This window comes from Cydia amplana, chromosome 2 (assembly GCF_948474715.1).
Source record: "Cydia amplana chromosome 2, ilCydAmpl1.1, whole genome shotgun sequence".
NCBI classification, from domain to species: domain Eukaryota; kingdom Metazoa; phylum Arthropoda; class Insecta; order Lepidoptera; family Tortricidae; genus Cydia; species Cydia amplana.
In genome coordinates, this window is record NC_086070.1 from 21,298,839 (window position 1) to 21,370,927 (window position 72,089).

General features: G+C 39.4%; 3 protein-coding genes and 1 non-coding gene across 4 annotated transcripts; 1 reads left to right on the plus strand and 3 right to left on the minus strand.

Annotated features, from left to right (window-relative positions):
* Nucleotides 1–1,348: 1,348 nt before the first annotated feature.
* On the minus strand, nt 1,349–4,216 carry LOC134659946 (TIMELESS-interacting protein). Its single transcript, XM_063515646.1, has 5 exons — nt 4,046–4,216; nt 3,830–3,973; nt 3,245–3,381; nt 2,782–2,984; nt 1,349–2,353 (listed from the first exon to the last, which is right to left on the minus strand). Exons 1-5 carry the CDS (start codon nt 4,185–4,187, stop codon nt 1,591–1,593), a joined length of 1,389 nt encoding a protein of 462 aa, XP_063371716.1. The 5' UTR covers nt 4,188–4,216; the 3' UTR covers nt 1,349–1,590.
* A 744-nt stretch (nt 4,217–4,960) lies between these two features.
* On the plus strand, nt 4,961–42,694 carry LOC134661322 (protein lingerer-like). Its single transcript, XM_063517338.1, has 30 exons — nt 4,961–5,079; nt 9,028–9,188; nt 10,336–10,410; nt 11,236–11,358; nt 13,563–13,689; nt 16,392–16,517; nt 17,578–17,711; nt 18,602–18,694; nt 19,286–19,384; nt 20,364–20,448; nt 20,711–20,802; nt 21,455–21,676; nt 23,066–23,155; nt 23,630–23,696; nt 24,752–24,843; nt 25,266–25,352; nt 26,386–26,487; nt 26,520–26,624; nt 26,785–26,889; nt 27,436–27,534; nt 28,074–28,161; nt 29,092–29,252; nt 29,986–30,102; nt 30,745–30,825; nt 31,512–31,650; nt 32,347–32,450; nt 33,334–33,447; nt 40,473–40,508; nt 41,519–41,609; nt 42,269–42,694. Exons 2-29 carry the CDS (start codon nt 9,072–9,074, stop codon nt 41,600–41,602), a joined length of 2,964 nt encoding a protein of 987 aa, XP_063373408.1. The 5' UTR covers nt 4,961–5,079; nt 9,028–9,071; the 3' UTR covers nt 41,603–41,609; nt 42,269–42,694.
* Nucleotides 42,695–44,284: 1,590 nt separating this feature from the next.
* LOC134662205 (6-phosphogluconolactonase) lies at nt 44,285–46,209 on the minus strand. The gene is made up of 4 exons (XM_063518472.1): nt 46,038–46,209; nt 45,718–45,918; nt 45,187–45,467; nt 44,285–44,469 (listed from the first exon to the last, which is right to left on the minus strand). The coding sequence occupies exons 1-4, from the start codon at nt 46,153–46,155 to the stop codon at nt 44,371–44,373; spliced, it is 699 nt and encodes a 232-aa protein (XP_063374542.1). The 5' UTR covers nt 46,156–46,209; the 3' UTR covers nt 44,285–44,370.
* Nucleotides 46,210–48,109: 1,900 nt separating this feature from the next.
* Trnal-cag (transfer RNA leucine (anticodon CAG)) lies at nt 48,110–48,193 on the minus strand. Its single transcript has one exon. It is a non-coding gene; the product is annotated as a tRNA-Leu (tRNA).
* Between the last annotated feature and the right edge of the window lie 23,896 nt (nt 48,194–72,089).

A 72,089-nucleotide genomic window follows, 5' to 3' on the forward strand; every position in this document is an offset into this window, starting at 1 on the left:
TTTTCTAGTATTAGGTGGACTTGTTACTGTGGATTTATAATGTTGCTTTAATTTGAATTGTCACAGAACGCAGTTTTGTCGTTTTGAACTTTAATTGCACTGAAATAAAGTTGAAGAACGAAATCCTTACTTTTTAAAATAACTGTTCTAAAGACTTTGATAATTTCTTGCCATAAATATATTATCCTCTGACTGTTTTGCGGCTCATGACATTTGGAACAGTAATTGACGAAAAATTGTCATTCGAATAACATGACTTAACTATCTAATACGTATATGCAACATCATTTTTGTTTGATTAAAAAATATTTCTTATAAATCCACAGTAGGTAAAAGTAGTTCGACGTAGGTTAAAAATGTATTTAATGTGATGAAAAAAACATGAAATTGAAAAAAAAAATAGGGATTATATTTAAAAAAATCTCAATAACGATTTGAAAAGCGTTTTTAAAGCCTGGTATTTTCGACCAGGAACACTTTTTGTTTGGAAAATTGGTGCTTAAAATGTCTTGAATTACAGTAATGAATCTTCAGTTTTGGAATCTTTTCGCTGAATTCATGTTCTAAGTATTTCCATTGCGACTGGGTTAAAAGCTAACCATTAGGCCACGTATTCACTATAAACAATTTTGTTTATAAAGAGTATTGGTAAACAAAGTTTCTCGGAAAATGTTTGGTACCTAGTCATTACTAATTAAAAATATATATAGTGAATACGTAGCGTTAGCGTACTAATATGACCATACAGTGACAGTGACCAAGCAACATATTAGGAGCAAGTGAAGATATTTTTGGGCACCCTTTCCTGATGGCAAAATATGCAGATATTTATTCTTCCTCATGTTAAACATAGGCATAGAAACGTTTATCTAAATTTTGTTATCATTACCATTGCATAGTAACTTTTCTTGCCCGGTAAATTTTCAGTGTGTAAATAATGGATAGTTTTTTATAGCGGGTATATATAGGGTTGCCAGATGGTCGGGATTTGGCAGGATTCTCCAGATATTTAGCATGTGTCCCCGATCGGGAACACAATGCTAAAAATCGGGAGATTCCCGCCGAATCCCGACCATCTGGCAACCCTAGGTAAAAATACTGGGTATTGCCACAAGTTCTGCTACGAAGTTAATAGTCCATATCCCATATAAGAATTTGGGTAGAAAATTAGCGGGTTTGAAATGACGAGAATACGTAAGTTTCAACAATTGGTGAAAACATTCCTGATAATGAAGTATACACCCCAGTTACTTATAAAGCCAGTTATTTGTTAAAAATAGAAAAGGATAACATCAAAATTGAAAAATAAAATTGTATATTGTAGTATTTAATTAAAGCTTTTTAATAGCAATTTTTGGATTGCGAATTAATATTTTAGATTTTTAGATGCAAAATATGTTGGCATACTCAGCACTAAATTGTATAAAGTTTTATTAACATGGATACAAAGATGAGCATTTTGTAATTAAGATTTATGGATATTTATTTGATATTACAGCATGCATAGTGGATCGTTCGTACTGTGATATTCCATGGTTTGTTTAATTTTGAGCTAACAATAAATTTTTAAAACATTGCTTTGATTTTTATTTAGAAATCATCAGTGAAATCGACATCCATTAACTCTTCTGTCAATGGATCACCATCTTTTTTCCCATTTTCTGGTTCACTGATTATGTTTGGAGGTATATCCTTTTCTTTTACATTAATATTATCAGATACTACTTCTGTAATTTCAGAATTAGATTTATCTTTAGTGTTCATAGTATTGGATGAATTTATTTCAGCCACATCAGATTCTATCTCCTTTTCATTAGAGTCACAATTACCAGTCTGTACATCTGCAGAAATTCCAACTTCATCAGATTCTAAAGCTTCGTCAATTATATTCTGCTTATCAGAATTATTTTCATCAGTATTTGCAACATCTTTTACAACTGGTGTATGGACATCAACTGCGATGGATTCGTTTACTACTAAAACGTTTTCATCATCAGAACTGTCACTGTCAATAACATTAGTCCTATTGTGTTTCTTTACCACAGGTTCTATGTCAATTTCATCATCGTTTTGTGTAACATCATTTTCTGTATTCGCTTTCGTTTTTTCTCCATTGTTGACAGCAACATTTTCTGTATCTCCATTATTGGCTGCAACATTATCTGTATTCGTTTCCTCTGTTCTTTCTGGAACGGTTTCAGTAGAAAGGTTAGCATTCTGGTTGGAATTATTAGATTGATTGAGTCTTGCTAGTCGCCTTTCCTCGGCGAGTATCCTGTTCCTCATCATTCGTTCTTTTTGTTCCTCGCTAATGGACGGTGATGACGTTGCTTTAGGTAACATAAGGGGTGACCTGTAAATACAGAAGTTAGGTTAGTAGTTAGTTGGGTAGTCATTTCGTTCATTTTTAGCCTACATTCTTTTATATTATTCACAATGACGGGACTTAAACCCGTAAAATTAAGTTTTAAATTTATCTCCGACGTTTCGACGACGGCACGTCGTTGTGCCCGTGGTCTCGGAGAAGACTGGATAAAGTGGACTTCAACATCTTCTAGGCGCGCGACTTTTTAGAATTAACCACACTTGGTCTTGTTTGTCCGTCATTGTGAATAATAATGAGTAAAAATCGTGAAAGTTATAAACCTTTTACTTTTACATTTACTTTATTGACCGAGCGTTAGCAAAGGCCAGCTTAGGCAAAAATACGAAATGCGACCTGCAGGTCGCAATATTTTTAATGTTATTGCCAGGTCTACGGCTCTCAAAGCCACTAGTTACCTATGGTCAGACATTGGAGTATGCATCTCCTTCCTAGCCGACCCTAGTGCAGGCGTGGACCGTGCCAGCTCAATCTGTTGCTGCAGCAAGCGGTCAAACTCATCCTCCTCTTGAGGTGGAGCTGCCTCATCTCCACTTGAATCCTGCTGCTGTACTGTTTCCTCGGAGAGGAACTGGTCTGTACGGATTTTGTGGAGGTGGACCTAAAAATTAGAATGATGGTATTAGTGCATCTGGAATGCCTAGATTATATTTAATGTTATTAATTGTTATTGTTTAAGTCTACCTATGTCAAATTTACCTTAACAAATTTTTAGATTTGTTGTGCCTACTTAACCCTTTATATATAAAGGTGACAGAAATTATGCAAAATTGAACCATATTATTTCCTCTGCAAGGTTTTAAGAAATAAAAAATTCCACCAATGCTTTTTGCTATTAAATATTTGTAGATTAATACCTACCATGACGGGTCTCTTCTTCCCGAGAGTCTCAATCTTCTTGAGGCAGTCATCAAACTTGAACTTAGGATACAGTCTATAGGCCCAGTGCTCTAGTTTCTTGAGAATGAGGTCTAAATCTTCTCTCTCATGGCCTTTTCCTGTGAAATACAAGAACATTTACTGCCAGAATTGTTTTTCAGGTATAATTTACAACAAAACTTAAGCAAACAGACATCAAGTCTTTGTGTACCATCACCCACACTGTTAACTGACAGCACAGGGCGGACACACCATACATCAAAAATGATTTGCGTTTATATCTGTGCGCGGCACGTCTGTACACGCGTCATTGTATATCTGACGGACTTCTGGCATGCTCTCAGTAGAGCGACTTACACACACATTCATGTAGCGGCGCGGGGCGAGGTAATCCGAGTCGGGGCGGGGTGGTGCGTGTCAGTTCTGTATGATAATACTATTACTTATTCTGTGCTGACAGTGTAAACCTTAATACAAAAGGCATAATGGTTAAGAGTATTGCTGTTTGTACATGTTTAAAATTTAATTGTTAACTTATGGGACACTGTATTAAATTTAGGTACATACCTTTAAACATGAAATCTTTGAAATGTTCAGGTAATATTTGTATTCCCCTTGGGCCGGTAAGCCTTGCCGGGTTCAGAACAACACGGGGGTTCTTCACAACCTTTTTAGCTTTGGCTGTGTGATCTACTACTCTCTTGTCTTCCTCTGTAATAAAACAAATATTTAAAAAATAACACACACACATACACACGCCTTCAAATAAAATTGTTTACTAACCAGCCTCATCTTCCTTTTCGCTATTTTCATTACTGTCTGGAGACCGCGGTCTGTCATCCAGCTCGTCACCTTCGATCACTCGCTCAAGCTCTTGAGCTTCACCTGCCTCGTCCTCCAAGAACACATCCTCTAGCAGGGACATTATTCATACACTTTTTTACACATAACCTCTATGTCCTAAAATTAACGTAGTCTTGAAAAACTTTGTCACAATGTTTATAATTCCTTTGAAGCAAAATATCACCGCAATCGCACTTCCCTTTCGTTTTTTTTTATAAATTCAAATGTAAGAGTAAGACTGTAAGTTGTAATTGTAATAATTGTATTAACTTGACAGTGACACTCAGTGACAGTTTTAGATTTAGGCGGGAAAAGTTTCTTTTTGTATCTCACTTTACGCAGTAAAAAAATATTACTTAAAATTATTTTAACGCAATTAGACTGATAAATAATTAAGAATCCCATTCTTTTATAAAATAACTCAGAATCAGCCCTGGAGAAGGCTACAAATATAATGTCTCGCATAAAATGCTGCATAAATGGAACTTGTGTCATTAGCGCGTGTTACGTGTTACTAGACTGCAAGTGAAAAGGAACGTCTCACGTTCAAGGAAATTAGCATGGACAGATTTATAAATTAGGCATGTAAAACTTCCGCTTTATTTAAGTAATAAAAGAAGTTTAAAAGTATTCAGTTAATTTTAAAAACCTTGTGTAAAAAAACGGATTATTAATATAATTATTTATTTCAAAATTTCACAGCATACAACTATTGTTATATCAAACCGGTAATATACATATTTCGCTTTTATAGTGTATAGACCTATACCACCTATACGAATATTTAATTGATCACCTATGGTATGCTTTCATTTATAATATAAAACCGCTGATCGATTGTCTTCAATTGTTACATAATCACAAAAATTTTTGGCATTAAAAACTGGCCATTCTTCAAACCGTTACGTTAAACGTGAACATGGAACACCACTAGTAAGTCACGTGACCAGCTTGCGTTTGAGAGCGCATCACAGGTATGGAAATCAGGAAATTTTATTAAAAAATAAGTTGATTTTCGGATATTGCTTTAGAATTAAGGTAAACATAAAAGTTGAGATTTAATTGTGTGTTGATGTGCGTAAAACAATGTGTAAAAAAGGTGTTGTGTACGTAATTCCGTCATAAAAGAGACTGTCTGTCATTTTGATACCAAGAAAGCTGCTTCAAGAATGGCGTCCCCCACATGTGCCGCTGGTATTCGGTTTCGCGCTGAACGGGATAGGATTCGATGACGCGTGCTCCTTGAATCGTGGAAAAGTGCTGCTATCGCAATTCTACGTGGTTTCCGTAGGAAGCCGACGCGCATCCTCGTTTTTCGTGTATCGCCCTTGCGCTCCACTTGCAATGAATCATTGTCCCGATTTCTGCTTGAAGAAGCTGAATATTTCTGTATTTCGTCGCTAGTGTTGATCCGGAAGTGGAAGTTGTTGTTTGAATGAGTTTATTGCAGTGTTGTGATGGGTAAAAGTTGTAGTTTGTAGTAAATTTACACAAATGTTTTGTTTATCAATTTGCCGCTCCTACACCGCCACGGACGGTGAGTGATGTCTTTGTGCTGATATGGTGCCTACGTATTTTGTTGATGGTCAAAGTTTATGCTAGATTCTCGGTGGGTATGTGTATTTTGCCACTTCTGTGCAGTTAAAACTCGTTAACAAAGCTTTTTAGAAAAGGATTAGGTTATGTGGGAGGGCATTCACTTTTGGAGATGCATGTCCTTGAAATTTTATAGGGTTTTTCTGATCAGAAGTGATACATGATAGACTGCTTGCCTGCTTGGTATCATATTTTATTTAGTATAAGATATTAATTACCAGTGAAAGTAATGTTTTGTTTATTTATATCCTGATAAAAACTATTGCATATTGATAACATTCACAACATAACACTCCTTGGTTGATAATGTTAATTCATTCAGTTACAAATGAAATGTTGTTGAAACAGCGATTACATCATACAAAATGAAGTTAAAAAAATGTAAGTGGCACTTATTGTTTAGAATTGTTTCGGTTAGATAGTTGTGGGTTGAAATATGCCTAGTGTATACCAGCAAACTTAGATACTAAATGTTATGTTAGATGCTAAAAAAAAAGAATCTATATTATTTAATTTTACACTAATCAATTTTTTTACTGACTTCAAAAATGAGGAGGTTCTGAATTCATCTGGATCTGTATTATGTTTGTTCTCTGATTTCTTATAGATGGTTTAACCAATTTGGAGGATATTGAAATGTACACTTCAGTTGGTTCCACTGTCATCATGGGTGTCATGGGCGCAATACGGGTAAAGCCGATGTGGGTTTAGTGGGTAGGCCTTCTCCCCCTTTTCTCACTAAAAGAAGGGAATGGGAGATGGGAGTCCCACATAACCCCCAACGCCTCCCTTGGTCACAGGGGGTATGCGTAACAGCATAACCACATCGTAAAGATGTATCCTTAATTTAGTTTGACCATAAATTAATGAAAGTCAAAGCAAAGCAAAGTGCTTATTGTAGGTATATTTAGGTGCCTTCAGGTAGGTTGCCTAAAAAAGATTTTTTTAGTTACTTAAATTAAAATGTAGTACTCTCGAAACTGCTAGCAGTCCTGCAGGAGGCAGTTGGCTAGAGTGACAAAGTAAAATAGATAGCTTTTAATCATTCTTGCAAAAGTTGCAACACTCCTAGCATAATCATGAGTTGCAGGTTTATGGAAACTAATGCAACGCCAAATATTTTGGCAAATAGGTCCAAGTGAGTAAACCCTTAACTGCTTTTGACACTGACCTTTGATGGGGTGGGATTAGCATGTCGAAGTTGCTTACAAATTGTTGATCAAAATCATGTACACAAGTGGCAGAACAGGTCATTGCACTGTGCTATTGAAAATTAGTCAAATAATCGCAAGTGCGGACATGAAACTAATTTTACGATATTCTCAATGGCAATTCGTTGTTTACGAGTGTGGTATGTTTACACTCCGCAGTGGAGTTATACACGCTTTTTATAGTTGTTATCTATTTTTAACTGACAGCTGCAGGTGCCTTCTTATTACAACTTTTAAATACACTGTAAGTTTTAAATAGCAAAGTTATTTACTAATTACTCATAGGTAACTAGGAAAGACGCTAAGCACGAAAAACGTCGTACATTGACTCGCCTGTACGGCTACCATCAGTTTGGCACTGACATAAACGCCATCGAGAACGTAATTTACTTTCTATACATCTCGCTCGTACTCGCATATTATGGCTCCTCTACACGATGGCCCAGCGCCGGCCACTCCAAGGGACGCATTTATGCGTTAGAGGGAGCAAGTGATATTGCTATCTCATTCTACCGCATGGCTGCGTCCCGTGGAGTGGCCGGCGCTGGCCCATCGTGTAGAGAAGCCATTAGTGCAAACGAGATGTATAGAAAGTAAATTACGTTCTCGATAGCGTATATGTCAGTTTTGACACTGTCAGTGACTCATGTACGGGCTCTGAGGGGCTACCGCGAAATCCGTTTTTCGCAAATTGCGGGGATCTTTCTCTTTTACTCCAATGAAGGCCTAACTAGAGTGACAGAGAAAAATGCCTGCAATTTGCGAACTTCGATTTTCGCGGTTATAGCCCTGTTCTTATTTCTATCGCACGCGCGTAATTTTAGTGCTGTCCTGCCCATGATGATGAACTATGATGCCCGTGCGATGGAGATAGGAACAAGCGGGTCGATGTACGATATTCGTCATGCTTAGCGTCCTTACTTTAGAATAGTGAACCTGAATTCGAATATTTGACGTATTACGAATTAAGAGCCGTGAAAGCGTGGGTTTTAAATACCCTACCGGCGACGCCCAGGGCCTGTTCTCTATATCTATGTGCTCTGGACCCGCCCACGCCATTTTCATTTGAGGAGTTATTAGTCCACATTAAGATACATCTTCATATTTGCAAATCCCGGAGCTATTCTTACATCACTCGTACGAACTGTATATTCTCGCCCTTAGTCACCCTTGTCAATAAAAAAGTCGCGTCTAGTGTGCACGGAGCATAATACGTCAATAACCCTGTCCCGAGTAAAACGCGTTCTTGCGATTTCACGGCCAACGACCTTAGCATCCTGTCCAAGGCTTTAATTGTCTCAGGATCATTTAGGACTAAGTTATAATTATGTTCGCAACTTCGTTTGTGAGTTTATTTACATAATGTCCAATACAAACTTTACGGGGTAACAAAAATATCTGATCATGTAAATAATTTAGACTGAATGTTGAATTATTCAATTTGGTCTTGAAAAATAAGATAAACGGTTTTAAAGCAAATCTTGTTTGACTTGTAATTATTAAACACTAACTGTAAAAAAGTGGGGCTTATAAAAAATATGAAAATGTTTATTTTTATTTTATTTATTTAGTACAGTCAACATCAGCAGTAGCGGATGGCACACGCAACAAAAGTTAGTTATACTTTTGAACTCAATCTGTAGATATATGTATCTTTACATCTTACTTAGAGAAAGTGTTGGAAGAGGGTAGATATTTTTGGCGCTTGGTTCTATCCGCTACTGTGCAACTAGTGAACGACCGAAGTTTCGGATTCGGCATAAAAATCATGCGAAGGTTCGGTTATGGCTAAAAAACTGCCGAACCTTTCTGTAGTATCCGGCCGAAGTTTCGCTTTGGGTTTCAGCATTGGGGCCGAAACTGGAGCAAAAACCCTTCGATTTCGGCAAAAAATCCTGTTTCGGTCGGACAAAAAGGCTCTGTCAAATTATACATAAACCTTCCTCTTGAATCACTGTATCTATTTAAAAAAACCGCATCAAAATCCGATGCGTAGTTTTAAAGATCTAAGCATACATAGGGACAGACAGACAGCGGGAATCGACTTTGTTTTATACTATGTAGTGACAAAAAATAAGTCTAAACATACTAATAATTTTCTTTTTATTGTTACAGCTGCTTGTAAATAGAGGCTGTAAATATAATTATAGCAGATAAAGATGAGTTTGGGAGCACGCGCCACCAAGGGTGGTGCGAAGGGGAAGGACAAAGCCCAGGACAAGGCCAAGGGCGTCGACAAACCACCGGCCAAGGAGAAGGTCAAACAACAGCTACAGGTTAGTGGGGTCAAGGTCAAATTGCAAGTTAGCGGGGTCAAGGTCAAATTGTAAGTTAGTAAGGTCTAGGTCGATCGCATCTTATGAAGTTTCACACCAAGGAGAAGAGTAAACATAAAGAGCAAGATAAGTAAGGCTAAGGAGAATCGCAAGTTACTGGGGTCAAGGTCAAACTGTAAGTAACTAGGGTGTAGGTCAATAGCATAGCATCTTATAAAGTTTCACACTGAGAAGAAGAGTAAAGAGTTTTGTTAGTAATTCGGCGCAAAATTCAAATTGAGTGAACAAATCTACGCGCCTACTTTAAAAAAATTGCCAGACTGAAATGTTTTGTAGTGTGCCCAATGATGAGAACTCATAACGGAGGGGGGCCGTCGCGGAGTCAGCACGGTCGACTAGTCGTCAAACTGGTCCGCCGATCGGCGCGTGTCCGCGCTACTCCGTGGCGGGGTTGCCCTGTGACCATAGATTATGAGAGCTGAGGGCCATTTATTAGGCATAAGGGTGTCAGTACTTATGCAAAATTAGTGGGGTCAGGGTCAAATTGCTAGTTAGTGGAGTTAAGGTCAAACTGTAAGTAACTAGGGCCTAGGTCAATGGCATCTTATGAAGTAAACGCCAAGGAGATAAGTAAACACAAAGCTCAAGATAAATAAGGACTTCGAATAATAATAACATCACCGGACTGAGAAGTTTAAACAACACGGATTAGTAACTTAATAAAATGTACGAAAAACTCTGTAAACGGTATGTTGATATAGGTCAGGACCTGCGTAGATTAAGACTATTAAGAGCCTTATCACACCGGCGATTTGCGGTAAACTTGAAAGCAAGGTGAGCGCGTAGCGAGTTCAACTCTCCCGCAAATCGCCAGTTTGATAAGGTGATTAAGGCCTAGGTCAACTTACAAGTTATTGGGGTCAAAGTCGTTCTTTATCATGTTAGAAAACAATTAGATATTCACTTCATACCTCGTCGGCCTTAACGCCAATAGCTGATGGATGGACATGGAACTAAAAAGAAAACTGACCTCAGTGCCTCAGGTGCTTTATCAATGATTGCGTGAATTAGACTCTTTGCTTATCTCACTAAGGTCCCTTTTCCCTTGAAGCCCTTTTCATATATCAAACATTTTTTTACGTTCCAGGCAACCACAGAACAGATGCGTATGGCAAACATGATCGACCGCAAAAGCGACGACTCCACGGACGTCCGAAGAATGGTGGGATCACTTTCACACGCTATCTTCGCTTTTAGATCGAAACATTCGAAACGCAATTGTTATTGTGGGAAATGCCCAACAATAGAGGTCACATTCCTGTAATGCTTCGATGAAGTCTCCTATTTAGTTAGCCATTTTTGGTACTTCGAATAATGTAAACAAACCCACACGATTTAATTTAAGTTATTTTCCCAATAGTGAAATAACTCTATTGCTGCAGGATACGTCAAATTTCATGTTAATATCCTTGATATAATGACCTTTTCTTGCAACAGTCTACCAACATTGCAGCACTGATGTCAGGAAATGACAATTTTGATACTGTATCCTGGATAATTGATATTTCTTGCGACCAGTCTGCTGCAAAGCTGTTGCCATTGGAATGTTATCTTTAGCTACTACTATTTAACTAAGTTGTTGATTGCTATAGTAGTATAATTTGAACATACCCTAGGTCAAAATTCGGCAAATTTATGAAGAGAAGAGTCGACCACAGTAAGGGCTCATTTAGACGGTGCAAGAACTCGCATGCGAGTTTCATTACATTGCGTCGTTTGATCGGTCGGCTGAATAGTTGTAACCTCAATGGTCCGCAATGTAACTAAAATCGTATACGAGTTCGCGTGCCGTCTAAATGAGCTCTAAATAACGTTTTAGAAATTTCAAAGAGCCGCAAAAGTGATTTGACTGGTCTAGTGTGAGGTGTGAGGTCCCTTGAAAAACCGCAATGGCAGGTCTAAAGAGCGACTAGCGGCTTGCCGACCCCTGCCCTAGGTAATATTTAAAGCGTTTATTTGTATCATTAACTACTGTTAACGTCCACAGGTGCTAGAGCTGATGGAGATGACATGTCGCACTGAGGAGGAGGTGTGTTCAGCGCTGCACGACTCGGACAACGACATGGTCGCCGCTTGCAACCTACTGCTGGAGGAGAGTCAGCGAATACAGGTTACACTTTTTCTCTGTGGAACTTATGCTCACAATTAGTCAAAGATTTTATTGCCAGTGTTCGATGTGGACGTCTGCGTGGTAAAGCTGTGTTTGGATGACACGTTTTACGTATGCTCGCCGGCGCGCGTAATGTGTAGTGGACAGGTCACGCAACATACCTGAGCCAGGAAGATACAAACCTACGTATCTGTGTGCCTGGTTTCATTTGGTTACTTTTTTGTTTTTAGGGTTCCGTAGCCAAATGGCAAAAAACGGAACCCTTATAGATTCGTCATGTCTGTCTGTCTGTCTGTCTGTCTGTCTGTCTGTCTGTCCGTCTGTCCGTCTGTCCGTCTGTCCGTCTGTCTGTCCGTCCGTATGTCACAGCCACTTTTCTCCGAAACTATAAGAACTATACTGTTGAAACTTGGTAAGTATATGTATTCTGTGAACCGCATTAAGATTTTCACACAAAAATAGAAAAAAAACAATAAATTTTTGGGGTTCCCCATACTTCGAACTGAAACTCAAAATTTTTTTTTTCTTCAAACCCATACGTGTGGGGTATCTATGGATAGGTCTTCAAAAATGATATTGAGGTTTCTAATATCATTTTTTTCTAAACTGAATAGTTTGCGCGAGAGACACTTCCAAAGTGGTAAAATGTGTGTCCCCCCCCCTGTAACTTCTAAAATAAGAGAATGATAAAACTAAAAAAAATATATGATGTACATTACCATGTAAACTTCCACCGAAAATTGGTTTGAACGAGATCTAGTAAGTAGTTTTTTTTTATACGTCTTAAATCGCCTACATACGGAACCCTTCATGGGCGAGTCCGACTCGCACTTGGCCGCTTTTTTTTTAATTATTATTACTTACAAAATGTCTTGGATGTGCCCAATGATGAGAACTCATAACGGAGGGGGGCCGTCGCGGGGTCAGCGCGGTCGACTTGTCGTCAAACTAGTCCGCCGATCGGTGCGTGTCCGTGCTTCTCCGTGGCGGGGTTGCCCTGTGACCATAGATTATGAGAGCTGAGGGCTAACTGAACAACCTAGGCGTAACATGCTGATGTTACGCCTAGGTTTTGAAAATGTTCATGTTTTTACCCTCGTTTACTTTATGATTATGATTTCGATCTTTGCAGTATGTAATCTAGTTTAAATTTCACGTAGTTCTGTAATTTCAACGACAATGCAACAATATGCTAACATGGGGCTGATCTGATGATGTAGTCCTGTCCTAGATGATGGAAACCTAATCAAATCTTACTACTATGTATTTTCCGATACTTTTAGTTTTAGTTTTATTTCTATTATCAGTTCTGTTGTACATTTGTAGATTTAGTACCATAACCTGTATAATAATGTAGGTATACTTAATGTTATCTCCGGGGTGAGAGCCTGGTGAACTGTAATACAGGTTTATACCTAGTTCAGACTCCAGTCTCTCACAAAGGATCACAACGGCATCTCTTATTTCAATTTTTGTTATCTTACTGTGAAACTGTTACAAATCCTTTGTGAGCTGATAAATAAATATTTTTATTATTATTTTATTATAATCTTTGACAGACATATTGAGTTTAGCATCATTTGAAAGGTCTCGAGGAGTACTTAATAGACGGGAAGAAAGAACAACATTTTTTTTAATCTGGAAAGTTTTTTTTTCTACTCCCGTACTTTTATTTGTCATTTAAAGGGTCGTGCACACACCTTTAAAGCCCTACCTTATAGTTGTCAAGACAAGTCTTTAGTCTATTCCCCAAAAAAGAATTTGTGTATACACGCAGTATCTTTTTGGCGATTTTACGATACTTTGTGTAATGACCACTTTAAAAATTTTGAATGAAATACAGTGTTGCCAACCTTATTTTAAATGTCATCTCTGACAAATAAGTGAACCATAGACATGTTTTTTTTTTAATTTCATTTATTCATTCATTCTTTTCCCGCCCGTACCCTCCATCTTTGCTACTTCTTGAATTAAAAATATTTGTTAATTTACAATTTTATTTAAAAGTAAGTGCTTGGTCGTAGAAAAAATATTGTATGCAACGTTGTTTAACTGAGTCAAAAAATACTCGTGGCGTCTTTATTAACAATTTTCGGCTTCGCCTCAAATTGTTACTCACGCCACTCGCCTTTTTTGACCTCTCTTAAACAACGGTTGCATAAAATACTATTATGTAATAGTTTTGAACGTTTGGTATCTTCCAGGGCGAATGGCAGACAAATGAGAAGAAGAAGAAAAAGCCACCCGCCGTCGCTGGCAACGGCGAGCCCGAGCCGCTCCGCGAGCGGGAGGCGCGCGAGCCGAGAGAACGTTCTGGCCCGCCGCGTCCACGTGAGTGGATTTTTAGGGTTCCGTAGCCAAATGGCAAAAAACGGAACCCTTATAGATTCGTCATGTCTGTCTGTCTGTCCGTCCGTATGTCACAGTCACTTTTCTCCGAAACTATAAGAACTATACTGTTGAAACTTGGTAAGTAGATGTATTCTGTGAACCGCATTAAGATTTTCACACAAAAATAGAAAAAAAACAATAAATTTTTGGGGTTCCCCATACTTCGAACTGAAACTCAAAAATTTTTTTTTCATCAAACCCATACGTGTGGGGTATCTATGGATAGGTCTTCAAAAATGATATTGAGGTTCCTAATATCATTTTTTTCTAAACTGAATAGTTTGCGCGAGAGACACTTCCAAAGTGGTAAAATGTGTGTCCCCCCCCCTGTAACTTCTAAAATAAGAGAATGATAAAACTAAAAAAAATATATGATGTACATTACCATGTAAACTTCCACCGAAAATTGGTTTGAACGAGATCTAGTAAGTAGTTTTTTTTTATACGTCATAAATCGCCTAAATACGGAACCCTTCATGGGCGAGTCCGACTCGCACTTGGCCGCTTTTTTATTTGAATAATCTTATCTCCGTATCGAGATCTTCTTTCATATTTACCAACCACTTGACAAATAACTGAGTAAAGAACCATTCCCATGGAGGAATAGGGATGTTTCCTGCAGGCGCGGCCCGCCTTAAGGAGCGCTTGTGCGGTGCACTCCCATAAATAATCAAAATGAAATTATGGTACTTATTTAATTTATTACTATTTAAGATCTATCGTAAAAAACTCAATACCAATTAAATAATAACCTTTATTCATTATACTTAAGTTTATAGACAGCTCACCACTACCTACACGGCGTACTCCTATAATTTCATAGAAATCAAAGGTAACGCGCGAAGCGGAGCGCTTTGGATTGCGCTCCTATGGAAAAAGATTTAGTACATTCGATCAATAGGAAATTCAATAAGAGCGAAAGAGAAGTTTCGACAGAGCTCCGCGCGTGAGACGGAATATTTTCTATGAGGGAAGAGGCAAAATCGGTGCGGCGCTCCGAGTCCGTTTGATCTGCGCGCGCATCCCGCGCGCCATGTTGATATTGTTGTCACTTGTTTCTAAACAGACCTTAGTCAATTTTAAAGTATGTGCGGGAATGCAATTTTGGCTTTTTTTCATTCTAAATAATGAAAAAAGAGTTTAAACAGTTAAAGCACATAATTTGTTTGTTGAGAGGTGTTTAAAAATGAATGAATATAACGTGAGAATGTGAAAAAGTTTACAAAATCGACTCGAGTTAAATTATGGACGACCTTGAACTTTCGTAGCAATGTTAGTCAAAAGCAAAAACTTATATATTTTTTAAATCAGATCAATAAGCAAAAACACCGTGGTTGTGTTGTGTGAATGTGATAAAAGTAACTAGCTTATTTTGTTTTTCGTGTTACCTATATGTTTTGTGTTTGGCGCGGGCGCGGGCGCGGGCGACAGCTGTGCGGTGAGTTTGTTTAGACCGAAACAGGTGTGTTAACAATTTAGCACATCTTTCCATAAAATTTAAATAAAAACATTATATCCATTTGTAAAATGAACTGCAGTTGGCGTCTATCGGTCGTCAAGATATTCGTAATACCGAAAATCTATGAGAGAGTTCAATGACCGGGTGGACGGAAACCAACATCTAGGTACTTTGCGACGGTTAATTGAATGTGTAGGTTTAGTTTTTGTTTTTTATTGTGAGTGAACACCCATAACACATAGCTACCAGCCGCCTCTGGTTTCCTGTACACTTAAAATAAATTATTTCAAACCGTGCACGAAATAAAGCACCAGATAATTATTAGAAAAACAGATAGCAGCTATTTTTATTAAACACAATTTGTATTTAATAAATCGGATTGAAATATAAAAAGTAGGTGAGTTTACCGTGACGTCACTATATTTGTTTTCATATAAATTCCATACTAAAAAATCGTTTTGACAGTTCTAAAAAAGAAGCTGATTTGACTAGGAATGTAGCCTATTAAACATAAGACACAAGTCTAACTTGCGACGACTAACTGTATCTGTGAAATCAGACGCGAGTGCGCAGCTTTCGGGATACGAGGGCGCAGGTTGTGCCTCACTAGGGTTGTAGAATCGCATACGAGTATCATGTTCCCTCGCTAGAGAGCATGATAGACAGCCGTATAAACCGGCAGCCATTATAAAAACTGAGAATACGGATAGGTATGAGGAAAGGAAACGAAAGTTTCAATGTGCGACGGTCTGTCACTCTGGACAGTAAATCGGAATGAATATCTTCATGTTCATGTGTCTCTACCACAGAACATATTAAAGAGGTTAGAACGGCTATCGCGCGCAGTTAGTATTGGAACCGGTGTCGCCGCTCGTTCCTCTCCACATTTCCACATTTCTCGCGCAACGGTAGTAAAAACTTGTGTGCCTGGTGAATGGATACGCCTCCTTTACACAGATTTGATGTCTGGCTTCTTAATCTGAACGTTATTGTGGCGCAAAAGGCATGTTTACGTTTTTCGGTCAGCGCGAGCGAGTACTAGCATGCGAGCGTTTGCTCATAACCGGCGGCGACACGTACCCTGCTCGCATAGCCATTCTACTTGTTCTGTGGCCTCTACAGCCTACGGGCGACGCACGTTCTCTATATAAGTTAGTTTGCTTTACAAGGTATATGTTATCAGGTCGCGGGGAAGCAGAGGCGCGGGGTCGCGGTCGCGGCGCGGCGCGTGGTCGCGCGCGCGGCGCCCGGCGCGGCGCGCCCGGCCGGCCGCGGCCGCGCGGGGAGCTGGGCGAGCGCGGCGAGCACGGTCAGTACACTACACACTTCCTGACATCCTGTTTACGATAAATTTAAAAGTGGAAAAATTACTGTCTTGGGTGAATTAAAATTAGTATGGGTAGCACATCGTAACTGGTGAATTTCCAATATGACTTGGAACTCCGGTAGCCGTTTAAGAAGTGTAACACTCTTACGGTAGATGTCGCTACGGTCCCCTTGACCCATAATATGGTGGAAAGATTTGCTGGCTATGGATGAGGTCTTGGTGGCTCAGATGGCAGAGCGCTGGAGTATCGATCCAGAGGCCGTGAGTTCAAGTTTCACCCAAGACAGTAATTTTTCCACTTTTAAATTTATTCTAAGCTTAATAGCATCGTTCGCAGACGTTTCTGCTTGTTAAAAATTAAAATCCTGTTTACATCCTGTTTACACATAAATAAATAAATATCATAGGACATTCTTACACAGATTGACCGAGTCCCACAGTAAGCCGAGAAGGCTTGTGTTCTGGATACTCAAACAACTATATATATAATATACATAAATACATATAAAACACCTAAGACTCGGGAACAAATATCTGTGCTCATCACACAAATAAATGCTCTTACCGGGATTCAAACTCTGGACCGCGGTTTCACAAATCAAACACATAGATTAATATTTAGTGCGAGTTCATTATATTTGCGTTTAGTACCATATGCGAACTAAACACTAAATAATATGTAAACAAACCCTTGAGCTCCATCTTTCTTGAGAACCATCACCCCCCAATCACGAAAAAACCGTGGATTATGGGTTAGCGAATACTGGCTGCACCGTCAGTCAAAATTGAAAATTCACTATAATGTTGTTTATAGTTAGTGTTTTTCAAAATTATGTACGTTGATATGGTTCTGAATAATACTGCTCTCATTAGTTAGAAATAGAAAGCACGTATTAATCTATCTTTTTTGTATAAATTCCAAAAAACAAATCATCATTATATTCATCATTGTCACCAATATCAGTAAAATATGGCGACTTTTAACCTGCCATCACGCACATGCCCCCATCGCCACCCCCAATGACAGATTACTCACTTGCAGGCAACATGGCAGACTCGTTCCCCAACGCAGAAGACTGGGACAATGAGGAGTGGTCGGGATCTCTGTCGGACACCAAAGTGTTCACGCCCAGCACCGCGCCCGGCGGCGAGGACGCGCCCATCCCTGTCACCACGGTAACTTAAAAAAAAAACCGGCCAAGTGCGAGTCGGACTCGCGCACGGAGGGTTCCGCACCATCAACAAAAAACAAGCAAAAAAACGGTCACCCATCCAAGTACTGACCCCGCCCGACGTTGCTTAACTTCGGTCAAAAATCACGTTTGTTGCATGGGAGCCCCACTTAAATCTTTATTTTATTCTGTTTTTAGTATTTGTTGTTATAGCGGCAACAGATATACATCATCTGTGAAAATTTCAACTGTCTAGCTATCACGGTTCGTGAGTTACAGCCTGGTGACAGACGGACGGACGGAGTCTTAGTAATAGGGTCCCGTTTTTACCCTTTGGGTACGGAACCCTAAAAAACTAATTTGGAACGTTTCTTAATACGATGGCTATTTTCGTATTGACTATAGTGCGCGGCGCTTCATCGTGAACCTTGTCGGAATGCACGAAGGTTCATATTGGAATGTAGCACGTGTGTTCGAAGATACTTCCACAATTTTTTCAACAAACGTTACATTACAGCAGCGGTCGGCAACCTTTTAGCAGCCAAGGGCCACATAGTAATTAACGAAGTTGATGCAGGCCGCTTTTTGTTAATATTTATGACTTTATCAGACATTGCCGTTTGTCAATATTACATACAAAATAGCCAAGGAGGCTCGCGGGCCGCAAGTGACAGGTACGCCGGCCGCAGGTTGCCGATCGCTGCGTTACAGTATACTTGTGCAGGTCTGAAATTGCGTAAATAAATCGCTTCGTGTGTGGCCAACATTAAGATTATGTTGCAAAGTCAAAGTAATTTGTATGCTTTTAATTTTGACGTGCGTGTGACATTTTTGGGTATAATTGGCGAAGATGTAGTAACAAATATTGGTATATTAACGACGTATAACTTTCAGCAGGAGGAGTGTTGGGACACGCCCGCAGCGAACGGTGCCGAGCACATTCCCAGCTACAGCTACAGTCGCGTGCCTGAGCCTAGGGCGCCCGTGGTAAGTTTACTTATAAATGCTTCTATAGTTTTATGTTTGTGATACAAATGTGGAAAGTCAGCTATTCTAAACGAGTGTTGGTAATGTAAACACGAATAGCAGAGCTCTTAGTTTGACACATCCATCGAATATCTGTTCATATTAGCAGTTCCACGAAACACTACTGACATTGAGGAGATAGTTACACTATACTGTATGAGAGTCAATGATTTATAACTCAAGATAGGTTATAGGCGTTCCAAAATTGAAGCGCTTAACTTGTGACAAATTGGACAAGTTGCCTTTAGACGCGCCTGGACAAGCGCGAAATGTGCACGTGCTAACGAGCTCCCGCACACCAAAGGAGAAAAAGACGACTTTATGTTTAACAACGAGTGACAAAGATGGATGAAATGAGAAAATTAATCAAAAATAACAGATTTTAGGCACAGAAATAAATATGGAAGTATTTTTTGTGCTCCTCAAGTATGAGTATAACCTATCTATGGTTATATAATATCATTGATGAGAGTAAGAAATCTGCTGAGAGAATTTTGTTTAAAATACTGTCAATACAACATTCAACATAGAGTCCAATCCAGTGTGGATTAGTTGCAGCCCACGCTAAGCCCGGCGGCGCACTCGGCGGTGCCTAGCGCCTCGCCCGCGCCCGCCGCGCCGCCCGCCGAGCCGCAGCCGCCCCGCCACCAGGTACAGGCACACACACTCATTAGGGTTCCGTAGCCAAAGGGTAAAAAACGGGACCCTATTACTAAGACTTCGCTGTCCGTCCGTCCGTCCGTCCGTCCGTCTGTCACCAGGCTGTATCTCATGAACCGCGATAGCTAGACAGTTGAAATTTTCACAAATGATGTATCTCTGTTGCCGCTATAACAACAAATACTAAAAATAAAATAAAATAAATATTTAAGGGGGGCTCCCATACAACAGACACGATTTTTTTGCTCTATTTTTTGTTGATGGTGCGGAACCCTCCGTGCGCGAGTCTGACTCGCACTTGGCCGGTTTTAAATACACTCACACAAGGAATAGGGATGTTGACACATGTTGAATTTTATAACAAAATCTAGTAAAATAGATAGCAAACGAGCTATTTATCACAATAATGTGGATATTAAAATAAAATATTGAAAAATTACAAAAATACGGGATCTGAAAGTTTCAACATTTAAGTTTTTTTTTAACTTCCAAAAACGATAAAAGTAAGGGTACCATTCGATTCCTTACATTTCACCAAAAAAAATATTGTATGGCAACTATATACATAAACGCAATATTTCACCGACAAAAACGCAATTTTCTTGTTTTGTCCATACTACAACGTGGGCGATGACGTCACGGCCTCTGGCCGTTTTGTATAGGGCGTTTCGCGAGTGAAGTGCGACTGTCGGACTTTGACTACAATTTCTGACTTTTGTGTTACTTTAATGCAATGGGTCCCATATAGACATTTGATCCTAAAAACAAACCCGATCGATTGATACCATAAAAAAAAATTAGTCATGTGGCCTATATAGTTGGACATGGGGGCGTTCGAAGCTTTTCTTACATAGGATAATTCAGCGAATGAACGTCCGCTCAATGCAATCGCTCGATCCAAATTACAATAAATTAAAATACCACCTTATTTTATTGGACGTAAGACTCAAAATATTTTATTTGTCAACAGCCAATGGGTATGTCGGGGTCGCTGTCCGCGGCGCAGTCGCAGTACCTGTCTCAACTCACTCAGCAATCGCAACGGCATGACAACAGTACGTATTACAAATTAGCTTCTTAGCCTTTTGATATTCAATCATACCAGAAACGGCATAAGATCGTTTTTATAACATGTTATAAAGTTAGAGTTTACAAACTTAATTTTAATATATCTCGTAAATCGAATGGCGTCCGTTGCTGGAGATATATGCCTCCCTCAATGAACACATTATATCGTTGACGCTCTTATCAAGCTTATGCAAGCTTTACCAAATTGTAATTCCATCTTGTATTCATGAAATATGTCTTTGTTTTCAGGTGTATATTCGTCAAATTATGGTGTTTACGGTTCTTCAGACATCACGAGTCAAAGGAAACCACAGCGAGCGAGGGTTCCTCCTCCTTCCAAGGTATCACTCATTGCTATTTACTTAACCTATAGCTTTCTCCTATAGCCAACTCTATATCGAGGTAGTGGAAAATAAATAAAATATTCAAAATTTTCAAAATCGGTCCAGTAATGACGGAGATATGGAGTAACAAACATAAAAAAAAATAAAAAAAAACATACAACCGAATTGATAACCTTCTCCTTTTAGATTTGGAAGTCGGTTAAAAAAGCCTTTATTTCCAAATTTCGTGGAAAATAAAACGATTTTATTCGCCTCCGGCTCATAAAAGTCATTTAGGAACGTGTAAATAATGACAAACTGTGCACACTTGTATTGAAATGTCCTATTTGCATCCAAATCTCTCAATTAGCCAATTTAGACTCTCGCGCGAGCCACGAGACGAGCCGCGAGCCGCGCCACGAGACGCGAGTCCACCGCTTACACTCGCGTTCGGCTTGTCATTCGGTTATAAACCTTATGCCGTGCCGTTAGTGTTTAAATTATATTAGCTCGACGAGCTTGCGAACCACGAGACGAGCCGCGAGCCCACCGCTTACACTCGCGTCTCGTGGCGCGGCTCGCGGCTCGTCTCGTGGCTCGCGCGAGAGTCTAAATCAGCTAAATCAATGTTATTTGTGTCCAGTGGTAAGCGTGTTTATTGTCGGTGCAGATCCCGTCGTCGGCGGTGGAGATGCCGGGCGGCGAGGGCGGCGCCATGTTCCTGGACGTGCAGTTCGGCGCGCTGGAGCCCGACCTCACGGAGCCGGCGCCGCAGCCGCAGCTGCCCCCGCCCGCACAAGTCCAACACCCCCCCCAGCCCCACCCACACCCACACCCCCCGCCCGCCCAAGCCGCGCCGCAGCCCGCTCAGCCGCCCAAGCCGCTACCTACGGTGAGTGTCATGCTGCAAACATTGACAGTCGAGAGTTTGCCTTTGCGATGTCTTCCTATCTATAGTTTGTAGCTTTCTAGTAGAGCCCGAAGGCTTATCCTATTGTCTATTGTTCAGTAAAACCGCACGTGCTACTTACCTGCAAAAAAGGGTCCAAATTATTCTATTTGGCACCTGAGCGCGGGCTAGTCCAACGCTCAAAAAACCAGTGTAGGTGCGCTCTCCGATAACGCGCCTTTGTTACGCATCTCGATGACACATTTTATACTGGTTCTGTAGCGTTCGACTCGCCGGCACTCAGTAACCGAAGTACCGATTTTTTATGCAGGTGGTTGTGGCACATGGCACAAGCGGTTTTACTTAACAATAGACAATAGGATTAGCCTTCGGGCTCTATTAGAAAGCTACAAACTATACCAGGGATGTTACGGAGCTCCGTTTCCGTTAAGTCGGAACTTCCGTTTGGTATTACACATCCGTTTCTGTTCCGGTTCCGTTACTTTTGAAACGGAAGTCATATCGGATGTCAATGATTAGCGCGGCAGCGAGACATGAGCGATGTACATCAAAAACAAACTGGTTTATACCAGTCGCTCATAGCCCCGCTTGCCACGTGCTGCAGTAATTAGATGTTCGGGTATATCCGTGTTTTTGAATTTAAAGTACCTATTCGTATGTGTTGTGTTGTGTAATGTATACCTACTGATAGTACTGACTCAGGCTCCGGTTCTGGTTCCGGTTCCGTTTTCGGTTCCGATTCCGTTTCTGGTTCCGATAAACTAAATTTAAAACATCTGGTTCCGCTTTCGGTTCCGATAAAACCACGTCCGTTACATCCCTGCTATCTACCGCCTAACTTGGACGTGCAGTTCGCTGAAGCCGGTCCTCGCCGAGCCTCCGTCGCCAGTGTTGGCCGAATGTTAATTCCAATTGACCATTAACCAGTACAAATTGAACCGTAAACCGTAACTGACGGTTACAGTTTACGGTTCAATTTATAATGGTTAATGGTCAAAAATTGTCAATTGCATTAACGTTTCGGCCAACACCGCCCGTCGCATTAACGGTTGTATAGCAGATGTAGAGCAAGTGACTTTGTCTCACCCCGCGGCAGCGGATTGGCTACAAATTGAAAGACTTTCAATTCGATAAATACCGCAGTAACAAAAATAAGACTGCCCTAAGAAACTTACACTACGACAACTAGCACATTGTTATTACGGCTCCCGCCTGCCGTGTTTCCCTGCCGGCCAAAGACCTCTCCTCGTCATTTTGAGAGTCTTTGCCTTACCATTTTCAAAGGAACCTGGCTCGTTTTGCTATTATCAAAGCAGAATCTTCTGTCCATTTGGAATAGTCATAATTCTAAATGGAATAAATTGGTTCCAGGCTGTGACGGCGGCGCCCGAGCCGGCGCCGGCGCCCGCGCACGAGCCCGCGCCCGAGCCCAGCGTCACGTACGCCAACACCAACAGTATGGTGAGACGACCACCTATGCCTTAAATAAAAAAAAAACCGGCCAAGTGCGAGTCGGACTCGCGCACGGAGGGTTCCGCACCATCAATAAAAAATAGAGCAAAACAAGCAAAAAAACGGTCACCCATCCAAGTACTGACCCCGCCCGACGTTGCTTAACTTCGGTCAAAAATCACGTTTGTTGTATGGGAGCCCCACTTAAATCTTTATTTTATTCTGTTTTTAGTATTTGTTGTTATAGCGGCAACAGAAATACATCATCTGTGAAAATTTCAACTGTCTAGCTATCACGGTTCGTGAGATACAGCCTGGTGACAGACGGACGGACGGACGGACGGACAGCAGAGTCTTAGTAATAGGGACCCGTTTTTACCCTTTGGGTACGGAACCCTAAAAAATAGCGTACCTCAGTTTACCTCCTCTAAATATAAAGTAATGTAAAGTGATCTGACTTTAAATTTGTATGAATTTTCGCAGTTACCGGAGAGTTTAGCACCAGAACCAGTCCCCGTACCGGCAGAACCTGTCCCGCCACAGCCTAACAGTAAGTCGTTTATATTCTCCTTTCATTACGCTTACCACTCACCTGTGATGAAAATGTCCCTGTATGGCCATACATGATGTTAACTAGGTTGTATAGCGCTGACGCAATATAGCGCCATCTACGTCAACTGTATATTTTTGGGTTCAATATATACCGCCACTACTTTAAGCGTCTTATATTGCTTTGTATATTATAGCTGGTCAACCAGATCTTGTCAGTAGAAAAAGGCGGCAAATTTGAAAAATGTAGGCGCGAAGGGATATCGTCCCATAGAAAATTTGAATTTCGCGCCTTTTTTTACTGACAAGATTTGGTTGACCTAGTATATTTGCGTGGTTAACGCGGTTTTATGGCCTGTACAATGTAAAACGCATATCACTAGGTTTCCTTTCTGTACTCTTCACTGTGTACTGACAATTCGTAAACCTTATTGTTATTGCAAAGTCACAAGGGAATGAAGTATATAATCTCATCTGTCCAAGACACAGGTCGGCTAGTTTCCGTGGCAGCTTCCGGTACGCAGCCACGCGGTGCTGGAACAACCTCCCGCCACCAATAAGAAATGCCAGTTCACTATACGTGTTCAAATCTAAACTGAAACTGCACCTTCTCAAGGAACAAACGATCTCCACCTAGCCGACCTACCCTCACCTGTATTTATACCGACCTCTGTGTTATAGAGTTTATATAGATATATGTATCTATTTATGTATTGTCCAAATATTTATAAATAAACATGTCCCGGTTTTATAAATAAATTACAGTGTCAACTGCACATTCTGTTGTATTCTGCTTCGGTTTTGTTTTTATGTTCTGTGTTGTTTTGTGTTTGTTTTAAGTGTCAATGGGTACACTGAAAATCAGCGTCGTAACACAACTCATGTGCTACGACACATGCTGAGTGTTATCCTTTTCTGGAACCCCTCGCAGCACTGTTACTTACCTACTAATTTACCTAGATTTAAGCCTATTTTAGTGTTGTTGTGTATGTGTGTTTCGAATAAATTATCATTCATTCATTCATTCATTCATAATTAGTTGTTTGTTTGTGTCAGGTCTAGAGAAGCAGTTAACGGCAGCGATGAAGCAGCTGGCCGTGTCCGCGGGCGACGCGCCGCAGGCCGCGCCGCAGCTGCACCGACACAAGGTATACACACACATCACTTTCCCTCCTACAGTTAGTTTTCAGGTCACTGGTAGCTAATTTCAAATTATATGTGACCTTCCATCAGAGAAGGGTCTCCGTAATCAAATAGTATATTTTATTCTCAACAAATGAACATGTTGGCTTTCCATACAGAAGGGCCCTTCATGTGCAATAAGGTCCTTTCTATCAGAATTTCTGTTGGAATTTCAAATAAAAAGGACCTTATTGCATTTCGGAATACGTCAAATAACTCTTAATTCGATGGAATTACGGTGGAATTTCGGAATGACCCGAATACAATTATAGAAAGAATAAACGTCAGCCGTATTTATTACATTACAATACGTAATAAAAGTGAAATATCAACACGACCAATATGTGTTAGTAAACTAGTGCGTTGACTAATGACCGTGCGTATTTAGGCTATGGGCCAGCAGAACGTGTACGCACACCACGCCGCGGCGGCGCACCACCCACCAGTATACGGAGCCAACGTCTACGCGCCACAGGTAACATTTACATTAATTTTATATTTTATGAAAAAATGTTGTCTGTTACATTCTGTGTTGGTTATCAATGCCGTATTAACAGCCGAGAATGTGAACAGTGATACCTTTTACTAGAAAATGTTACAAGTATGTTTCTTATTCCGTTGGCATAGTTTCGTGAGCGGTTAAATAGATGTTTTAGGGGTTATCCCTAAATTACGTCAGAATGTGCTTAACCTACCTAAAACCTCAATTTTTAGGGTTCCGTACGCAAAGGGTAAAAAACGGGACCCTATTACTAAGACTTCGCTGTCACCAGGCTGTATCTCATGAACCGCGATAGCTATCAGACAGTTGAAATTTTCAAAAAATGATGTATCTCTGTAGCCGCTATAACAACAAACACTAAAAATAAAATAAAATAAATATTTAAGGGGGGGCTCCCATACAACAAACACGATTATTTTGCTCTATTTTTTGTTGATGGCGCGGAACCCTCCGTGCGCGAGTCCGACTCGCACTTGGCCGGTTTTTTTGTTTCTTTATTCCTATTCGATTTTTAATTTAGAATGTCCTGTCACTTATACCTCGTATTCCATAAGCAGAGATCGGACAGATTGGCGTCATTGCTCGCAATAATGTGGACATGACTCCAAAATTGATTTTAAATAATTAATCATTTAATTATTTTAATTAATGTTTTACCTAAGATTTAATTTTGATCCCTAGTCAGTAAATAGCACTTAAATATATATAGGTACTAATTTTTTTTATATCCAAAATTTGGAAAACATACTGCATGTTATATAAATTTACATTATAAGAAATCTTTGTGTTATTTATTGATTAGGAATCAAAATTAAACCTCAGGTAAGAAATTAATTAAATGATTAATTATTTAATGAATTTTGGAGTCATGTCCACATTATTGCGAGCAATGACGCAAATTTGTCCGAACTTAAGTTCCATAGCAAGACAAGCTAATTTGACATTCAAGTGAAGACATTGACAGAGGACGAAGTAATCAATACGAACGTTCTATTATCTCCAGCAGGCAAGCTCAACAAACGCGTCGCTAACGAGCGGCATGTCGGCGCCGGCGTACGGCTCCGCGGCCGCGCTCACGCAGTACCAGCCGATGATCAACTCATACCAGGTGAATATACAGGCTTTGACTATATAACACAGCAGGCGAGCTCAACAAACGCGTCGCTAAAGACCGGCATGTCGGCGCCGGCGTACGGCTCCGCGGCCGCGCTCACGCAGTACCAGCCGATGATCAACTCCTACCAGGTGAATATACAGGCTTTGACTATATAACACAGCAGTCAAGCTCAACAAACGCGTCGCTAACGAGCGGCATGTCGGCTCCGGCGTACGGCCGCGCTCACGCAGTACCAGCGATGATCAACTCATACCAGGTGAATATACAGGCTTTGACTATATAACACAGCAGGCGAGCTCAACAAACGCGTCGCTAACGAGCGGCATGTCGGCGCCGGCGTACGGCTCCGCGGCCGCGCTCACGCAGTACCAGCCGATGATCAACTCCTACCAGGTGAAAATACAGGCTTTGACTATATAAGGGCTCATTTAGACGGCGCACGCACACGAGTGCGAATCGTATACGAATACGATTTAAGTTACATTGCGGACCATTGAGGTAACATCAATTCACCGATCGATTTTTGATCGGTCAGTTGAATTGGACGTGACCAACAGTACGCAATGTAACTAAAATCGCATGCGAGTTCGCGCGCCGTCTAAGGGCTCATTTAATGAGCAGGCCTAATACAACAGGCAAGCGCACGAGTGATCCTATAAGGGTTCCGTTTTTTTTCCTTTTGAGGTACGGAACCCTAAAAAGAAAATAAAATGCGCTGACACGCTAGCAGGTTCAGTTGCACCACGGTTTGTCATCGTAAAAATTGTTCGCTGAATTTTTATATATGAGAAGTTTAAGTTCACTGCTGAGTGACATTGATCAATCCGGTAATTGTGGTTTTTGCAACTTGCCTTAATCGTAAATTTTTGGTGTTATTTCTATTTCACTGATTACTGTCCCATCAAACTTTTTAATTGACTGACTAATATTTCGTGTCAGCAGACGTCATCGTCAGCGGGAGTGTACGCGGGCAGTGCGCTTTACACGTACCAGCCCAGTCAACAGGCCAAACTACCCACTAAGGACAACACGCCACAGGTACGCTATTACTATTCGAACCTCGTGCTTAGGGTTTGCAATCCGGATCCGGAATGTATGAAATTATCTGGATCCGGATCCGCGGATCTTGCCATACATTTCGGGTCCGTCGTGCAAACCCTACTCATGCTCCTTGCATGGTCATGTTACGTGATAATTGATAAACAACGTGATCAAGTCAAGTCTGCTGTGTTTTACTTACTTAATACAAATTAGCTTCATGCAGCCAAGCCTTAATCCAGTACGGAGGTGACCAGAATAACTTCTGACCAACCGCCTCAGTTAAACAGTAGACCTATAATGTTGTCATAAACATACAAGTGAATAGTCCAGGGGGAAAGCAATGACGGTGAATTTTACGACATTATTTGACTTAACAGAGATCATTGACTTTTTACATCCAAGTCATATCGTTTTGTCCTTGGATACCGCAGAAAATGGATTTAAAGCTATAGTAGATATATATCTAAAGCCATTTCCATCATATTATTTTGATTAAGAATGAACGTGCATACCTAATTTAATTGTATTATTTTCAGTATGACAACTCGGTAGCATCTAATAGTAATAGTTTAACAAACACGTCAACGACACAGAGCTCAACCTCCAAAGTACCCACAACCACAGGTAACTAAATAATCAATTAATCTACTTACTGTAATCTTACAAGAAAACCGTATTCAAATAATCTCCCACACTTGGCATAAGGGTGTTTGGAACAGATCGCTTTCTTTAGCAACAAGACTGCCTATTGTTATTTAGTTTTAACACATTCATTGCCACCCAGCCAAACAAGACATCCGCGCCAGGCCACTAAAATTTCGTCATAAAAAGCTGTAGTACCACGATCCCGACTATCGGATTGTCCGGCCTGGGAACGAAATAATAAAATACCCGATAGTTGGGTTTTCGGCATTGAATGTGTTAAAATTGTATTACATTTCTTAGGGCCACTTGCACCATTCCACTAACTCGGGGTTAACCGGTTAAACCTGGAGTTACCATGGTTACCAGTACAATTTGACACTGGGCTAATGGTTTAACCGCTTCACCCCGGGTTAGTGGGATGGTGCAAGTGGCCCTTAGTATTGTATTACAATTTAGTCTAAAGGATCACATCGATTGGTATAAGAAAATGTTAGTTAACACGAGACAAATTACAACTTAGTTGTCTTGCGTGTTTAACCCTTTAACCGCCAGAGTCTGATATATAAGACATCACATATCCAGTTCATTTCGCCACAGTCTGATAAATAAGACAAAGATCTGATTTGGTTTTTACAGCACATTTGTAACTCCCGTAACTATGCCAACCTTACTCTGCGTGGTGGTACAATTACTGTCGGTGGCGACACGAGCACGCTCGATCAAAAATTGCTGGCGGTTAAAAGGTTAAATGTTATGCATAAATCACCTTATCTGTTAAAGTGGTCAAATATCGATATATTTAAAGGCGTGTTACGATTAACACGCCTTTGTTATCATAGAAATACGTAAATCTAAATCTACTGACTGTAGACTTGTTAGACAGACTGTATCATTTGGTACGTATTGCAGTAAGTGCAGGCGCGAACGCGGGTGTGAACGCGGCGAACGCGGGCGTGACGGGCGCCGGCGCCAACGCGGGCTACGGCGCCGCGCTGTACGGCGGCGTGCAGCCCACCGGCTACCACTACGACGAGGCGCAGCTCATCACCAGGACGCTGCCGCACCACATGGTATGTATAGGTTGTTTTATACAGGGTGCTTCCTGTAACAGGAGCAATAAATTGAACTATAGGCTGTACTCCTCAAACTGACCGACATTTGTTCAGCAACTTTTAAAAATTATGAATCCTTTAGACTTCCTCTTTTTCATACAAAATAAATATTGCCTTCAATGTACGTTGACATCAGTGTGTTTGACGTTGCTTGTCACGCTTTAAACATAACAAAATTTGCAATACATTGCGTCTTAGAATAAACTTTAAAGTGTAATAAAAATCAAAACATGAGTTATTATCAAAAGTTGCTGAACAAATGTCGGTCAGTTTGAGGAGTACAGCCTACAGTTCAATTTATTGCTCCTGTTACAGGAAGCACCCTGTATAAGCTGGCGCGACTGAACTGTCAAATATCTCATATAAAATCTGCGCCAGGTTTTTTAGGTTTGGGTGAAACGACCTGTAGCCGAGGGCTACGGAGGTTCCGATGAGGCGTAGTGCATCACCAGAACGCTGCCGCCTCACATTGCGTGTAGCCGCCGTTTCGTACCCCGACACTAAAATGCGCAAGCATAATCCTTATTAGCGCTCGCACGAGCGAGGTACAGTCAGCTACAGAGGTGACCCCCCTTGCATACAATCAGTCTATGCAGGGGGCACACATCTCTCTGCAGCTCACTGTACACTAGTAAAAAATATCACGATTCTATTTCGAGCTCTTGTTAGCATTCTAAACCTATGTTTGCAGGGCGGATACTACGAGGTGGGATACGGCGTAGGAGGCGCGCGGGAAGGCACGTTCGGACTGGGACCTACAGACAGGTTCACGCGGACCGACGCTGCCTCACCGCAACAAGTCAGCCAGGTACACGCAGGCAAAAAAAACCGGCCAAGTGCGAGTCGGACTCGCGCACGGAGGGTTCCGCACCATCAACAAAAAATAGAGCAAAACAAGCAAAAAAACGGTCACCCATCCAAGTCACGTTTGTTGTATGGGAGCCCCACTTAAATCTTTATTTTATTCTGTTTTTACTATTTGTTGTTATAGCGGCAACAGAAATACATCATCTGTGAAAATTTCAACTGTCGTAGCTATCACGGTTCGTGAGATACAGCCTGGTGACAGACGGACGGACGGACGGACGGACAGCGGAGTCTTAGTAATAGGGTCCCGTTTTTACCCTTTGGGTACGGAACCCTAAAAAGTAGTCCAAAATCGACTCCAGAAGTCCGATTCTTTGTGCATGACATCTTTTTTGAAGTTTCCCCCGAATTTACTACGGTGCGTGCTACTTACGAATGTTATCCGAGCGAAGGATGCACCAATTAGTTAACTTTTAAATTATGCCAAAATGAATTGAGGATCATTCACTAGAATTATGTGCCAGATTTATGAAAAGATGCGAAGTTTAAACATTGCCCACAAGTAATCATTACCATAAACGAAATGTGGCCGGATGAGGATGACACCACGAATACCACGATCTAACATTATTTTCGTCCCCAGGTCCCCGCAGCGTTACCGCCCGGCTATGCGTACTTCTACCAACCTCCCCCTACGACGTACCAATATGGAGTCTACCCCACGGTAAGTCTATATTAGAAATAGTTTGTACTAAACAGATACGTCTGCTAACGAGATTCAGACTTTTTTAATTTAAGGAAATATTTAAAAAAATATACTGTATGGACTATACAGGTTAGACTTCTAACTAATAGTTTGAAAGCACTGCGTAACTGTCTTCTTTGTCGCTTTAGGGAGGCGTGTGGGGATGGGGATCTATGGGAAGATAGTACTCTTAACCTCCTGAGACTAAATGTACATTATAATGTACATATTCGTGCAATCTAATTTGAACCTTTCATGAACCAAATAAAGTAGCATTTGTTTTGTTTCATTGCTTTCAAGCAACAAAATTCGTTCTAATTTACTTATAGAATAAGGTTCAAATTAAAAAATAAAATAAACTTTATATGGTGGGTCTTACGAGGTTAAGTGCACTAAAGTGGTATTGATGGTAGGAATTTTTTATGGATAATAGCATACTAACTTCATATTTTCATTTCTTTTGAATACTCTGGTCGTATATCATTGACCTGTGTAGTGTGTGAAATGTCTTCTGATAAATCAAGATGACCCATATCTCAAATGGTGGTACTAATATTATTAGACCACGAACTATCAAATCCTATGGGTTTCCATGACAACAGTCTATTAGTATCAGCCCTCTTTAAGTAAAATAGACCGCTCATATTATCAATGTGGTGTTGCAGTACGGCGGCGGGTCTAACGTTGGTGGTGTCGGCGGCGTCGGTGGCGTAGGATCCGTGTCCGGTGCCGTGTCCGGCGGCGGCAAGGTGTCCAACTACTCGCAGCAGCAGCCACAGTACGACCAGGACTCTTACAAACCTGGTACGTATATGTAAACTATTAAATTTTGTCAAACGATATTGTCTATTCTTTTTAAGTGACATTAACAATAGTCATGTTCGCCGTCCGCCGCGAGCGATCCTTGCATCTTTCATTAGGATGAGGGCCTAAAAATTCCCATTTCCATATCAACACTACACACAATAATGCTGCGGATTGTTGGAAAGAAGAGAAACGTACTGAGGAGTGAGGACCATAGATAACAGACAGGGCAAAATGATAGGTCACTTGTTAGGACACGACACTTAAAACTATATTCGAAGGTAAGATCAAAGCTAAAAGAGGAAGAGGAAAACCATGAACAAGCTATACACAGCTAGGTGCTAGAGGAAAAGCAAATGACGTCTCTTACAGGGACCAAAGTACGTAGTACGTAAGTAACTCAGCTGCAGAGAAAGGTGACCCCCCCTGCATAGACTGATTGTATGCAGGAGGGGTCACTTATCTCTGCAGCTGACCGTACTTGGCCGAGGACCGCGAAAACAGGCGTCTACTCCACACAGGAAATTATAATATTCGATCTCAAACGTTTTGATTTAATTTCATACACTTTGACGTGATATCGTAACGGTGAAGCGGAGACAAGATGAGAGTTGAGGGGTTGAGGTTAAGCTCTCATCAACGTCGATTTGATGACCTTAATGGCGGTCAAAAGGTTAATTCATGTGATATTTGCAGGAGGCGGCTACAACGCGAGCGGAAACAAGGCCGCAGCGGGCGCGCCGCCCGAGCTGGCGTCCGCCATGTACGCCAAACCCCACGTCGCGCTCAACAAAGTCAATGTGAGTACTACAACATCCCGGACAATATTAAGACGCGGGGTTTTTTTTTACAGAATACTGTCTGTAATTTTAAATCATGTTCTGACAATTTTTATTGGCTCGTTTGCGCACCAGGTATATGTTAAACTTTGGATTCCTCCGAAAGCGGTGCCGTCATATAGCGGCCGCAAAAGACGGCCGTCTTTACGGTGACGACATGTGGAAAGTACCACGGCGTCATAACACACCGTCAGCCACCAAGGTCAAAGCGGCAAATTTGAAAAATGTAGGCGCGAAGGGATATCGTCCCATAGAAAATATGAATTTCGCGCCTTTTTCTACTGATAGGATTTGCTTGACCATCTATAATTTACTTGGAGGATGAAATATCATCAGAAGAGGAAAATAATCGTAGTACGTACGATCGTTTATTCAAATCTCGTGTCATTTATTCAAAATGGCTTCACCGCTATCTAGTAAAACGTTCACGAAACTATCGACGTTTTTTTACGTTACGTTGACAATCACCGGCGTCTAGGAAACCGCGCCATCTTGTTTACATAGACAACGTTCTAGTGACGTCATTCACCGCTATATAGCGGCCGCTATATGACGGAATCGCTTTCGGAGGAATCCAAAGCTTTATCCCTAGGTTTTGTTGTCAAACACGTGAATTGTTAGATGCTGATTAGACAAACTGGTGGATTTATTTCTTGTTCACTTCCGTATCATAAGAAAATTGAGTATATCATTGGGTATGTGCGAAGTTGGTGGTGGGGAAAATACAAGCGACGCCAACGCTCGACGTGGTACGTGTCTGCTGCACATCCACTGGGGCGGCGCCACAGTCGCGCACGGAGCGACCCGTTGACCCGTTGTAACAACATTGCATCATGTGTTGCAGAGCTACGACAAGGCGGCGTTCCACAGCGGCACGCCGCCGCCCTTCGGCGCCGGCTCGCACCTCTACATCCCCGCGCCGCACTCCGCGCACCATCCCCACCACCACCAGCACCAGGTACGCGTGCTGCTGTGCCAACCCTACAACACACACAACACACACACACACACACACTGTAGTGTCAAGACCGATAAACTTATCACAACTGTTCATTCAAGATAACCACACCACGTTTTCAATATTGCAGTTCATTGAAATTTAGGGTTGGCAAAACGATCTAACATAATTATCCCTATCTTCACCATTGGTGCCCAATATCGCCTAAGTAAGGTCGCCCAAAAGTAAGAATTATATATGCTCACCGAGTTCACAATAGTTGCGTAACAGGTTTAAAGAAAAAAAAAACCCTCTTTTCCTCCTTTCCCCGACTTCGCCTAATGATTGTTTCAAACCCTATATAGATGTTGAATTACCCGCCAATGATATAATTTAAAGTGGTATTATGATTTAATACTAGTTAAGCTTTGGATTCCTCCGAAAACGGTGCCGTCATATGACGGCCGTCATATAGCGGCAGCAAAAGACGGCCGTCTTTACGGTGGCGACATGTGGAAAGTGCCACGGCGTCATAACACACCGTCATCCACCAAGGTCAAAGCGGCAAATTTGAAAAATGTAGGCGCGATGGGATAACGTCCCATAGAAAATTTGAATTTCGCGCCTTTTCCTACTGACAAGATTTGCTTGATCATCTATAATTTACTTGGAGGATGAAATATCATCAGAAGAGGAAAATAATCGTAGTACGGAATCATTTATTCAAATCTCGTGTCATTTATTCAAAATGGCGTCACCGCTATCTAATAAAACGTTCACGAAACTATCGACAAGGTCATGACGGCCGTCATCTTACGTTACGTTGACAGTCAACGTAACGTAACGCCGTCTAGGAAACCGCGCCATCTTGTTTACATAGACAACGTTCTAGTGACGTCAGTCAACGCTATATAGCGGCCGTAATATGACGGCACCGTTTTCGGAGGAATCCAAAGCTTAAAGGCGAATTTAAGGTACGTAGTTTTACAAACCCTTATTTTCAATGAACTATTGATATCAAACGGGGTACGATGATAACTTACTGCCTTGACGACTGTACCAGTGTACCCGTGCGCATCATTATTTCATTTGTGCCCCATCAGTACTGACACGCTTAATACAGCGCTCAACGCATCTCTTGCGGTCTAGCACAACTTGCGTTCTCGCGCGCGAGTCCATACTTGAAGTCGCGCCAGATGTATGGAGTCGCGCGCGAGAACGCAACTCATGCTAGACCGCCTTATCTATACCGAGACGGATGTATGTACCTACATAACACCTGAGTTCTTAAATAACATGGACACGCCTGATTTGATATAGTTTTACAAATGCGACATGATTCATATATCTTGACTAGCATAAGTTTGATTGATTGGAAAGTTGAATAGCGTAGGAAGTTATGTTTTCGTAGAAGCTGTTTGCACCAAAAACAATTTTTCTTGTATTTTTCAAATAAAAACAAATATTTTTATAACTTTTACATCAAATTATATTGGTACAAACAGCTTGTAGTTATAGCATGGTTTCCGATATTATGATACGAAATATATATATTTTTATAGAAGAACCACGAAAATAATTCCAATACAACTCTTGATAGTTATCATATGGCTCAGAACTTAATTGTGTGACAACATGACATAAAAGTGCCATGCATGTTATCAGTCAAGTGCATTAGTAAATTATATTTAGCTTAATTGCATTATACCTAAAATTATAACTACACAAATCGTATACAAACAATTTTACAGCTATGTGATTGCTTAAGGCCGTGCATCGAAAAATAACAGGATCTTAGAAAGGTGGCAGTGGCTAGCCCCGGAAACAAACAGTAGTGATTTTCGGATATATGTTTCTTGACTATATGATAAGACATTTCGTAGTAGTCGAAACACGAATGCTTAGAATTTTCTCGATAGAAAATAAATCCAAACTTACGTGTTCATTTTTCGGTTTTAGCTTCGTGCAACTAGAAAACACATCCATATCCAGCACAATCCACCTTACAGCAAAGGTTTTCATCTCGTCTTAACTTTCAAAGAACTAAATATTAACTTATTATCCTTTACCGATGGATTTATTATCGATTTTTGATTTTATGAATTCAACAGCAAACGCCCATTTTACGCAGTTCGGTTTCTCTTTCTGTCATGCGTCAAAGTCATAAATGCATCCTTTATGCCAGTAATGTTAGATGGCCGTCGTGCCTCAAAGAGGTAAGACCTATGTCACTTCGCGCAGCGCTCCGAATTACGTAAAATTTTAATATCCAATAAACGTTGAGTCGTAACTCCATTGAGTAGTAACGGAATCGGAGGTAAACCTATGATGGTGCCTTCTTACAGGCCTATACGTTACGCATGTGTGCGTGTTTGCTTAGCTACGTCATGCTACGTCGAAATCTATACTCTTTGTCAGTTACAACGGGTTAGGAAATTTCGACAGATATTGAAATGTATCGGTAGCTGTTTGGTATTTAGCCATCAGAATCTAACCGTAACTTTTTGCTTTATTTTTGTTTGAAAATAAAATATCTATAAGAATATATTTTTTTCTTTTTTTCTATTGTAATGATAAAAATAAATGTAGTATGTTTCATGCTCAAATAATTTAAAATAATTGAATAAATATTAAAAACTAATTGATATTATTCGTTTTAATTATTATATTATTAAGTTTGTTTGAATAAAATATTTTATTTCAATAATACGAAAAGTTATTATATTTAAGTACCACTAAAAAAAGGTCCCTACTTACAAAAACTCACTTGCACGGGCCGGGGTTCGAACCCGTGACCTCCGGTTTGAAAGTCGCACGCCACTACAATTTCACATAAGTAATTTACAATGACATGATACCGTGGAAAAAGTGAATATTACAATGTACTGTGTTACTATCATTATATAGTTTATTTTGGCTTGACAAGGAGGAATGAGAAAAACGTGCAGAGCGAGAGGATTAAATCTCTCTGTCCCTTTCTTAAAGTAGCCAATCCTAATTATGACATCTGTTTTGATATTAATTCTTTGAACATAATTTGTCGATGTTCTTTTTTATATCATCGAGAAAGATTTTTATTAAAAAAATGTGTTGAATTTATATGTTTTATTTTTGTTTTTTTGGCATAAATTTCATTACTTTTGACAAATTTTAATTGTGATGACAAACGATTTGATGTGATGTGTGAAACGAACCAGGTGATCAACGATTTATCTAATAAAACTTCATTAAGTCGAAAAAAATAGTTGTCTACTACCGGGTGGAAAAAAATTATGGGCCCTGGAGGGAAAGTGCCTTAAAACCTTAAGTTTGCTCATTTTACTTAAATGAAACATTATTGTTTTTTAAAGAAACAACTGCATTCAAAGATTTTTGAAGTGAAAACTTCTTTAGCGGCGCTAGGCACTTTTTGAGGTGGGGAAAAAATGATAAACTCGAGACAGCGTAAGGCGATCATGTGACCGTAAGGTTTAGATGGCCAATCATTTAGATGGCATTTAAATCAATAAAGAAAAACTCAATGACATTACATGAAAAAGGTTATAATCTTGTACGGGCTGAAATACGAGGATCTCACAGTATTATAACTTTATATCACTCAAATATAATTCATTAAAGCTACATCTTGATGAAATCGCTAATAAAAGTGAACTCTAGTACTGGTGAATAAAACTCAAAATATCATGACCAAATATATTTAGATGCGAGGTCTGCAAGGTAACTTTACAATTTCTATTCGAATTTTAAACAATTAACGCTATAAATTTGAATTTCGAATTTTAAACAAGCTCACTGACCAGCAATTTCGGAACCAAAAGTTTTCAATAGAAAGGAGGATGGGTCAATTATACATAGTGCTGCAGACATTTTGGACTAGTCATTGAGTTTTCACTTCTGTCGGAACTCCCGGAATGCAACACGTTGTTTTTTTTAAATTCGCTTAGTCGCGCCCGGGAATCGAACCTACTTTTTCCACACTGTATAAAAGAACACAAATGCTTTTCTTCTGGTAACTTAAATGTTCTATCTATCTTGGTGATATGTCAATGCAATCAAATATGTAATCTGAAAAAATAATAATAACCCAATTTATGAATTCCGTTCCTTCAGAAAAATGCGAAATGTACGTACAATTTTTAGGGATATCGTACTTTTCCCAGAGACAAATTTAGTTGGCTAAGAGACATTTTCACTGATTTGGGGTCTGTACTAAAAATCTAACATAATATGATAAGGACTTAATCGTTTTAAGCTCAAGAGTGAGTTTTCCTAAAGCTTTTTCTAAAAATTATGTCTTTATTAACGTTAGGAGTGCACTGCAGCATGTCAAATGTATGCCAAAATGTCAAGGGAGAGAACAATAAATTAAGTTTCAATTCCACTTCCACTCATCAGCAAAGTGATATAAGTATATCAGCAGTTTAAAGTTATTTTAGATTACAAAATTAGCGCATCAAAAAAATCAAAGTGCATAGAAAAAAGTCTCCTGAGTCATAATAAAATTGATGTCTCTTGGGTCACCAGAAAAGTCACCAGGGAGAACGATGACCCAAATCACATTTAAAAGAAAATGTAAATTTTGTGTACTACCTACGAACATTTTTCAAAAAACTATGTTTTTATAACATATTAGACCCAGGATAGATCTAATACCTCTTTTCGTACCCCGGATAAAATGGTCGGCGACTAAAAAAGCAACTGAAACGTTACGTTATTAGGTTCACGATGCCGCGTTGTACCCTTGCCTTCGTTGCGATATGTTTGGTATGTCAGGAGACTTAAAAAATGAGCCATGATTTTGGGACATATTAACAAATATTTTTTGAATTATTTTTATTAATTTTAGCGGACTTTAATAATTTACCAGTTAAATTAGATGTAAATACCTTTTTAGTTAATCGTTAATATTATATATTAGTAGCAGTAAAACACTTTATTGTACAAAAAGACACATAAAACATGAAAAAACACACATCCTTCCTATATGGTAGAATATATTTTTCACACTTAGAAGTAAAAACCAAAACCGATACCAAAACCGATTGGGATACGCTCTTTTTGTATGGGATACAAAAAAAAAATCTACTGGGTCACCAAGAAAAATCGACATATTAAAATAATTCAGTTCGTTTTTAAGTTCTAGTCAGATTGACTTTTTGGTTATTTGTGATAAATTACAATAACGCCTAGATTTGAAAAACATGATTTTCTATTTTGTTGCGATCGACCCGGGTAATAAAAATACGGCGGATTTGAACTTTTGTTTGTTGTCGTTGTAAAATTTATTAAAAAATAATGTAGGCACCCCTGACAATTGAATTTCAAAATTATCCAGAAAAAGCGGCCAAGTGCGAGTCGGACTCGCCCATGAAGGGTTCCGTATTTAGGGGATTTATGACGTATTAAAAAAAACTACTTACTAGATCTTGTTCAAACCAATTTTCGGTGGAAGTTTGCATGGTAATGTACATCATATATTTTTTTTTAGTTTTATCATTCTCTTATTTTAAAAGTTACAGGGGGGGGGGGACACACATTTTACCACTTTGGAAGTGTCTCTCGCGTAAAATATTCAGTTTAGAAAAAAATGATGTTAGAAACCTCAATATCATTTTTGAAGACCTATCCATAGATACCCCACACGTATGGGTTTGATGAAAAAAAATTTTTTGAGTTTCAGTTCTAAGTATGGGGAACCCCCAAAAAAATTTTTTTTTTTCTATTTTTGTGTGAAAATCTTAATGCGGTTCACAGAATACATCTACTTACCAAGTTTCAACAGTATAGTTCTTATAGTTTCGGAAAAAGTGGCTGTGACATACGGACGGACAGACGGACAGACAGACAGACAGACATGACGAATCTATAAGGGTTCCGTTTTTTGCCATTTGGCTAAGGAACCCTAAAAATGAGTGTTTCAAAAAGGCACCCTGTATTCCTTACATACCTAAATAATCTCTTATTCAATAAAACATATAATTACTAAACACTGTGATTTATTTCAAATAAATGAAAATCGATCGGATAAAAGATATTAATACCTACCTATACAACAATGAATACGAGTACAGTCAGCTGCAATAATATGTTACACACCGAAGGCCGTTTTGCGGTAGATCATGTTAGATCTTATTTGTAGAGCCATAAGAGCGTGTCACATATTTTTGCGGCCGTCGAAGAGTAACATATTATTGCAGGTGACTGTACCTATGAAAAATTCGAGGGTTAAAAAGCATTTCAACCAAAGCATTTATAATAATAACGACTATGGACGCCTGCAACCCCAGGGGTATTGTAACCCCATAACAATAAGGTTGAAATTTGCATTTAGTGACCGCAAAGTCAGGTGAGCGTAATCAAGTAAATCTGTTTTCATCATATTTTCATCAAAAATAATCTCTTTTCTGTTCTTGTGCTATTTTCTTATTATCAATACTCTTAACTTATATGCTATATACGCTGCTGCTTCTATGCTGTTAACATCTTCCAAAACAACAATAAATATTCAGGTTTATTAATTAATTATTTTATTGTTTGCTATTATGAACAAGTAACAACGCCATCTGTTTCAATTTTTTCCGAATTTAAGTTTCTGGCCGACCGCAGCGACCGCGTATAATGGTAGTTAACTTCTGTAACGTTAGATGGTGCTAAAAGGTCACACAAACTTCACGTGCGGCGCGAAGCGTTTCCATGTGTGCGTGTTAGCGGGGAGGGAAGAACTAGCGGGCGTGGTTTACGAAGCGCCAGACGCGGCTGCAGTAGGCCCTTAATTGTGTAGTATAAAATAAACTACATCATTATCGTTATTACTTTACCACGCTGCCTGTTTAAATTCTCGAATTTAGCCAATTCCATAATTAATAAGTTCTATGTATGATTTATTTGATTTAGCATGGCATGATTATAAAGCTTTACGAATGTTACAGTAGATGAAAATGTATATTTTACGTAGTTAAAAATTATTTTTGTGGTTCGCCCAAATGCATGTGTTAGAATATACTTTAAAATGTTGAAATATATTTTAGTTTTTATTTCGTTTGTAGATGGATGTACGGGTGAACAGTAGTCATAATAGGCGGGTAAGTTACACATATATATGTTTATGTACACCGCTATGTATACGCACCGTGCCGCCACTAGCCCGCCTTCTGCATGCAATTTAATATATATGTATACATATACTAATATTTTATGTAAATTATTTTATTTGTTTTGCTTTTTAAACACTTATGATACTCTTAGATTAAGATTGTGTATGTAATAGTATATTAATACTCAATTATAACATTTATTAGCCTGCTCTTAAATAGTTTCACACAATGCTAAAATAGAGATAGGTCACAAGATGATTACATAACTGAAAATCAATTAACATCAATTTGAGGCGATCACATAATGGCTCCTCTACACGATGGGTCAACGCCGGCCACTCCAAGGGACGCATTTATGCGTTAGAGGGAGCAAGTGATATTGGTATCTCATTCTACCGCATGGCTGCGTCCCTTGGAGTGGCCGGCGTTGGCCCATCGTGTAGAGGAACTATTAGATATTATTTCTCTAGTTTGACTTCTTATTAAACAGTCCAGAGTTAAACAGATAATGTGAGTGCTAATGTTTGACTTTGGTTACGCCTCGGATATTTCATACTCGTTTAGTGTCATTGACAAATGTCAAGCTACTAAATGGACGAGGCCTAAGTCCGTAATTATTATATTCGGTTTCATAAGCATTGCATAAATGTTTGTAGCAATTGTCTAATAGTCGATTTAGACTCTCGCGCGAGCCACGAGACGAGACGCGAGTGTAAGCGGTGGGCTCGCGGCTCGTCTCGTGGCTCGCAAGCTCGTCGAGCTAATATAATTTAAACACTAACGGCACGGCATAAGGTTTATAACCGAATGACAAGCCGAACGCGAGTGTAAGCGGTGGACTCGCGTCTCGTGGCGCGGCTCGCGGCTCGTCTCATGGCTCGCGCGAGAGTCTAATCCGCGTATAAAAAACAAAGTTTTAGTAAATGGGGCCATACTCGCTTAGAAATGTTTGGGGTATAGTTTGTGCGTCGTCAGTACAAATGTGTTTGGTGTTGCAGGAGAGCGGAGCGGCGCGCGCGGCGGCGGCCAAGCCGGCAGCCAGCAAGCCCAGCTACTCGCAGTCCTACTGGGCGCCCAACTAGCTGCACGGTACGTACACCACACACCTACTTCTCACAAGCTTTACTTAGCACGAAGGGGCAAGCGTAGGTAACCTGCAGCATAGAGAAAAAAATACATAGAGTGCTCACTCCATACATCAGTTCAGACTATTAATTTCAGTGTCTACATCTAGCATCGAGTAGCGGAACTATCAGTACTGCTACTTGACAATAGATGTAGCACCGACCGGAAAGTCTTATCTCAACAGCATAAGACTTTCCGGTCGGTGGCGACATCTATTGCCAAGTAGCAGTACTGATAGTTCCGCTACTCGATGCTAGATGCTAATAGTCTTTTTGGTACTAACTGATGTATGGAGTGAGCACTCTATGTATTTCTTTCTCTATGCCTGCAGAGAGGTGCGCCGCTTCTAATGTGCCACATGGAGGTGGCAAGCTACTATTGTGGGTTGTGGGGCCAAAATCGACGTGTTTGCAGGGTCGTAAATCATTAAGCTGAGAGCACTGACTTATATTATATTACTACGCAAAGACGGGTACTAAAAATGTTGCCAGCACAGTGGTGTCAGTCCTTTTCGTAATGCAACAAGCTCGCTTTTTAATATATCGTTTGTGTTACATATATTCATACTCTTGAGGGGTACTCTTGTACGATTGTTTTAGTAAATATGTGTGTTATTGTTTCAGCCCTAGCGACCGTGTCCCCGGGCACCTGTAAATAGTCGCCACGTCGTGGGCGCTCCTCCAAACAAAACTGATTAATGTAAAATACGCAAGGAATTTGAATGACCTATGTTAATATTTCGTTCACATTGGCGCCGGCCGCAGGTCGTCGCCAGATAGGATATTGTTTAAATTTAACTGTAGAACTATGTATATCTTATCTTTGTAATATGTATATGTATGTAAGCATTTGGTACGCTATGCGCGCCGAATCGTTTTGTATTTAGTTGACAGAGTTTTTGTAATTACATATTATAGTTGAATAAACGTTCAGCGATCTATAAAGTAAAGTAACTACCGTAGTCGAGGTCTTTTTTATGTGAAAGAATGCAATGTGTTGATCTCGCGGGCATTTGAAAGTATGAGGGAATTACACGTATTGGAACTTGAGCTGTGGTTTTACTCAACTAAAGAGGCAACTGCGACGTGCTGGATTCTTTTTCAAGATTAGAAGGAAATTGCCGAATTAAGGTAAAATTAATTCTAATTCTAATAAAAACAAGTATTAGGGGCCTAAATTCTAGGGGAGTCTAAACTACACTTCGCGCATGAAGCGAGAAGAAGCGAACGAACTATGAGGTACTCCCGTTTCCTCAGTCCCCCAATCCATAACTTCAGTGAGCGAAGTGTCCACGGAAGGAACGAATCCAGGTTTGAATTTATTACCCCGGCCACACACTCGACGAGTGGCATGGGAAGTGGGCAGAGACGTAGTGTGGCCATGTTACTCATCTTCAACGCTAAAGACCGATTAATCGGTCACAGACCACAGAGCAACATCGACCTACGTGCATATACATAAAGTTCAACTTCAGTTTTGACACTTCAATCATGTGGCGTCTGAGTGACAGCTTTTGTGTTGGCGTGGAAAAGGTTAATGAGTTACTTCTTTGACGTGGCGGCGAATTTTAATTAAGCAAACAAAAACTGTTACCATTTTTATTTGAAAAACAATATTTAACAGGAATGTATAAAAAGCCCTAGAAATATGAAAACGGTATAAAAAGTCCACAAACACCCTTCCACCACAAGTAGTTTGACTACAATATTAAAAGATCAAAGGCAGAACATACTGAAACATCTCATCATGGACAAATTTAGAGGAACGCCACAAAAAGGTTTAATTACTGGATTACTGCACCACTTTCAAAATTAGTAATTAAACTTTTTTTTGCGTTCCTCTAAATTTGTCCATGAAGTGTAGTTGCTATCATAAGATGGATAAGTAAGAATAAGCAGCCTTACAGCCTAAGATATGTTTCAATTGAAACTTGTACGTTCGTGATGCGGACTACAAGAATTGAGCACCACACGATACTTAACGATAAAAGTTTGCAGTATAGCTTTTTTTTATTGAGAATGAAGTTTATAAAGTCAGTCTATAAATTGTTTAACACTTTTGTGCATAAAAGATTCTTCTGCTTTTGATCCCTTCACTTGATTTTTCATAGAGTTTCAGGCTATGAAATATTTTCGAATTATCACATTATCTCATCACAAACTCATCATTGTACTTATCAAGATAAAACTTTGAGGTATTGCAATAAAAGCATATTAGAACAAAAGTATGGTCAAGAAATTTGATTTCCGTGCCACTTCATACTTTGCCACAGTGACAATACTGTGAGAGCCCTGTTGGCTTTCATATTGATCACTACACTTAACACAAAACAAAGTCCCCCGCCGCGCCTTATGTCCGCGATAAACTCAAAAACTACTAAACGGATTTTCATGCAGTTTTCACCTATCAATAGATTCTTGAGGAAGGCTTGGGCGTATAAATTGTTAAGGTTTTGTGTTACCCCTGCGCAGCCGGGGCGGGTCGCTAATTGTCACTATGGCAAGGTACAGGCGCAATCAGAGAAATAGGACGGGCAAGGTGCTCACAAATATCTGCACAAGTGCACACATGGTCAAGGAGTTAGAGTGCGTGTTCAGATCGGCCACTTCGATATATCTGAGAGCGACTGTACAAAAGTGGAACCGAAAATAAATTTCTTGACAGTGTACCCTAATGTCAATCTTATTGCAATGTCATCAAGTCTAATATTGGTCAGCAACATTATTCATATATGCGCGGCGGCGGCGTTGTCGACGATCCAGTACAGCGCGCCTTGCGGCTTCACGCGAGCTGAAGGCAGGTCTTCCTTATCCTTTAGGATACGCTGAAACAACAAGTCAATAAACAAAAGTAACTACTACAAGGAAGATACTCGTAATCATTGGTAACCTGGCGGCGTGCAACTTAGTGGGTTCGAACACTGACTGGTGTCAGAGTTTCTAGGGACCTCCTACTTAGGAATTCAAAGACATTGTCATTTACACCACTCACTTTTTGGTAAAGGACAAAAATTGTGAGGAAACCCTAACAATCCTATTAAGGTCCAGTTTCTCGTCAGGGTGGAGAGATCCGGTCATGTGTTAGTCACTTTGCGTTCTCTCATAATGTAACTAGAAATATGCCTAGGAGGAAAAGTAATAGAAGAATTTAAAAAATTCCCATATTTTGATTTCAACCTAAATTTAACCCTTTTCCAGGCTGCAACAATGTAAAAGCTGGATCATACATTTGAATTGTTTGGGGAAACATACTACCCCCAAACAATTCTAATGTATATTCCAGCTTTTACATTTCCCGAAAGTGCAATCTAATTTGAACCTTAAATCGGAATGCTAAAGTTGAAATTCTATTGGCGCGTATGTGGTCTTTAATGTTACTATGCCTGGAAAATGCTTCAAAAAATATGGAGGAAATTGTTTTCAAAATACAAAACATTTACAACTGAAATTGTATCCACCTGCAGATTCTATACATTAGCACAACCAGTGTTCAATATCAAAATAGACATGTTGACTGATAAAAACATCAAAAGAATTTTTACCTTCACCATGTCTGCCTTTCCTGCTCCACTAATAGCAAAAATACAGTTCCTTGCCAAGTTTATCACAGGGAACGTCAATGTGATCCTTGCTGGAGGTGGTTTTGGAGAGTCGGTGATGGCTGCCACCTTCAAGCTGGTTTCCTCCAGCAGTGGATGTCCCGGGAACAGGGAGCAAGTGTGGCCATCGGGCCCCATGCCCAGGAGGAGAAAGTCAAATTTGAATTCTTCACTGTTAAAGGCTGATTTTAGTTTTTCTGTGTAGTCTTTTGCTGCCTCTTCAGCTGAAATATTAATCATTTACAATTATCTCTTGGTACACCCAGCTGCAACTGCTGCAAGTGCCAATTAAAGAATGTATTCCATTCGTAATGCAATTCACTTGCAGTACAATTTTTTTTGTTTTCCATTTCAATCCTGCGAGCTGCCTATCTTTGACATTTAGTATTTATACAATTAAATGAGTCATTCATATGAAAAAGCGTTTGGAAAATGAGAGCTTTACTTTTGCCACACTTATGTCAAAAAACCTACCAGAGACACCCTGTTTCAACACAACGAATTGCTCCTCTTTCAATTCAGTCTTAGGTATGAGTTCCCTCTTGTAAACTCCGAAAGTGGAGTCCTCGTTGTCCTCTGGTACTACTCGCTCGTCGCAGAATGCCAGGATCCATTTCGACCACACTGTGTTCACCTTCGGCAGCCCTTCACAAAGGAACTTGAGCACCGAACCACCTGCATAAAAAGGAAGTACATTTAACTTGAATTTTAAACCACTTTTAACTCTTTCTATCCCACTTTCCAATTACAAATCCTTCTTTGGTATAACTATAAAAAGTTCAGTAATCACTTACCCGATAACGCAATGTAAAACTTTCCCCGATTGTAAATAGCGTCGTTCGATATTTTCTCCACATACATACTTAGCTTACTGATCACCTCACTCTCATTTGCTACTTTTATGATCGTCATGATTTGTTATTTTGTGGAAAACTAAAAACTCGTGTGAACCGGGCAAATAATCTATTAAAACTATCTATAAACCACTATAAACTCAACTTGTTGAAAGTGACATTTCGTAGGTTAAGGTCATTGACATTGATAAGAGTGTGGCCAGACAAGAGGTCAGCCAAAAAAAGCCGTTTCGCTCACATACAATCGAAGCTACGCTCTCAGTATGTAACATATATTATATTCATTATTTATATCTTACTTGTTTTCGTTGCTTGTTATAAAGTCAGCATCAAAAGTAGCGGAAGAAAAAACGCGTCAAAGGTACCTTCCAGCATTTTCTGATATCCTAAAGAGAGATATGTGGGTGGAGATATACATATGACATATATATATATATATATATATATTATATATATTGTCGTAGTCAGATTGTATAATCCGCCGTATTACATTACGGCTAGCCGTTTTACAAAACAGGGGCGTTTTGAAATGCGGCGGTTCGACGATTAGCCGGATTGTCATTGCGATACGTTCCTCAATAAGGCGGCCTACGTTTAGCCGCATCGTATCTACTATTTAGATTGTAGAGTGACCAGGCGGCGTATCATGGTCGCATTTTTATCACTTGTCATGCTATGCGTCACTTTCGCACTTACTTATTTGTTAGAACGTGACAGCCATGGTGACAAATGATAAAGAGCCGGCCATAATAGCCCTACAGTTCTTTCGGTCGCCTAAGTAACCGGAGTTTGACAATGTTTGCAATTTAATTTATTTTTACCATGGTCCCACCGCACTACATGTGTTTCTTTTCCAAAACATTTCCTTCACAACTTAAATAGACGGAGCCCCGCGGAACCTAACCTACTTACCTACCTACGCTCTTTTCCCCAAAGTGTAATGTTTTCACGGGCGTCTCACTAAATCAATAGGTAGGTAGGTTAGGTTCGTTAGGTAGCTTGAGATGCCCGACGGACAAACCGTTCAGAAATAGGAGCCCCGCGAAGCGGGGCTCCGTCTAGTTAAGTTGCGAAGGAAATGTTTTTTGAAAAGAAACAGTCCGACGAACTCCAGATTTGATGGACACCCCAGCGTTTTTCATAGTTTGTTTTGTTGTTGTTGTGTCAGGCAGCGCCACGAGTGTTAAAAATGGGAACTAAAAACTGTCAAAGCGGCGGCTAATGACTCGCTGTATTACATTTGATTACGGCTAGCCGTGTTGAATCAGAATCAGAATGGCGCCGAATACATTCCGGCGGATTTTCATTCAGCCGTATTCAATCCGGCTAATCGTCGAACCGCCGCATTTCAAAACGCCCCTGTTTTGTAAAACGGCTAGCCGTAATGTAATACGGCGGATTATACGATCCGACTGCGACATATATATATATCTCAATGTAGAAAAAATTTGATAGTAGCTGACGGTAGCAAATAAACTTTTGAGCTCGAACTGTAGAGATAATAAAAGAATAGAAGAATTCCCGAACGGCAGATACTTTTTAAAGCGTTGTTTCATCCGCTAATATTGATGCCGACTGTACAAAGAAATTAATAAAATAAAAATACATAAAAAAAACCGGCCAAGTGCGAGTCGGACTCGCGCACGGAGGGTTCCGCACCATCAACAAAAAATAGAGCAAAACAAGCAAAAAAACGGTCACCCATCCAAGTACTGACCTCTCCCGACGTTGCTTAACTTCGGTCAAAAATGACGTTTGTTGTATGGGAGCCCCACTTAAATCTTTATTTTATTCTGTTTTTAGTATTTGTTGTTATAGCGGCAACAGAAATACATCATCTGTGAAAATTTCAACTGTCTAGCTATCACGGTTCGTGAGATACAGCCTGGTGACAGACGGACGGACGGACGGACGGACGGACAGCGGAGTCTTAGTAATAGGGTCCCGTTTTTACCCTTTGGGTACGGAACCCTAAAAACTTATATACAAAAAACGCTACGATGCAAAAAGTTTGTCAGAAGTGGGATTCGAACCCACGCCCACAGAAGTGGACTGCGACCTGAACGCAGCGCCTTAGACCGCTCGGCCATCCTGACGTCGAAAAATTAGTTGAAATTATCAATCCAGTAATTTCGATTTAATATTTATAACAGAACATTATGGCAGGGATCGGATACCGGTATTTTTTGTATGGGAACGGAAACGGTATTTTTTCGTTCTTTGCTAATTACTTCATTTCTAATTGAGCAATCTAATAATACGAAGTCGTAACCTAAAAACACAACCGAGTCCTACATTTCGAGTATAAAATAATTCGAAAAATATGATTATTTCTAAGTTTTTTGCAAAAAACCGGTTCCGATCCCTGCATTATGGTACCATCGAGCTGATCTGATGATGGAGACAGGAGGTGGCCATAGGAACTCTGTGATGAAACAACGCAACCTAATTGTGTTAGGGGTTTTTAGAATTGTCTCGATGAGTATTAGTTGTCTGTCGTAAGAAAAGTACAGTCAGCGATAAAAGCTTGTACCAAAAATTAAATTTTTGCCAAAAACTTATTTAAGATGAAATCTAATTAGGTACGAATATAATTATCACAGTGAAGATCAGTTCGCTATTACTTATGGTATATTTTTTCAATATACTTGAACTGAACGGTAATTTATTGTAAAGCTCTAACAATATATAAAATCGTGCTGTATTGTTGCGGAATGATAATTTTCAATTAAAACTAAAAACTAAAAAAACTAAAAGACAATTATGTACATTTAAAGCAATTACAATCATGGTTGTACCGGTTCCTACACTAGGCTTAGCCTGTCATGTCATGTAGGTAACCAATTCAGCTACGAATTATCAATGAATTCTTATTTTTGCGCCATCTATTGTTTAATAAAAGCATCTCAAAGTTGGAACAACAACACTAACTGGTATGGCTACTCGACAATAGATGGCGGACAACGTCAGAACTCACACGAGTTTTACAACGTCATGACTAGATGTCGCTACGTATCGTTTGTCTGCAAACAGGCGGCGAAAAGTGAAAGTGGCAGCGACCGCTGTTGCGGTTGTTGACCGTCAAAATATTCGCGGTCCGTGATGTAACAATAGTAACGGAGTAACAGCTTCCACCGTCAGAGCACAACTGTAGCGGTAAGAAAGTCGCGTGCTAGAAAAGTAGGTATTAAGCGATTAGAATAAGGCGTTTATTTGAATTGTGCAAGCTCGAAGTCGGTATTATTATCGAAGTAGTCTACCTAAGTTTATTGATCTAAATCCTAAGGTTTGTATTTTGTTTAGGTACCAATAAAAAGTATCATTTTTTGAATTTCGGTCGCTCGATTTCGTCACTCGAAAATCGGTGGAAAACGGCGAAATGCTGATTTTTGAAATACGAGCAATATAAATTGGGAATCTAGTGGTATTGATCACCCGTTTTCAATTCTATTAGTAGAATTTACATGCCTAGTAGTGGAGATATTACTGAACGAAATACACGAAATCGAGCGGTCGAATTTCAAAAATCGGCCCCCAGGGCGCCGATTTTTGAATTTCGATCGCTCGCTTTCGTCACTCGAAAATCTACAGAAAACGGCGAAATGCTGATTTTTGAAATACGGGCGATATAAATCAGGAATCTAGTGCTATTGACCACTCGTTTTCAATTCTATTAGTAGAATTTATATGCCTACTGTATACCTAGTTCGTTTTTTTAGCGTTAGAAAGAACTTGAAAGAAGGTAAGCGATTTTGACATGTCTTTTAATTGAAAAACACTTTTTAAAAATCAATAAAAATCAATAACTATTACTTATGAAAGCAGAAGACTATAAAAGATCGTATTAGATTCATAATTGTTACATATTTACCGTAACTTATTTTTAAAATCTGTTTTTCAATTAAAAGATACATCAAGATTGTTTACCTTATTTCTAATGCTAAAAAAAACGAACTAGTAGTGGAGATATTACTAAACGAAATACACGAAATCGAGCGGTCGTGTAAATTCTACTAATAGAATTGAAAACGAGTAGTCAATACCACTAGATTCCCAATTTCTATCGCTCGTATTTCAAAAATCAGCATTTCGCCGTTTTCCACCGATTTTCGAGTGACGAAATCGAGTGATCGAAATTCAAAAATCGGCCCCCTGAAATGTATTTTACAGTGCTGTTAATTAAACCCAAATCCACTGATCATACCTATTTTCAAACACAAAAATTATTTATTCAAGTAGGCTTAAAAATAAGCACTTTTGACAAGTCAAATTTTGTTCCAGCTGTCTTTGGTTTTGGAACCAAACAAAAGTTTGTGATGCTATAGGTACCAACCTATATCTGTTTCCACTCTTCCCAAGTGCCAATCAATTTATGGTACTCCATAAACGAGAAATCATCTAATTTTATTTTAAACTCCAAATCTGAAACGATTTCAGCGCAATCTGCGCTTTTATTCACATTTCACATTCTTAGCATTGTGGGCATTGCTAATACTTAGGATAGGTCGAGAACAAACAGGAAGTAAAAAGTGGTGTGGTCTCTGGCCCGAGAGGGGCCCCAATTTGATCGAAAGGCCGTGATCCCAACCCCCAATTGCTCCCATTCGCTTCATCAGTTTGCCTTGCGAATTTGCGATTAACCTTCCCTGTACCCTCGGGCAGGATGTGGTATGACGTAACTTACATATATTATATTATAATGATATTTTATACCTACTCGTCGATTCCTGCGGACTCTGAGGTCGGCCACTTAGGACCGCTGGCGGCGAGGCAAGTGAGGCTCTCACAGTCTCACGTCACACCACACCAGTCAGGCCACGCTAAATTTTCATGCCGAGTGCTACGTCAAGTATGGAGCTTATAGGGATATGTATATAACCGAGCTTACCATTATGCGGCCCATTTGCTTGTTTGCCACTGACTTGTTATAAAAAAACCGGCCAAGTGCGAGTCGGACTCGCGCACGGAGGGGAACCCTCCGCACCATCAACAAAAAATAGAGCAAAACAAGCAAAAAAACGGTCACCCATCCAAGTACTGACCCCGCCCGACGTTGCTTAACTTCGGTCAAAAATCACGTTTGTTGTATGGGAGCCCCACTTAAATCTTTATTTTATTATGTTTTTAGTATTTGTTGTTATAGCGGCAACAGAAATACATCATCTGTGAAAATTTCAACTGTCTAGCTATCACGGTTCGTGAGATACAGCCTGGTGACAGACGGACGGACGGACGGACGGACGGACGGACGGACGGACAGCGGAGTCTTAGTAATAGGGTCCCGTTTTTACCCTTTGGGTACGGAACCCTAAAAAAGCCGGCCAAGTGCGAGTCGGACTGGCGTTCCAAGGGTTCCGTACATTAAGTCCGACTCACGCTTGACTGTACATAATATTCTTCATTTCTAATAGGTTTTCCTGTCATCCATAGGTAGTACCACAAAGCCACACGCGGGCACACGAACGTCTTCAGCAGCGGAGTTGAAACAGTCGCCGTGGTCGAAATCGGCCGGGAGAGTATATATAGGTAGTACCCAGTAGTTTCGGAGATAAAGGGTCGGACAGACAGACAAACAGACGCACGAGTGATCCTATAAGTATAAGGGTTCCGTTTTTTTCCTTTTGAGGTCCGAAAAAGTTTGATGACCTATGAATTACAGTCAAGAATGAAAATGGGTCACTATGTATATATTTTTTATGGAATTGGAATCAAACGTTCACAGCTTGCAGAGACAGATCATCAGGTAAGACCATCAGCGTGGTAGGTTTAAATAACCCTTCCTTTCGAAGTTGGATAAAAGGCCTCATGCCTCACGCTGCACATATGTTCATGTGTTCTTAAGAGATGTTGCACTTGACCGAGATTCGATACCGCTTTCTGTTCCATACCATGGATTACATAATGTGGGAACAGATACACTACTCTCATGAACAATTGAGAATGTTCGTTGTTGTTCTTATGACCCTTCCCAAAGTATAAAATTATTGTTAGATCGTTAAGTGTAGGTATTGTATTGAAACTAAAATGGGTATTGTCGTTCAATAAGAAGGTAAGGTACCTAAATGTTGGTGCAAGTGCGCGCCTTGTAAAGTATCTATTTCAAATTTTGTACACTTTAGAATGAGATAGGTACTTAAATATCATTTTTCATCCTTCCACATTGTTTCCGATGATATTGATTGCCCAACTATAATTGCACATACTTAATATAGAATCGAATGCGGGAAACAATTGATCGTATTGTTCGCAGTCGACTGCGCGGAAATCGGAATAGGTAGGTCACGCCAACCATCTAGTTGGGTCATACACAGCAATTAGGTTCACGCTCTCCTGTGGACATGACCAAAGTTATGCCTATTGTTAATGTATGTTAGTTATGTTGTATTGTGGCTATGATTCCTAATTCTCTTTCTAACGAACGAAAATCAAAATGATGGATAGGGGCAAACACAGATGTGCAAGTTGCGGAAAGTTTCCATAAAATTCTATAAATTCTCGGAAATTTTATGAAACTTTCACTAGGGAATATGGAAAACTTAAATTTAAAATTGGAAAGTTTCAATTCTCATACAAAAATGTTAGAAATTTTCCGAATTTTTCCTACGTTAAATTTCCGAAATATTTCGCAATTTTGGAAAGTTTCCTTAGGCACATCAGTAGGGGCAAACACGATCATCAAATGTTTGAGTGGCGTACCTACGTTACTATGTCGTCTGGGCCCATACACTCGCACAATCTATGCACCTAGTCATATGTGTGTGTGATTGATAATGTATGTGTAACACCACACGGACCACCGTATGCCTACGCCTACGTTGTTTAAAGGCCAAAGTCCTGCTTTTCTAGACGGCTCTATTTGTAAATAATATTTATTTACCGAATATGCGTAGGTACATTAATTCAGAATATTGCCCTTAGATAACATTGGACATTTAGATTTATTTATTACACTACTTAAATATGATTGCAGTGCAAATTACAAAGGTACATGTTCACTTTATAAGATCATTATACTCTATTGTAGGTATAAGTAGTTGCATTTTGCGATGATGATGATGTGTTTTGCGACAATAAATGACTTTTTCTTTTTTTTTTTTCATTTTTGCGGTAAGTGTCTTGGAGCCGATATATTAAAATCCAAAGCAAATAAAAATAAGGCAGATCACACGTATATTTTTCAGCAATACAGAGGCTGTAATTAAATATACCGTGACCATAGACATTTTTCCATACAATAAGCCAGGTGCTAGAGACAATAACTGAATTTATTGGAGCTTCGGGGTTTGAATTTCTGTCAAAAATCAGCTAGTGTGTGATGCGCATAAGAGGGCGAGCTTTAAGTTGTCCCCAAACTGTCTGGCTCGCGGTCACCAGCAAGGTGGCGGGCTGACTTATGGCTCTCATGCCTGGCCTTAAGTCAAGATTCTATCTCCGTAAAACATCTTTACGCTTATCTATGGAGTCACGAGTCCCAAAGCTAATCTAGCTACGGGAGGTGACTCATGTAGCTAGCGTGTCTTCTGTGGCAATCATCAGACCAGGTACAAATAGATTTTCGATCTAAAAATTATAACGGTAAATATAGCTATATAAGAAACGATCTAAACAACAACAGGCGACGGGCAACGCACCTCTATTACGATCTTACTTTTTGGAAGAAGAAAATCAACTCAACTGATATTTTATACGTAGAACTAGCTTAGTATCACCTAAAGCAGTGTTTTTCAAACTTTATGGTGTCACGGCCCTTTATGACCACTACAATTTTTTCGCGACCCCGTTTCTACGTTTTTCTATCTAGTACTTATAACAAATTTGGAACCACAGACCAGTGTTTGGAACGCACCTTTCTATAATTCACTCAGTTACATATGCGTTTTGGAACGCACCTTTTTATCATTCGTTCAGTTACATATGCGTTTTGGCTGAATATCCCCATCTAGCAAAAGAAGCCCTTAGGCCAAGAACGCACCACGATTTTTTGTCGCGCGATTATTTTGTCGCAGAAATGCAACGTATGTGTTTATATGCCAGTGCGCGCACATGCGACAAGAAAATATGTATTACAGCGCGATTTTAAAATCGCGTCGCACGATTTAAAATCGTGGTGCGCGCTTGGCCTTAAAGTTTTGATTCCATTTGCTACTTCATATTTATGCGAGCTAACGTTTTCATCAATGGTCGATATCAAAACCAAAAAAGGTATTTGAATTTAGAAAATGATTTAATCGTTTGCGTGTCACATCAGCAGGAACCGCGGTTTGACAAATTAGTCAAAATGAAACAAGCTCAGTCTTCACACTGAATACAGTTAAACCTTTACTTTTAAAATGCAGTTTACCTATCTAATAATGATTTGTTTTATTAATATGTACATTAACGACCTTTAAAATGTAAACTTTAAATTTAAATTTTAAAGGATTGGATTATTTTTAAGTTTAAAAAATGAAATTGCTCTCCATAAGTTTCTCTAAAAGCTGAACTTCGTGACCCCCTTGGACAAGTGCCGCGACCCCCCTGGGGTTCGCGACCCACACTTTGAAAAACACTGACCTAAAGTGTAGTAAAATTAAGGAAATCTTTTACAATCAGAATTATTTATTTTAAGTATACCTACGTATTAGGTACCTATTGACCCAAAAAAGTTATATTTTGGAAGTCAATAATAAAATGATAGGTTGAAAGGAATACATATCACGAAGTATTACTAGCGTCTGTGCGGAAAGAGAAGAGGCGTGGAATGTACCTATGGGGCTCCATACATTCCACGACTCTTCTCTTTCCGCACAGACTCTATAAATAAAAATTTAACAGCCTGATGCGACCTTGACCCACTGTGTCGCGGGACTCGTGAAACGATCCCACAGATATAATATAAAAAAAAATCCATAACCATAAATAAGGAAGGGACCATCGACCTCCAAAACTTGTTCACACCCACAATGATTAATTTGGCGAAATAATAAACCATATAAAAGCATACATTGGTGTCATAAATTTTATTTCAATGCCAGGTTTCATTATAATATTGGTCCGATAGATCATGTTTAGTTTAATAACAGGATGTTTGGTGGTTTAAAGGTAATCTTCTTAATATGGCGGATACAGTTACATGCCGATGTAATGAATATCATTTAAATAAGTGTCTATTAATCAACCTATTTTACCTATTGAGTTTAAGTATAGTTTTTATTTATTGTGTATGAAGTGTTCTTAACAATTTATTTAATAAAGTTTTCTTTAAAGTATAATGTGTGTATAACTCGCTCTGGCAAATTTCTTTTTCATTTTCCTTAGGTAAGTACCTTATAATAAAAAAAAAAATGTTGCAGATGGTTTAGTCATTAGTGCAACGGCTGTAATGACATCAATAAAATGTACAAACGGATCGATTTTCCTCGCGAACCTCATTCCTACCCAAAAACAGTTCCTCCGAAATAAAAATCCTATGTAGCGAACGAAGTTACAAAGGTAAACCACCTGTGCATAATATAAGGTACTTAAATCAAGTCCACTTGTTGAGTGCCTAGAAATACCGCCTCAAGCTGTTTGTTTCTCCAATGTCATCGGACACATATGAGCTTTCTGCATATGTAGGTGAATGTCACCGGCGAGCTTACGGATCACGATCGATTTAGATGCGATACTCGATTTTTCTTTTATTTGTGTAAGAGAAACACTTTAAACAGGGTGTCAAATCTGTTTATTAATTTACTAACAGCAGGGTCTGGTTAAGCTTAAAATAACACTTGCACACTCTGTGCTATCAATCACGGTGGAGCTGACTTTAGAGCCGCATTCGAACTTCAAAAATCTGGTCTTGATTGACCTGCAGTGTTTTTCATGAAGTATCCCTTGTCAAGTTGGCACGATAATAGTCGCCTTACTAATGCAGCTTTGATTTGACGCTGGCGATGACGTTGTCAATTTTCTTGACAAATTGACAACTTTCAATGCAACATAGCGAAGGAAATTGACAGTGGCATCGTCCAATTTCGTCTGCCGCAATGCTAGACCAGCAAAGCTGCAGCGCTTCACCAGAAATGTTGCTGTAGTTATAATCCGAATGTCACCTTTAATAGCGGGAATCAAATTGGGCTGGTTGCTATATTCTTGATGTATAAATTCATTGTTATATGTTTTTAACGTATCTACCCATGAGTGGTTCTAAGGCATGGCGAGAGAAGCTCTGCAGTCACGATCTTACCTTAGATCGCATCGGAAAAGGCGTGAGGTTTAAGGTTAATAGAAGGTACTGGCCCAGAAAGGTTCCGTTGCGCCATCTAAGGGCTCCATAGAGGTCTTTAATCAATGAAGAACACTAGTCAGACTTTGCCATGACAGAGTGTGTAGGTATGTGTCATAAACGACAAATTAATAATATGAAAAATCATGATGTTAATGACATTTCAGACGGATCTTCTAAGTATATTCTTTTCATGTTACCCATAAAGAGCTAAACCCAATTGTCATTTAAGAACAAGCATAATGTTTAAAATTAGAAATGGGCCGAATATAGAGTTTTCCGAATACGATTATTCGGCCGAATTATTCGGTTCAACTGTATCATTATAGGTATATGAATATTGGACCCCACTTGAAACCCCCTCAATTACTTTAAAAAATAATCGGATAATTTCCTGAGAAATTCCCTAGAAACAGGTCAAAAGGCAAGGGATCACCGGCAAGGGACTCGTCGCAAACGATTCGTGAATAAATAAAATTTGATTTATAGTTTTCCATAGTGAAATATTATAAATTTCCAAGTCACATTTTATTTCCAGACTCCTCTGCACCTATTTGGCATTAAAAGATAAGTTGATCTGACTTATAAATTTAAGTAACGAGACTTAGAAAATATATCATACATGGGTAGTATTGGGTAGCCTGTTACATTACGCGAGAGAACTGAGTAGCATAACAGTAGGTAATATAGGCGGTGTCCAAAACCAACCACACTGTAAGCACGGTTTATCTAAAGCAGTAATCCAACTATACATATACGGAGCAACGCGATTTTTCTAATAATTTGTGTAGGTGGCTACATAGTTCTGCTTCAAGCGAGTTCACGCAAAATTATACAAATCTTGTGGATCTTTTCTGCTTTCTCAATTCTTTTGAAGTCTGATTCTATTCGAACACGTATTATTTACGTTAATTAGTGTAGAATTACTGTGATCTTGCATTGTGTTGAACGTCGGTCTGTAGTTGTAGCTGCTTTAGTGATATTCTGCTGTTTTGAGTTTTGAGTTGAATACCTACATCCAGCATTAAATAAAGAAGTGGGATCAACACATACGGATCTGGCAAGCAAAGACCATACTGTGACTAGGTCCAATAGCAATAAACTAAACAGGCTGTCAGTTATGTAGGTAGGTTACACGATCTCGCACAAGGCGAACGTTTCAAACATACGCAGATGTATCACTGCTTTAGCGACGTTATGTGCTGTGACTAGGTCCAATAGCAATAAACTAAGTCGACTGCTAGTCCAGTAGGTAGGGTCAGCACATACGGATCTCGCACGCAACGGCCGCGCCCCGCTGTGTCGACACACATTCCGCGGAGCGACAGCAGCGCAAACAACCAATTTAACTTGTGATTTATTGAAAAAAGCTTTACTTTAAAACATGTTGCTGCTGAAAGCATCTGGATTTCTATTGCAGCCTATTTTACGTCCCACTGCTGGGAACAAGCTTCCTTCTATAATTATGGGAGCTAGGGCCAGTAGTCCCTACGTTATCACTGTTTTTATTGCAAGCATTTACTTATTACAAAATTAGTTACACCAAAACTTCAGCGTACTGATTGTAGAGCTGAAATGTAAATTAAATGTCAAAGATAATGTCTGAATGAATAAATACCTATGTGTAAATCTACATATTCTATTCGTTTACATTTACAACAAGGGAAAAATATACATATGTATGTACCTACCTACATACCTCTACCTCTAGCTGAGATGCCTACTGTGAAAAAACCTGCACATATCTGCAAAAAAATTCAAAGGTGTTTGTAATTAGGTAGTTAAAGTATCTGAACGTGAAAGACCAGCCCAAAAACCATTAAGGATAATGCATAATTAACTTATTATATTTTTTCGCAGAAATACCGAAGGTTGGCATTGGCACGGCACGGCCTGCGCCTGCGCGCTGCTGACGGTGCCATTGCTAAATAGCCAGATTGATACCTCCGATAACTAGACATGTGGACTGCCGAGTCACTGACCCGCCCGAGGTTGGAGCATTCATCTAACATAACGACGAATAACTAATATTATAAACGGATGAAATAGATAAATGTCATATTCCAAAAGAAAAGAAAATTTCATTTTTCTGTTTGGCCCTATGGTTGACTAGTATAGAATGCCATGAGGCAATAAGTTCGCCATTTGGACTTTTTGTATGTGCAATAAACAAATAAAATAATACAAAAGTATATTTAGGTACCTATGTTGGAAGCTCACAACTTGCCAAGATGAGGTCCTTAAGGATGTAACCGTATTACGTGTAAGTGGGCGTTTTTAGGGTTCCGTAGCCAAATGGCAAAAAACGGAACCCTTATAGATTCGTCATGTCTGTCTGTCTGTCTGTCCGTCTGTCCGTCTGTCCGTCTGTCCGTCTGTCTGTCCGTCCGTATGTCACAGCCACTTTTCTCCGAAACTATAATAACTATACTGTTGAAACTTGGTAAGTAGATGTATTCTGTGAACCGCATTAAGATTTTCAGACAAAAATAGAAAAAAAACAATAAATTTTTGGGGTTCCCCATACTTCGAACTGAAACTCAAAAATTTTTTTTTCATCAAACCCATACGTGTGGGGTATCTATGGATAGGTCTTAAAAAATGATATTGAGGTTTCTAATATAATTTTTTTCTAAACTGAATAGTTTGCGCGAGAGACACTTCCAAAGTGGTAAAATGTGTGTCCCCCCCTGTAACTTCTAAAATAAGAGAATGATAAAACTAAAAAAAATATATGATGTACATTACCATGTAAACTTCCACCGAAAATTGGTTTGAACGAGATCTAGTAAGTAGTTTTTTTTTAATACGTCATAAATCGCCTAAATACGGAACCCTTCATGGGCGAGTCCGACTCGCACTTGGCCGCTTTTTTTTGTTGTCCCCTACACTTTTTTTTTAAATTTGGGATTTTTTATGTTATTTCTATTCAGAATCATGAGCTCTTTCTATCCTAATAGGAGAAAAAAAGTGTCCTAAGGTTTTTATTTCCATTACGTCACCATTTTTTAGGGTTCCGTATTACCCAAAGGGTAAAAACGGGACCCTATTACTAAGACTCCGCTGTCCGTCCCTCCGTCCGTCCGTCCGTCCGTCTGTCACCAGGATGTATCTCACGAACCGTGATAGCTAGACAGTTGAAATTTTCACAGATGATGTATTTCTGTTGCCGCTATAACAACAAATACTAAAAACAGAATAAAATAAAGATTTAAGTGGGGCTCCCATACAACAAACGTGATTTTTGACCGAAGTTAAGCAACGTCGGGCGGAATTGTTCCCAGTTCTACAGATTTCTTTTACAGAATTCCATGTCTACAGATTTCTATTTCTACACATTCCTAAGTGTACAGATTCCCAATTTTACAGATTTCTATGTGTACATAATTCCAACTCTACAGATTTCTATGTCTACATATTCCCAATTCTACAGATTTTCATGTCAACACATTCTTTATTATACAGATTTCCATGTCTACACATTCCTAAAACTACAGACTTTCATGTCTACAGATTCCTAATCACATTTCAACTAATTTCCTATTTTATTAAAAAATATTTTATATAATTATTTAGATCGTTGTCTACAGAATCCCAAATTTACAGACTCTTTATCGTACTGCCTGGAATGCCCACTGTTTCTTTTCAAAAAACATTTACTTCACAACTTAATTAGACGGAGCCCCGATTCGCGGGCCTCCTATTTCTACCTACCTTCGCTTTTTTCCCCAAAGTGTAATGTTTTCACGGATATCACACTAAATCAATAGGTAGGTTAGTTTCGTTAGGTAGATTCAGATGCCCTAAGGGCAAACCGCCCAGAAATAGGAGCCCCGCGAAGCGGGGCTCCGTCTAGTTAAGTTGTGAAGTAAATGTTTTTTGAAAAGAAACAGTGGGCATTCCAGGCAGTACGATAAAGAGTCTGTAAAATTGGGAATCTGTTGTGTTGGGAAGCTATAGAATTGGGAATCTGTAGCATTGGGAAACTATAGAATTGGGAATCTGTAGTGTTGGGAAGCTATAGAAATGGGAATCTGTAGTATTGGGAAGCTATAGAATTGGGAATCTGTAGTGTTGGGAAGCTATAGAATTGGGAATCTGTAGATTTGGAATTCTGTAGTATTGGGAATCTGTTGACATGTTCATAATTCGGGGGTCAGTACTTGGATGGGTGACCGTTTTTTTTGCTTGTTTTGCTCTATTTTTTGTTGATGGTGCGGAACCCTCCGTGCGCGAGTCCGACTCGCACTTGGCCGGTTTTTTCAAAGACTTTGTATGGCGGTCGCGGAATGGAAAGATCGAAAAATGTATGGAAATGGGACACTTTTTTTCTCCTATTAGGATAGAAAGAGCTCGTGATTCTGAGTAGAAATAACATAAAAAATCCCAAATTTGAAAAAAAAGTGTAGGGGACAACAAAAAAAAAAACGCCCAAGTACTATAATTAACTATAATGAAGGTTGGGATGTAGACAACCAGGATATAGTATAGATGATACTGATTTTCTACTACCCACACACATTTAACAGGAAGCCTCCTGTACTTATCCTGATTAATATAACAAGTTATTAATTTGATCTGGGTTTGTTATAGATATGATCTGTCAGGTGTCAACGGTGACATATCTGGAATTGGAAAAATTATATAGATTAGGTTAAGAGATGCTTTATTTAATCTTAAGAACAAATAACGAATCCAGATCAAATTCAACTTGTTATTACAATCAGAACAAGCCTCAGGTTCTCTGTGATGTGATCGACTGTTGCCGGTATTAAAAAGTTTTTTTTACATTAACCTGGCGTTAAACTTTGGCTTTTGGCTTGGCTTGGCTTTTTTGGTCCCCCGGTCTACCTTACCTCTACCCAAGGATATAGAATATTGCTCCTATCCAAGCCAAGCCGCGAGCAAAGACTAGTATGTATTTAGTAATCGTGTGTTTAACTGATATGTTAAGTGACTCGTGAATCTCGTGATGCTATTTTATGTGGTCGTTAATCAGTTGCCTTGAGACACCTCTGATGTAGGTACCTATTGGTAAGATTAAGCATTAAAATGCCTACTAGCAGCATTAAACCATTTTGATTCTGAAAGTTGTAAAATTATTCAATGTTAGTATGTCTCACAAAATTTTAAATTCGATCATCACTCTCATTATTTTTTTACAGTTAGACTCTGTGCGGAACGAGAAGAGTCGTGGATTGTATTGGGCCCCATACATTCCACGACTCTTCTCTTTCCGCACAGGTTCTAGTCAGAAGTTTTTTGTACCTACACAAGTTGTAGGTGGTAGGTGGTACCTACCGTTACTGTGGATTAAGATATACAGTTAGCAAATTGCAAATTTAAACTAGGTACCCGACGTACCCGTGGCCGTGTCCTAAGTATCAAGGACTTTATTCCACAATGATGCGTTTGATAACAATTTAATTATATTTGGATGACATCCAACGATATGCAAGCAGGACTATTTATACAATTCGTGGGATCTTCACTCGCGAAAGAAAGTACACCGTATTGCAACGTGTTAAGGTACACATACTAATCGCCACTTAAGTGTGCTTTGTTGTGTTAATATTAATAAAAGCGGATGTTTATATGATAAAACGAGAATAGTGCGGAAATCAAGGTTAGGACCAGTGGGGAGATAATTGCATTTTATAGGAAATGCAATTTTTTTTTATGATTGACTTGATTGGATTGGAGTGTCTGGATACATAGATTGTTAACAGTCATTATTAATTGCAATGTGTTGCGATTAGAAATACCGGAAGGGAACAGGTGAAAGGTATAGGTGGTAGGATTAAAGGCAAACTTTCAACTTTGAACTCCTTTTAAACTACCTTAGGGGATGAATTTTCAAAATAGTTCTCAGCTACGTAAGTAATTTAATAATTTTATTAAACATTGACGAATTGATAGGTACTAATTAGTAACGTGATTTCTTAAAAGAAAAGTTAATTATCTAGTGCCGCAACTCCCCCTTTTCCCCCTACTTCTCAATGAGAGGGCCCTGGCCCGCTCGGCGCGCCGCCAGGTTCAAGATTAGTCTAAGTGCGTTAATATGCACAATGCGCGCAATGTCTTATTCATAAAATGTTCTGTGATTAACCTATTTAAGTATGGACTTGGGCGAGTTTTTTAAATGGGTCGTTTAATATGATTTTTAACAAAAAGTTAATAATATAGAGAATAATATTTTTGGTGACAGAAAGGCTCATTGTAAGTCACGCGAAGTATCTTTTTATTCTATGCAGACCCCGCGTGTAAATTAGTATTTTATACCTATCGTGTTTAGGCAACGAAGCTTGCTGAGTTGCCTAAGTAAGGTACGAGATTGAAAAGCTTGATTATATCACTATTGTATACAATACTTTTTCTACGAGTCAACAAAAAAAATACTTAAAACTAGTTGAAGAATCATATATGTAGGTAAAAAAACCAAAAGTATACAGCTAAGATGCGCGAGCAGCCGCGATACATTCATACTCTTACGCGACCCGACCCCGCGCCCCCGGCCGGTTGGTCAACGACACCTTCTCGTAACTCATGAGGCCCTGGTACTTGCTCCGCGCTTTCGATTGGTCAATTTCATTATAGTTGACTAAACTGTATCGAAATGAATATTATAGTTGACTACACTGTATCGAAATGAATATTATAGTTGAGTTGGGGTCCCATAGTGAAAAAAGTATGCGATTTCACTTTGGTATACGAAGTCTTAATTCAAGCATTGCAGTCGACGAGTAGAAAAATAAATATAGGTACCTCTCCAAACTGTGTAACAATACTACGGGCTACGGCGTAGCACTTTCATAACGGTTGCGCACTGAAAGTGATTACGTATATTATAGAGTCATACCAAACTATTGATAGCACAGACTGCAAGTGTAAAACCTCTATGAAATTATGACGTTTAACACACTTTCACTTGGCTATCGCTGCCAACTTAGTTTGGTCTGACTCTACTATGATAGCTTAATATGAAACTATAATAAGTGCACATTTAAGAGCCTTCTTGTAATACCGTTTTTATTTTTGATCGGATATTGTACGACTTATCCTAAGTTCACCATTTTAGCGGTTGTATTTATGTATGTGCGTTTATTAAATTCTGAATGGAAATCTGTCTTCTGCTTTCCTATATGTTTAAAGGTACCTAAACATATTTATATTAAAGGACTTGTGCAGTTTTTATGTTCCTCTATCAATCTTACCTTCTATCATTGTCTATTACTCTACCTCGTATGTAATGTACTTAATGTAACTAATATAATTTAGTATAAAAGCTAGAATAAACTTTTGTCCTTTACATTATGTATAGTAGGTACTTATTGTGTACAATGTCTCAATAATATATAGGTACCTACATAAACGCTCTTGATTATATTAAATTATTCGCACCGTACATATATCGTGTGTGACAAGCTCAGAGCAAGTAAGCCTGTTTCTAGACTTGTTTTGCGTAGAAAACCTTCGCTACTAGCCGTCTTTAAAATCAAAACGTCGTAAGGGAGTACAATTTTGTATGCAAATACGCCATTTTGATACAATTTTATTTTATTAGAGCTCCGACCTTTTGCCGTACATTAAAGTCGTTACAATTAATGTTATGTCACCCACATGGTAGCGTCAGCAGTGTCAGCAGCCTTGTGGTGGCATTGGCGGGTGTAACAACTTTTTCTGCAGCCGTTTCTGCTGACGGTAGGTGCGAAGGCGAGCGACCGCGCGCGCCCAGAAGGCCTACCGCGAACCACATTCGACGTGTTGCCTCTCTGTCGCACTTGTAAATTCGTACGTAAGTGTGACAGGACAGGGAGGCAACACGTCGAACGTGGTTCGCGGTAGGCCCTCAGGCTTCAGGCTCGCTAGGTTCGGGCGGGTGTGATCGGTGAAAGATATCGATAAAATGTCAACATTGAGCGCCGAATATCTTTGTCCAAATCCTGTCGGATTTCGGCGACAATCGTGTAAAAAATAGTCTAGTATTCGCCGTTCTAGACAGCCGGCATCTTAACCTGCTGCCCACACTTCAAAACTTGCCAAGACAAAATTTTTAACCGCCTTCAAAAATAAAAGGAGGTTCTCAGTTTGACCCGTATGTATGTATGTATGTATGTATGTATGTATGTATGTATGTATGTATGTATGTATATTTGTTCGCGATTATCTCGCGTTTGGCTGAACCGATTTTGATGCGGTTTTCAGAAAAGTGTTTCTTACATTCTGGAGAAGGTTTTAGTATACATAGATCTGAGCTGATGCTGAACCCTGGCTGTACCTAGTGGAACTCAGGTTTGGTGCAACATAGGCTCACGCTGTTTTGGACATCCGACACGCCTTGATGAGCACTTGGGAGAGCAGTACCCAAGATAGAGCTGATGCTGAACCCTGAATGTACCTAGTGGAACTCGGGATGTACCTACCTAGTGGAACTCAGGTTTGGTGCAACATAGGCCCACGCTGTTTTGGTCATCCGACACGCCTTGATGAGCACTTGGGAGAGCAGTACCCAAGATAGAGCTGATGCTGAACCCTGGCTGTACCTAGTGGAACTCAGGTTTGGTGCAACATAGACACACGCCGTTTTGGTAATCCGTCACATCTTGATGAGCACTTGGGAGAGCAGTACCCAAGATAGAGCTGATGCTGAACCCTTGCTGTACCTAGTGGAACATACATATGTATGTATGTATGTATGTATGTATGTATGTATGTATATTTGTTCGCGATTATCTCGCGTTTGGCTGAACCGATTTTGATGCGGTTTTCAGAAAAGTGTTTCTTACATTCTGGAGAAGGTTTTAGTATACATAGATCTGAGCTGATGCTGAACCCTGGCTGTACCTAGTGGAACTCAGGTTTGGTGCAACATAGGCTCACGCTGTTTTGGACATCCGACACGCCTTGATGAGCACTTGGGAGAGCAGTACCCAAGATAGAGCTGATGCTGAACCCTGAATGTACCTAGTGGAACTCGGGATGTACCTACCTAGTGGAACTCAGGTTTGGTGCAACATAGGCCCACGCTGTTTTGGTCATCCGACACGCCTTGATGAGCACTTGGGAGAGCAGTACCCAAGATAGAGCTGATGCTGAACCCTGGCTGTACCTAGTGGAACTCAGGTTTGGTGCAACATAGACACACGCCGTTTTGGTAATCCGTCACATCTTGATGAGCACTTGGGAGAGCAGTACCCAAGATAGAGCTGATGCTGAACCCTTGCTGTACCTAGTGGAACTCAGGTTTGGTGCAACATAGGCCCACGCTATTTTGGTAATCTGTCACATCTTGATGAGCACTTGGGAGTGCAGTACCCAGGATAGAGCTGATGCTGAACCCTTGCTGGACCTAGTGGAACTTAGTTTTGGTGCAACATAGGCACACTTTGTTTTGGTTAACCGACTTGTCGTCGTGAGCCTATGTTGCAGAGTTCCACTAGGTGGGTCGATGAACTTTTTTCTAACTGCCTTTAAAAAAAGGACGTTCTCAGTTTGACCCGTATGTATGTACCTATGTATGTGTGTATATTTGTTCGTGATTATCTCGCGTTTGGCTGAACCGATTTTGATGCGGTTTTCAGAAAAGTGTTTGTTACATTCTGGAGAAGGTTTTAGTGTACAGTACATGGATGGTTTGAAAAACCAATTGGACCCGGTAGGTGGCCATGCTATCGGTATACCTACCAACAAATTTATGTTGCTAAAACCGATTTAGATAAAATAGTGGGAGTGGGAGTCGGACTCGGACTGGGACTGGGAATGGGAGTGGAAGTGGGAGCAATATACATACAAATCGTTTGGCACCAAGACGTCATATTATGTTATGTCGCGATTATCATCGAGTTAGGCCATCACCAACATTAGTAGGTAGTTACTAGCCCAAAACTAAATGGAGAGCCTAACAAACTAGTATTTTAGCCCAAAACCTAAAATAAATGAAGTACCTGCCTATCACTAAAAAGTAAAAAATAAAATAAAATAAATAAAAAATAATTAAAAAATTAAAAATAAACAAAAATAAAACCATAATAAAATAGCTTAATATAATATCTTTTTTAAAAAAAGGGAACCGCCTTCAAAAAACCAACCCACTGAAAAGTACAAAATAATTTTTATATGGCACCCCTTTACGTGTCCAGTCCCTATCCCACGGCGTAAAGCAAATTTTTGCCAAAAAGTAATTAATACCTAATAATAAGAAAATTAATAATCATCCGGGTAATTACTTAGTTTTTGAAGGCGGTGCCAAACCAACAAAAACAGTCTTTACTACCAATCAGAAAAACAATACGAGTACCTAGTACCTACAAGAACTAAATTAATGAGTAAACTAAGTAGGTATGTCTTTATAATGCACGTAAGTGCAGCGTTCTTCGTTGTCTAAAATATCGGTTCTCAAAAATTTTGGTTTGGCACCGACTTCAAAAACTAAGTAATTACCCGGATGATTATTAATTTTCTTATTATTAGGTATTAATTACTTTTTGGCAAAAATTTGCTTTACGCCGTGGGATAGGGACTGGACACGTAAAGGGGTGCCATATAAAAATTATTTTGTACTTTTCAGTGGGTTGGTTTTTTGAAGGCGGTTCCCTTTTTTTTAAAAAGATATTATATTAAGCTATTTTATTATGGTTTTATTTTTGTTTATTTTTAATTTTTTAATTATTTTTTATTTTGATTTGTCAAAATAAAGATCCAAAATTGAATGGAATGTATGTCATCTTCTACCTCTTCGACTTCATTTTTACTTTTTATTAGGTATTTCTGTTAAACAACTACAGAAGCAGTACAACCTTCTTTTTTCTCCGCCCAACTCCAAACTTTTAGCCAGCTTATAGTGGTTAATCGAGGTTCCTTAAAAACCCTGACACTCGCTAAGTCCTCCCGCATTCCTTACAAATAGGGTTTGCACGACGGATCCGAACTGTATGGGAAGATCCGCGGATCCGGATCCAGATCCGATAATTATCCGATAATTTCATACATTCCGGATCCGGATTGCAAAGGACCAAAAATCCTAACAATGAATGTCACGGGACTCACGGGAAATCCTGACACATGTCATCCCTAGTCGCGAGGTACTTCACTAGCCCGTAATAGTATTTCATAGTGTCACTACTGTCACTATACTAGTAGGTGACAATCGGTTGTTGCAATGTGTGTCTGTTGCGCCACGGGGCGCGGCTGCGATATGTTAATACATATACTTACTTTACTCTTTGGTTAATACTCTCGTATGTAAATGCTCGCCCTAAATTACATATGACTACACCTTTATGTTACAAAATGCATTAACTGATAAAAGATAACTGCATTTTTGTAATTGTCTCGGGAAGTCGTATTAGCGCTAGCGGTTCGCCAAAAAACGCTGCAAATGGTATGGAAATCGGTACGATTGATCTTTAGGCCATTTGAATCAATTTGACCCGAAGCACCAAAAAAAAAACGAGAGGAGTTATGACGTCATCTTTCTTCTTGTATGGAATTAAAAAAAATGTTTAGAAACCTATCGTGTGTGGTATTAAACGAAAGAGCTATCTGAGTCGATTCTAAAAATATATTCACATCATTACATTTCAGTCTTTTTATTTTTATTATAATAAAAATAATTTTCATTATAATTTCCTCATTTTTTTTTGTGCTTCGGGTCAAATTCATTCAAGTGGCCTAAAGATCAATCGTATCGATTTTCATACCTTTAACACCATTTGCAGCGTTTTACTGAATTTCGCGGTGAACCGCTATTGTATGGATTTTCGAAGAATGAAAATCCAAATAAGGCCAAAATTTTTGTTTGGGTAAATTACGTATCATAGCTTTACTAGGTTGTCGCCGAAGTATTATGAGGGAAATGGTTGTTCAGGGTAATACGGTTTATCAGGCTTTAACTGCAGAAATAATCCTATTATGTAACCGCCTGCGGAGGTCGCTGAAGAAAACTTACCTACACTTACACAACAGTGTCAAGGCGTCAACTACTTATATGTATTTGCGGAAGTTAGTAGTCTGGCGGAATTTCAGTAATAAACAGACCTCCAAAAAATATAACAGGGCGCTAAAAATTTTAACAAACATTCTACTTTTCTTGCCGTAACAGCCAGTGGAAAACTCATTCAAATGTTTACGACTTTACTGTAATCTCGCGCAACAAATTATAAATTCAAAATGGGTTATCAATGGCATATGTCCATACTACGTGACCTATTTTTCAAAATTTTTAACTCCCCGTAATTTGATTCCCTAACCCTTAAACTGGTCACGTGGTATGGGTAAAATGGGTTTTACGTTCCCTTACGTGTGGGCGTAGTAAGTAGTAAGTACTATTTATGATAATTATGTTGATAATACTTATGTGTTTATTTTTATATTATAACTTGAGCAAAATATTTTTTTGATTTTATTTATCTCACATAGATTGGAAAAGCCTAAAAAAGTATAACATTAGATATGTCTGAAAACTCTACGCCTTTTTCGTTTCCAGACGTTTTAAAAAGTAAACAAAGCACTATTACTCATTTCACTCGAACCTCGGCAAACAAGATTAAGTAGGTACAGTCAGTTGCGTAAGGAGCGTGGCGCGAGTGCTGACCAGGAAGCCGGTTATTGGATTAATGCGGCCGACTGTAGCCGTTACCAGGCAATGGAAACAGAAAAAATGTAACTGGATTAAAGAGAATGCAGGTAAATCATGATACGTTGTGTGTTGCGATATGTTATTAGTGGAATTGCAATAGGTACATACATATTGTATACGCAGTTCGGTTGGTTGAGGAGAGCAAAGAGACCTGAAAAGGTAATATACAAACTTTACAATGTGATTTCATTTTAACATCACACACATTGCGCCTCTATATTCTCTGGCCGCCTTATATTTACTAGAATCTAATGCATCTAGAGTCAAACCAAAGAAAGTCTGCAGCCAGAGATGTACAAAATGGTTTTAAAAAAGCATTTAAATACAAAATGCAAAATACTTTTCAGATTTACTATTTCAAATGCAAAATACCAAATAGTTTTGCGTTTTGTATTTCAAATGCTAAATGCAAAATAGGTATTTTCAAAATACTTTTTCTAAATAAATACCTTTTGACCAAATCTCGGATATATTTATGTATTTTAGGTATTTATCATGAGAAATAGAGACACAATGCCGAGCCGAACAAAAACGTCTAATAACATGGCACCTTATGCATGACATTTTGGTCATAATAACCGGTTTAGACTCTCGCGCGAGCCACGAGACGAGCCGCGAACCGCGCCACGAGACGCGAGTGTAAGCGGTGGGCTCGCGACTCGTCTCGTGGCTCGCAAGCTCGTCGAGCTAATATAATTTAAACACTAACGGCACGGCATAAGGTTTATAACCAATTGACAAGCCGAAGCCGAGTGTGTCGAGGCGAGCCACGAGACGCGCCGCGAGCCGAGCCGCGAGTCTAAATCTAAACGGCTATAAGGCGCAGGCGCGCACTCTGACCAAAGAAGAAAGAAAACCGGCCAAGTGCGAGTCGAACTCGCGCACGGAGGGTTCCGCACCATCAACAAAAAATAGAGCAAAACAAGCAAAAAAAACGGTCACCCATCCAAGTACTGTCCCCGCCCGACGTTGCTTAACTTCGGTCAAAAATCACGTTTGTTGTATGGGAACTCATCATCTGTGAAAATTTCAACTGTCTGCCTGGTGACAGACGGATAGACGGACGGACGGACAGCGGAGTCTTAGTAATAGGGTCCCGTTTTTACCCTTTGGGTACGGAACCCTAAAAAGGGCGCGCATGGCTAGCAGGCGCCTCTATCGGTCAAATTCGGCAATACAAGCGTCATTCGTTCATTTCATTTTGTTTGACTGGTAATGTTGGCTAAACTTAATCGCAAAGTATTTTGCATTTTGAAATGAATATTAAAAATGCAAAATACATCTCGAAAAGTATTTCAAATAAAATACAAAATGTTTTTTACTAAAAGGCATTTAAATGCAAAATACAAAATAGGTATTTTGCATTTTGTATTTGCATTTTATTTAAAATACTAATTAATTGCGATTTATTTGAAATACTTCTATTTAGAAGTATTTCAAATAAATCGCATCTCTGTCTGCAGCGCAATAATTTGACAGCGAATTAAAAAACTACATATGGCAATGTTTTTTAGCAGTCAGTAAACGTCATGCACTATGGTATGTGTTTGTCAAAATCGTTTAAATATTCCTTGTGTTTTGCGATGAACGGAATAAACATGGTGAAACCTTACAAAACCGGCGTGCGGGAGTTACTTCTCCGCATGACGAATAATTTTACACTTGTAAAAAGTCAGCACGAGGCGATTCAAGCTGAAAAACGACAATGTTTACAAAATTTGGAGTTGATGACGGGTAAGTGGAATGAAACATCTTAATACTTCACCATAATACTACTTAGATAATATAATATTGGTTTAGACTAAGGTTTCACAGCAAATTGAACATACCTAATAGGTATAGGCATACCTGCTTATGAACTTCCTCTAACATTTCGAGAAACTCATTGGTACTAGCCGGGTTTTGAGCTCGAACCCACAAACTCCATGCTTATGCTCACGGCATGGGTACCTACTAGTTAAAGCTAAAATTTATTTTTAATATATGTTTATTGTTTTAATGGTTTATTTCGTTTTTCCGAAAACTTTAGTTCGCAAATTGCGGGCAATTTCTCTGTCAATCTAATTACGCCTTAATGGTAGTAAAAGAGAAAGATACCCGCATATTGAGAACTTCGGTGTTCGCGGTAGGCCCTCTGTATCTATTTACCGCCGTCGGGGATATTACAAAAGCTTATTAATTTTGATGAAGCCAAATGTCACATTCTCCCAATATTATTTATCAATATTAGTATATGTCTACATATTAATAGTGACATCTATTGTTGGAATGAAATTTATTTTACCATAAAAATTATGCTGTGCATACAGCTTAATTTTTTCATAGACGGTAAATATGGTAGAAATTTCACAAGTATCAAGACTATTTAATCCATTTTCTGTGGTGTTGTCGCATACTGATTTTTAAAAACTACTTTTAATCTAGCGCTGCAGACTTTCTTTGGTCTTACTCTAGTAACTAGATGCATTAGGTACGTTGTTGGCGCTATGGCGCCCATTTAGGAAAGGCTTTTTTCAGCACTGGGCGGTAGACGTCTTTTAGCAGGGAAATTGTCCATCCTATACATAGAAAATTAGGCAAAAATTTACCGCCGATCAAAAAAGTGCAAACATTACTATATTTTTGTGTTGCAATTATTTAAAAAAAAATTACATGAGAAAAGAAAACATTAAAAGAACTTTTCGCACGAAAATTAACCTTGAATTAAGAGAAATGCATTCTGGTTTTGGAACAATTCTGAATGAAGCAGTTAAACAGTTATACAATGTTCCGTGTCATTGGCCTTCCCAAGAGGAAGACAACTCATTGTCTTCCTTTCTAACAAAAGCGTGTAAAAGTCAATGCTGCCAACTAAACCGAGCTAACATACGAGTATGACCCACACATGACAACGCACCGAAACCGTGTCAAGGCCGCCAACTGATTTTTAAATTTCGAATTCTCTCTGTATCGTTACATGTAATAAGTACCTTGTCGAAGTTAGCAATGCTATTAATTTCATTTGTTTTTAAATGAGCAGTAATTTCGAAAAGGTTGTATAGTATGACTTGTATAGTTTTTATGCGTCGATTAATATACCCGTGTGTTGAGCCTTTATATTTGAGTTATT

Bases quoted from the DNA above. Each gene is read 5' to 3' on its own strand.
- LOC134662205 (XM_063518472.1), bottom strand. From the start codon at position 46,155: ATGACGATCATAAAAGTAGCAAATGAGAGTGAGGTGATCAGTAAGCTA. The intron at 45,919-46,037 runs GTAAGTGATTAC...CTTTTTATGCAG, and splicing joins GTTTTACATTGCGTTATCGG to GTGGTTCGGTGCTCAAGTTC. The intron at 45,468-45,717 runs GTAGGTTTTTTG...TTAATATTTCAG, and splicing joins GTTGAAACAGGGTGTCTCTG to CTGAAGAGGCAGCAAAAGAC.
- LOC134661322 (XM_063517338.1), top strand. From the start codon at position 9,072: ATGAGTTTGGGAGCACGCGCCACCAAGGGTGGTGCGAAGGGGAAGGAC. The intron at 23,697-24,751 runs GTAAGTCGTTTA...TGTTTGTGTCAG, and splicing joins TGTCCCGCCACAGCCTAACA to GTCTAGAGAAGCAGTTAACG. The intron at 30,826-31,511 runs GTAAGTCTATAT...GTGGTGTTGCAG, and splicing joins AATATGGAGTCTACCCCACG to TACGGCGGCGGGTCTAACGT.
- LOC134659946 (XM_063515646.1), bottom strand. From the start codon at position 4,187: ATGTCCCTGCTAGAGGATGTGTTCTTGGAGGACGAGGCAGGTGAAGCT. The intron at 3,974-4,045 runs GTTAGTAAACAA...GTTTTATTACAG, and splicing joins CGAAAAGGAAGATGAGGCTG to AGGAAGACAAGAGAGTAGTA. The intron at 2,354-2,781 runs GTAACTAGTGGC...CTGTATTTACAG, and splicing joins ACTCCAATGTCTGACCATAG to GTCACCCCTTATGTTACCTA.